General features: G+C 36.6%; 2 protein-coding genes across 2 annotated transcripts in view; both read right to left on the bottom strand.

The window, feature by feature from the left end:
- Positions 1–27,274: 27,274 nt before the first annotated feature.
- Positions 27,275–43,337, bottom strand: LOC136032074 (protein sprouty homolog 4-like). The gene is made up of 2 exons (XM_065712197.1): positions 43,087–43,337; positions 27,275–29,309 (listed from the first exon to the last, which is right to left on the bottom strand). The coding sequence occupies exon 2, from the start codon at positions 29,263–29,265 to the stop codon at positions 28,414–28,416; it is 852 nt and encodes a 283-aa protein (XP_065568269.1). The 5' UTR covers positions 29,266–29,309; positions 43,087–43,337; the 3' UTR covers positions 27,275–28,413.
- A 22,113-nt stretch (positions 43,338–65,450) lies between these two features.
- Positions 65,451–72,089, bottom strand: part of LOC136032073 (uridine phosphorylase 1-like) — a gene marked incomplete in the record, with an annotated part of 62,769 nt that continues 56,130 nt past the window's right edge. The window contains 1 exon segment of the mRNA XM_065712195.1: positions 65,451–68,388. Coding sequence (XP_065568267.1) covers positions 68,203–68,388 — 186 coding nt within the window.

The raw sequence follows: 72,089 nt of genomic DNA, 5'->3' as shown, positions 1-72,089 counted from the left end.
GTGGGAATATGTATCAATATCCGAAAATAAACCGGATATGATTGAGAAAAGCGAAGCTCATCGTTTCCTACTTGCTGTGTGATGAGGATGTTCGCCTGATGACCTGCTTCCTCCTTCATCTGCTAAACTCCCTTCTGTAAATTGTCAATTTCAGAGGTTCGCCGGAAGTGAACTGGCCAGAGTTTTCATTTTGATGGATAAGCTGGAGCGTCTTGCCAATCTCGTTTCAAAGTATGCTAACTTGATAAGACCTATATTCTCTATGGCTTGCTTAAATAAACATAATTCCTTTAAATGAAACACTCTTTGATAAATTACTCCAGTTTGTCAACTGTATGTCGTGGATTTTGAGCTATTGAAAAAGCGATTATTCTTGGGCATTTTAAGACGTGGGAAAGTAACGGTTTGAATCAAGAATGGGCTGTGGGAAAATTGCCCATTTCTAGTCAATAAATTTATGGAAAGTAGCTCATTTTAGGACAAACGATTTTTCAAAATTTCGAATCACCACAGTACCATTGGTTTAGTAAAGAGTTACGTGTCACCTAAATTTTATTTTTACACGGTCTTTCTGTCTAGGATGAATGACCGTAACTTGAGAAGAAAACTCATTCGATGGAAAATTGGAATTTTCAGTGCCTTTTTTCTTAGTCAAAATAATCGTACGACAACGAGCCTCTTCCGGTACCTTTTTACAATTGGGCATCTCTAATAGCACTCTTGGGCATCCTCGCCCTCTAATAGCATAGGATAAAAATTTGAGATGCCCATTTTACTCAAAACGGTCCTTAAAAACTGCCTTTTATTTTAATGAAAATAACCCACGCCTGGTGAACAAGGACCCCAAATTTACAGATAAACTTTAGTAAAGAAAAAGTGAGTATGTGGTACCTTGTTAAATCCAAATCATGAAAAGTACTAAACCATGAGACGCATAAACTGGGCCTGTGAATCCACAACTCCCCCTTCCTCTCAGTCACTAAGTTTCTGGCAGAAAGACTGACATTTTTCACCTTGTTTGAATCGAAATCATGAAAAGATTTTAAATCTCAGCACAAAAACGAGATTAGCTTCGGGTTTAAGTTGTGTATTAAGCTAAAAAACTTAGGCTCGGGAATGACTCGGCCTCCTGTTTGTAGTAATTTTTATTTGTCTTAAGTTTGTCTTGCCTACTTATTTTTAATTTTGGTCATTCAAGGATTCAATTATATTTTTTACATTATTTCTGCTTGTCTTAGGCTTTAAAAAACCTCTTTGCTTGTCTTTTGAGATCTACTTTTTGCCTCCATCCTATAGCAAACCTTGAACTTGCTCGTTCAGTTTAATTTTTTTTCAATTCTTTTTCAAGTTCAATTTTTTTCGTTTTATTAAATAATCTTTTTGTGTTTTATTTTATTGTAACTTTTTTTTTACAATAATATTTGCATGTCAAGGGCATTTACTAAAGAGAATCCTGTTTTATTGAATCATTAAAAAAAAAAAAAAAAAAAAAAAAAAAAAAAAAAAAAAAAAAAAAAAAAAAAAAAAAAAAAAAAAAAAAAAAACAGGACGTCACAAATTGATACAACCAGACTAATTTTCTGAATTTTTTGTATTATTCAAGTTTCTTTTGGTTTATAAATGTTAATTTACGCATCTACACTGTGTGAAATTTTGAAGTATATTAGAAAAACAAGAAAAAGAAAAAACGACAGCTTCACTGTAAGAATCGATATAGCTACACTTTCTTCCAAATTGTATTCTCTTCGTTAAGGCTCTCTTGGTCTAATCCACTTACCCAGAAAGTTTCATGCCGATTTGAATACGGAAATTGGTTTCCATGAGCAGGTTTTGCCCATTTTTTCCGAATATTTTTTCTTTTAGTTTTATCTGTGCCAGTTAGCCTATATGCAGAGTTAGTTCCAAGCCCTTTTCTTCCCAAACACTATATGTAAGTTATAACTTAACCTTCCAGTATTTCACAGCTTTACTGAATGGCGTCCAGCGTTTAGCCCCCTCCGAAAAATACCTCCCGCGGAAAATACCCCCTGAAAATAGCCCCCGAAAAATACCCCCCCCAGAGTAAAATACCCCCTGCGGAAAATTTCCCCTCCGGAAAATACCCCCCGTAAAAAATAACCACCTCGAAAAATACCCCCCCCCCCGTGGAAAATACACTCCGAAAAATACCTAGCGGAGAATAACCCCATGGAAAATAAGGCTTTTCAAGTTTGAGATTATTATTTGAGTTTTTTTTTTCGTTTAAAAGTGCTAAGGAACAGGAAAAAGAGGAATTTAAACACCAAAAATAACTTAAAACTTAGAAAAAAACCGCAAATCCATTTTTGTTGAAAAGACTTTCATACGAACTTCTGCAATTTTTGGCAGTAGTGGGCGCCAAATTAAAAAAAGAATTGAAGAAGAAAAACATATAAGCGAACAATCATCAAGATTGAGCTAAAACATTTGGCGCCAAAAAGTTTAAGAAGGTTTATCTATCCTTTGAAAGGATAGGTGGTTTTGGGAATCAACAAATTCTTACTTTTTAATTTTTACGGACGAAAGTGTTGTCAAATTCTACGAGTTTGTTTTTCTTATCTTCCAAGTGTGAAACTACCACGAATCACCATGAATTTGAATCGGTTATTTATTGTAATTTCTGTTTGTTTTGAGTTTAATCCAGCTATTGATGGTGAGTTGTGGTAGTTTTACGCTTGGAAAATTATTTGACTTTATTTTTACTTATTTGTGGCTTAACGAGGCTCTTTACTATTCTTTGACAAACTTGTTTTGTAGAAATTTTGTTTGTTAAATTAATATCTGTTCATTTTTAAAATTAATTTCTATTCTTTTTTTATTGACATAGTTCATTTCATAGGATTTTTTTTCTATATCTCCGTTGTTTTTTCTTCTATTAGACAATGTTTTTTACTTCAAAGATTTGACTTTATTTCTGCCCATTTTTGGTTTAATGAGGCTCTTTAGTTTTCTTTAAAAAACTTGTTCCGTATGTTTCCCGTTAACATGTAAGTCACTAAAAAAAAAAAAAAAAAAAAAAAAAAAAAAAAAAAAAAAAAAAAAAAAAAAAAAAAAAAGTTTTTCAACTGAAAGTAAGGAGTAGCCTCAAACCTTAAAACGAACTGAAATTAGTACGTATATGAAAAGGATTGACTCCTCCTCAAGACCTCTCTCTTTATGCTAAAGTTGTTTTTTTTTGGAATTTTAGAACACAGCTTGTTGTTCTAATTAAACGGCCATTGTGTGTCAGGAATCATTCTTAAAGAATTAGGCCGAAATGTCAAAAATTGAGCGTAAAGAGCAATGTCTTGTGGAAGGGCAACTCCTTTCATTAACATAATAGTTTCTGTTCGTTTTAAGTTTTGATGTTGCTCCTTACTTTCAGGGGAAAAAACTTGTTTTTAAAAATTTATTTTCTGATCGTTTTTAAATAATTCAGGGAAATCCGGCTCTCATTTAGCCTACTCAAGGTTACGATGTGTAAAACTCGAGAACAAACAGAATTCTTCGTTGCTTTAGAAACAAATTTGGGCTATATATTTGCAAATTTTTTTTTTGGGGGGGGGGAGCATAGCGAGCCTGCATGCAAAATGTGTTAGGTACAATTATTCTGCATATTATTAAGAAAGAATTGTTTTCTGACTTCAAACTGTCCAAATACTTTATCCCCGCCCTTATGTGCAAATATATAGCCCGTATTATATACTTCTCATCTATTTTGTCTCTTGTCTTCGTCTTGTCCCGCGCAAAGCTGAAAGAAACTAACGAAGAAACTGGTTTGTTCTTGAGTTTTACACAGTGTAAATTTGTGTGAGTGTTGTATAATACACAAGTACCAAGATTCCTTCTCCCAACAGAAAATACAAAAGACGAAACTCAAATAAAATTCTCAAATTCGGAAAGCCTTATTTTCCCATGGTGGTGTATTTTGCCCGGGGGCTTTTCCGGGGGATAGTTTCTACGGGGGGTATTTTCAGCGGGGGTTATTTTTCGGGGTGGGGTAGGGGGTCCGCGGGTGGTATTTCCCGGGGGCATTTTCATCGGTGGTATTTTCCCCGTTTTTTTTGGGGGGGGGGGGGGTGGGTGGGTGGGTGTATTTTCCAGGGGTATTTTCCCCAGGAGGATATTTTCCGAAGGGGGTAAACACCGGGAGGGGGAGTAAATGCCTAGAACCCTTGATTTCTGGGATACATGGTTTCTTAAGATTTACCTCTGCCCCTTCTCCAAAGTCCAAACGTGACGTATGCTTGGCTCGCAAGACCCTTTAGGAATTTCAACTGTATCCTCCGAAACCTTTTAAACTTGATCGCATGTCGAAATTACTACTTCACTAAGAACAGATGAGAATCGATTTTTGGGATGCATGGTTTCTTAAAATTTACTTTTGCTCCTCCGAAGTCAAAACGTGAGGTACACTTGGCTCGCAAGACCCTCTAAGAATTTCGACTCTATCCTCCGAGGCCGTTTAAACTTGATCGCATGTCGAGATTACTACTTCACTGAGAATAAATACAATAAATAGATAATAGAATTGAGGACCAGCTACTTTAGAGCCCCTCTGCCCCCTCCAACCTAAAACCGCCTGAACGTTTAAACTTGATGCTCGAAGCTGTTACTAGGACATTGCAGACGTGTCGTACTGATCGCCTGGCAAGACACAGTATCTTTGATTTACTTCGCTACTTAACCGTGAATAGATTGTAGGTCCCACATACGGGCTCATAGTGCAAAAACACTTAGGTAAATCGAAGAAAGAACATCCTTTGCCCCTTCTCCCAAGTCGAAATTTGGTGTCCACTTAGGACTCCCTAACACCCCCTGGATGTTTCAAATTGACAACCTATGCCATTTCAGTGATATTGCTTATACGCTACATGATAACCTCGTAAGTCATTGTGCCTTTTTATTTACCTTGCAACTTGGACGTGAAATAGATTATAATCCGTATTAGATTCTAATGACTCATTTAGCTTCTTGTTCATTTCTTTGAGACACCATTATAGCTAAGAGCTTTTACTAATCTTTTCTACGTCTCATGACTTAGTCTATATTTTAAATGCATACCTTCAAAATTCTGCATGGGAAAAGAAATGTGAATGTAATGTATTTTATATTCTCCGGAAAATGTCAAGATTTATTCAATGGCATTCAAGTTGGAAGGATCTATTGCGTTTCCCACAGTTTAGAACGAAAAATAGGCATTTCATTCATCTGCCGACTGGCAAACAGATTTTAAATTCCTCGTCAAAATCAACGAGAGAGTTTTTGGATCTCTAAACAGTCATTAAGACTTGTTGCATCCGGTTAGAAGCCGTGGGAACGGATGAGTACGCGACTCGAATAGCAGGAAATCGCTGCTATATGCCGTTTCCCTGTTACTCGTCTCCCCTTACCAGAGGGTGTCTTTTTCTTTCATAAAAGGCAACTCTGTGTCTTGTTGTGTTAGATCCTTCCATTTTATTCAGTATCTAAATCAGCAAGGGTGGAACACAAATCCAAACGGTAATTTAACAACAAAAGATGGACTGTCAATACTATTCACCTTGTGCAGGTGTTCTTCAGCTACGCATTGTCCACTAATACCCAGCCTATTGGCTATTCATGACTTTGGAGTTTTCACGCTTAATATCCAACTACACTTACGACGTTTCTGCAGAGGATGTACCTAAAACAAAGTTGCTTTGTATAATGTATTTAATAAACATTAGCAGGCACAAACGCAGGAATTTATTTTCGGGGGTCTTGCAGTTCGGGTGAGAGGGGCCACGTCAAAACATAAATAAAATAAAAAAAAATGTGAAAAGAATATGCGAAACTATGAAGACAATCGTCAACATTTGTAGATCTAAAAAGGGTTATCCCCCTCCCATGCAACATCTAAACTGTGAATTATGTGCCTGCGCATAGATAGATTGACATAATTCGGAATTTTAGTGATAATGTTGCCAGGATGTGATGCTTAAAACATATATATGATTAAGGTCAGCAGATTTGCACGATTTTTTTTTACATCTTTCTATGAAAATTTTTCGATGGGATTTCCCTATCCCTATGTGTGTAAGAATTAAAATTCAAATACCAGCACAGATGGAGGATAGGGACGGGGGACACAACCGTATGTCCGAAATATTGACTCTAAACGAGGTCCTTATTTCTAATAGCCTACCTATGTTATTCAGCAGAACCTCATCACTTCCTAACTCAAACCACGCCCAAAGTCAAGCCGTGTCCAGAGACTGGGGCTAGGGGTCTGACCCCCCTTCAAAATATCCGAATCGTAAATACGTAACAAAAGTGCATATAAACAATGTTTCATTTTTTAGCTCTCCCCCCTCCCACAACAAAGACATCCCCCAAGAAAATCCAGGATATGGTCGTGTCCCCAGATTCGGTTATTTTTCCTATTTTCTAAAACTCAGTAAAATTTGGAGATGTCAATACACAGGAATCAGCCCTTAGGATTGAAAACGAATTTTTGAAATATAAAAGATAATGCGAGTGAAAGACCCATGACATGAAGTCTATCACAACGTTCATTTCGAGGATAATTTAGGCACTAAATGTTCTAAGCTCCAAAAATATATTTTCAGATTTTCAGATTATTTTTTTTTCGTGGTTAAAAAACCTCTATATTTTTTTTTTGAATAAAGCGATTTCTAGGTAATAACAGAAATTAAAACAAGTAAAAATCAAAGACTTTATATTTTGATGATCCTCATTATCAGAAGAAACAAAGTGGACACTCATTTTATAAAATTTTTCTTTCAAATAGCTTTCGGTTATACGATTGGCTTGATTCTACCAGAAAATCAAATAAAAAGGATAAAAGAAGACGGCTGTGAAGAAGTCTACTAACTTTCTATTCCAAGTTCCCTTAGGAGTGTAAGTCGCCATGAAACTCGTCTGTTTATCTGACGGCGCCCAAAAGTGACGCAGTCCATTGTTGAAAAAGAAATCCTTTCCATGTTAGCACAAACTGTTTATGCATCAGCTACAGGTGATACAAAACAGGTTTTGAAAAAAAGCTCAAAAAGCAACAAACTAGGTAAACAAACTTTTCCGCAGGATTACACAAATAAATACAAATTGTTCATGAACAGAAAGGGATTCACAAATATAAGTGTTTTAGTCTGGCCGCCACTGCGCGCAGCTGGATAATGTTAGTTTAAAAAAGTTCCGGGCAAATCCCCCCCTCCTCACTAAGCTTTTGGAAAAACTTTTGCTTCTCTAGAAAAAAGTAAATAAAGTAAAAATAAAAAAACCCTTGCTTCTTGAAATTCGGTTTTTTTTTAATATAAAGCGTACTTCTTTATTTGCAGGGGTTGTTTCTGATGGGTTAGCGAAAGGGTGTGCCTGTAAGTCCTTGCCTACGAACACATTTGGGGAAGTCCAATGAAATTTTCACTATTGAAATTATAATTTATAAATAAACTTATATATATAAAAGCTATTCTGCTATTCTCCAGTTTGCTAATTTTGTGCTCTGTTATTTTTCTTTTTTCTTGTATAGAAGACGACATTTTTTTTTCAAAGTAAAAATATGAACGCTAGGTCTTGAAGTTGAAAAATGTTACAGAATTAGTAATTAAATAGAAAATAAGAAATCTTCCAATGAAATGAACATAATTCGAAACATTAAATTTGTTTTGTTTTTGGGGGCGAGGGTTTAATTCTAGAGGAAAAATCAAAATATTCAGAATAAAAAATAAATGACATTTGCATCAAGGACTAGCTTTGGATGTCCCTCAAAGACTTCATTTATTCATCTTTTAGGATTTTATTTTTCTGTTTACTTTCTCTTCAATGCTTGAGCTCAAAACAGTTTATGAATTTAGTTTGAAATCCCCCTCCATCATCCCCCCGAATATTTCAATTCGATAACTCAAACCGATCTTGGGATATTAAATATTGACTTTTCACAACATTTATAACCCTTTTTGAACTGGGGTAATAAAATTCTTATATTATCGGAATTATAAAAATGTTGGTCAAATATGACCTCAATGACATTTTGAATGGTTCTGACAATTCATAAAACCCTGGAAAGATGCTTCGGTCTCTCCCTCAAACCCTCTAAACGGCTTGAGTGTCATCTGCGTTTTGTAGAAAACGACTCGTATTTTGAACTATGTGGTTTTTATGGCACTTTGTATTAACCAAGTGACATATAGCAATCGCAAATTCTGTCGATCTGTCGGTCTGTCTGTCTGTCGGTCCCGGTTTTGCTACTTTAGGCACTTCCAGGTAAGCTAGGACGATGAAATTTGGCAAGCGTATCAGGGACCGGACCAGATTAAATTAGAAATAGTCGTTTTCCCGATTTGACCATCTGGGGGGAGTGGGGGCCCGTTAATTCTGAAAAATAGAAAAAATGAAGTATTTTTAACTTACGAACGGGTGATGGGATCTTAATGAAATTTGATTTTTGGAAGGATATTGTGTCTCAGAGCTCTTATTTTAAATCCCGACCGGATCTGATGACATTGGGGGGAGTTGGAGGGGGGAGCCTAAAATCTTGGAAAACACTTAGAGTGGAGGGATCGGGATGAAACTTGATGGGAAAAATATGCATAAGTCCCAGATACATGATTGACATAATCGGAACGGATCCGCTCTCTATGGGGTAGTTGGGGGGGGGGGGGGGTAATTCTGAAAAATTAGAAAAAATGAGGTATTTTAAACTTACGAACGGGTGATCGGATCTCAATGAAATTTGATGTTTAGAAGGATATCGTGTCTTAAAGCTCTTATTTTAAATCCGACCGGATCTGGTGATATTGGAGGGATTTGGGAGGGGGAACCTAAAACTTGGAAAACACTTAGAGTGGAGGGATCGGGATGAAACTTGATGGGAAAAATAAACACAAGTCCTAGATACATGATTGACCTAACCGGAACGGATCCGCTCTCTTTGGGCTAGTCGGGGGAGGGGTTAATTCTGAAAAATTAGAAAAAATGAGGTATTTTTAACTTACGAACGGGTGATCGGATCTCCATGAAATTTGATATTTAGAAGGATATCGTGTCTCAAAGCTCTTATTTCAAATCCTGACCGGATCCGGTGACATTGAGGGAAGTTTGGGGTGGGGAACCTAAAATCATGGAAAACGCTTAGATTGGAGGGATCGGGATGAAAAGTGGTGTGAAAAATAAGCAGAAGTCTTACATACGTGATTTACATAATTAGAACGGATCCGCTCTATTGGGGGGGGGGGTTAATTCTGAAAAATAAGAAAAAATTACGTATTTTTAACTTACGAAGGAGTGATCGGATCTTCATGAAACTTCATATTTAGAAGGACCTCGTGACTCAGATCTCTTGTTTTAAATCTCAACTGGATCAAGCGTAATTGGGGGGGGGGCAGTTGGGGGGGACCAGAAATCTTAGAAAATTTTCAAAGCGGTGAGATCAGGATGAAACTGGATGGGAAGAATAGAAACTTGTCTAAGATACGTGACTGACATAACCGGACTGGATCTGCTCTCTTTGGTGGAATTGGGGGGGGGGGGTGTAATTTTGAAAATTGAGGTATTTGTAACTTACGAAAGGGTGACCAGATCTTAATGAAATTTGATATTTAGAAGGATCTTGTGCTTTAAAGTTCTAATTTTAAATTCAGACGAGATCCTGTGACACTGGGGGGAGTTGGAGGGGGAAACCGGAATTCTTGGAAAACGTGAAAATTGGGGTATTTTTATCTTGCGAATAGATGATCGGACCTTAATGAAATTTGATTTTTAGAAGGAATTCATGTCTCAGAGCTCTTATTTCAAATCCCTACCAGATCTTTTGACATTGGGGGGAGTTGGAGGGGGAAATCTTGGAAAAACACTTGGAGTAGAGGAATCGGGATGAAGCTTGGTGGATAGAATAAACAAATGTCCTTGATACGTGATTGGCAGAATCGTACCGGATTCGCTCTCTTTGGAGGAGTTGGGGGGAGGGGTTCAGTGATTTGGCGAGTTTGGTGCTTCTGGACGTGCTAGGACGATGAAAATTGGTAGGCGTGTCAGGGAGCTGCACAAGTTGACTTCATAAAGTCGTTTTCCCAGATTCGACCATCTAAGGGGCTAAAGGGAGAGGAAAAATTAGAAAAAATTAGGTATTTATAACTTACGAGTGGGTGATCGGATCTTAATTAATTTTGATATTTAGAAGGACATCGTGACTCAGAGCTCTTATTTTAAATCCTGACCGGCATTACGCCTCTTATTTTCCTTTTTAAATCAATCTTTTGATTCATAGAATTTTGTTAGAGTTCATACCATATGATCTTTTGACTCTTAGCTCTTCTCGCCTCGTCACAAGTGCCATATGAGCTTTTAGCTCTTTTTATTTGTAAAAACGAGGGGGCGACCACTTTCAGAAATCACATGCTCCAGGTTGTGCGTGCCAAGCATGGCAGAAGTGTGCCACATCTGGCTGAAACTGCACCAAGTGTCGCTGAACTGTGAGGCACAAATGGTGTTATGAGATATACGCCAGATGGTGGATAGTGGGTATGTCCTCATGTCTAAACATAAAAAAAGGAGAAAATCCCCATCATAATCCAGATAACTGGAAAGAACTGATGAAAGTGGACTAATTTTTTTTTATGAAATAATATTTATTCCTGGAAGTCTCTCCTTACCTTGACGGCATTTATCAAAATAAATTTAAAAAACTGATCATTTTAAAAACACATTTTATTTTCAGTAAAGTGAAAGTGACACTATGGTCTTTCGAAGCTTTAAGGGGGTAGCAGCCTTAATCTTGTTTGTGGTAACTTCCATTCATTTGAATTTATAGTTCTTTTGGGATTTATTTATTTATCTATAGCAGTTTCTGTTATCTTTATGTTTGATGTCATCATTTCTTTTAGTTTCTGTTCGTTTTTGGTTTCATTTATTTCCTTATAATGGCTTATTTTCGTTTTAAATTTGGATTACTTCGAGACTTCATCTCTCCTCTTATTTGATTTCAATATCTTTGATAAATGTTTTTCTCAAAAACGTTTTTAATTAATGCTATAGATAACAATGCGTAACCGACTTACTAAATGCACTATTGAACACCCTAAAGACTGTCCTACTCTTGTGGAAATATTAGTTGCCAAAAAAGCTTCACTTCATCTAATCCGGCCACCTGCCCGAACCCCGTCAAGCTAAATGTAGCCTATAGGAGAAAAATGGGGTATTCAAAAGATAGGTCGTACCCACGATTTTCCCTTTTTAGCCTTGGTCACGTCTTTCTTAGCCATTGAAACACTATAAAATATACATTCTATATACAAAAAAAAAATCTATTTTTCACATTCTGGGATTTTAACACCTGAAAAACTCCTTCTTGTAGGTTGGGTTTTGCATAGGCTATACCAGATAAAAACACTTAAAAAAGCTTACATGTCAAAATGAATAATATCTGTTCACTGCACCACTTTTTTCAGAAAATAATAATTCTTCAGTTTGACCATGAGTGAGGAAGGTAAGCTAGCCCTTGACAAGGTTGCCACTATTGAACTTTGCGTGAGATCCTCCTCGTTCTTTCTTTTGAAATAATTTATTTGCGTCATTAATTGGCAGACCGTTTATTGTGTTATTAATTGTGTTCCATAAACCTTGATTGAAGTTGTCAAAAGGTATTTATAGCACATAAAAACTATTTAAATTTTACCTGGAAGTTTTCTTTAATGTTTACACAAATCCTGCCGTGGAAGAGATTGGCTAGTATCGTTTATACCTGGCGAGAAATCCAATGACCAAAAATACACCATGTCATAATAATGAGTGCCTATGCATCCGGTGAAGAACATTTAAGCCCAACCGGAAACGGCCTTCCTCTCTGTTAGTCCAAAAGCTTCATAAAAGAAAATTCCGACAATTATTAGGCTTAGGAACCCTAAACGCATGTCAAATTTAGGTACGAACAACACAAGATGTAAAATCAATACAAGTTTCGAAAACTTTTCGCAAGCTTCTCCGTATGAGGTCCTTAAATTATATCTACGTGTTTCTCTTTTTGTTTGTTTAATAAATTTTTTGTCAATTTATCCTTGTTGGTACTTTTATTTTGTTTTATAAGATCTGTATTTCAATGATGAACTCGTACCATTTTGTCAGAAAGGTCATTTGGGAGAGGTCAACGGGGAAAATGTATAAAACGAATTCCTACTAAAAGGAGTTAAAATGGGATTTTGAAGCAATCTTTACCTCTCCCTAGAAACTCTATTGCCTTTGACTAAAAGAACGACAACGAAACGTGGCTGGAAAAGCAGAAAATATCTCTTATATTTGCTGTTTCAATAAAAAGTCTGTGTATATTTTATAAAAGGATCATATTTTCATGCATTGTGGTATCTTTTTTTTAATTACGTCTGAACCAAATGAACTCGGACTTAAAGTTCCATTCTAGATACATTTTAATTTTCATGGCATTTGGTATTAACCAAGTAACATATAGCGATCGCAAATTCTGTCGGTCTGTCTGTCTGTATGTCCCTGTTTTGCTACTTCAGGCACTTCCAGGCAAGCTAGGACGATGAAACTTGGCAGGCATATCAGGGACCGGACCAGATTAAATTAGAAATAGTCGTTTTTCCGATTTGACCATCTGGGAGGAGTGGGGGCCGGTTAATTTGGAAAATATAGAAAAAATGAAGTATTTTTAACTTACGAACGGGTGATGGGATCTTGATGAGATTTCATGCTTGGAAGGATATCGTGCCTCAGAACTCTCATTTTAAATCCCGACCAGATCCGGTGACATTGGGGGGAGTTGGAAGGGGAACCTAAAATCTTGGAAAACGCTTAGAGTGGAGGGATTTGGATGAAACTTGGTGGGAAAAATAAACAGAAGTCCTATATACGTTTATTGACATAACCGGAACGGATCTGGTCTGTTTGGGGAGCTGGGGAGGAGGGTTAATTTTTCAAAATTTAGAAAAAATGAGGTATTTTTAACTTATGAAGGAGTGATCGGATCTTAATGAAATTTAAAGTTTGGAAGGATATCGTGTCTCAGAGGTCTTATTTTAAATTCCAACTGGATCCGGTGACATTGGGGGGGATTGAGGGGGGAACCTAAAATCTTGGAAAACGCTTATAGTGGAGGGGTATCGCTTATATGGAGGGTAACGCTTATAGTCGAGGATGAAACTTGGTGGGAAAAATAAGCACAAGTCCTATATACGTGATTGAAATAGCCGGGACGAATTCGCTCTCTTTGGGGGAGTAGGGGGGAGGAGGGTTAATTCTGAAAAATTAGAAAAATTAGATATTTTAACTTACTAAGGATTGATCGGATCTTAATGAAATTTGAAATTTGGAAGGATATCGTGTCTCAGAGCTCTTATTTTAAATTCCGACTGGATCCGGTGACATTGGGGGGAATTGAGGGGGGAACCTAAAATCTTGGAAAACGCTTAGAGTGGAGGGATCGGGATGAAACTTGGTGGGAAAAATAAGCACAAATCCTAGATACGTGACTGACATAACCGGGACGGATCCGTTCTCTTTGGGGAAGTGGGGGGGAGGGTTAATTCTGAAAAATTAGGAAAATGAGATATTTTTAACTTACGAAGGAGTGATCAGATCTTAATGAAATTTGAGGTTTGGAAGGATATCGTGTCTCAGAGTTTGGAAGGATATCGTGTCTCAGAGGGGTCTCATAAGGATACCAGTGACATTGGGGGGAATTGAGGGGGGAACGTAAAATCTTGGAAAACGCTTAGAGTGGAGGGATCGGGGTGAGACTTGGTGGGAAAAATAAGTACAAGTCCTAGATACGTGATTGACATAGCCGGGACGGATTCGCTCTCTTTGGGGGAGTGGGGGGGGAGAGTTAATTCTGAAAAATTAGAAAAATCAGATATTTTTAACTTACAAAGGAATGATCAGATCTTAATGAAATTTGAGGTTTGGAAGAATATCGTGTCTCAGAGCTCTTAGTTTAAATTCCGACTGGATCCGGTGACATTGGGGGGAATTGAGGGGGAGCCTAAAATCTTGGAAAACGCTTTGAGTGAAGGGATCGGGATGAAACCTGGTGGGAAAAATAAGCACACGTCCTAGATACGTGATTGACATAACCGGAAAGGATCCGCTCTCTATGGGGGAGAGGGGAGGGGGAGGGTTAATTCTAAAAAATTAGAAAAAGGAGGTATTTTTAACTTACGAAGGAGTAACCGGATCTTAATGAAATTTGATGTTTGGAAGGATATCATGTCTCAGAGCTCTTATATTAAATTTCAACCTTGTCCGGTGAAGGGAATGTTGAGGGTGGCCTAAACTCTTGGAAAATGCTTAGAGAGGGGGATCGGGATGAAACTTGGTGGGAAAAATAAGCACAAGTTCTAGATACGTGATTGACATAACCGGAACGAATCTGCTCTCTTTGGGGGAGTTGGGGGGGGGGGGGTTAATTCTAAAAATGAGAAAAAATTAGGTATTTTTAACTTGCGAAAGAGTGATCATATCTTAATGAAATTTCATATTTAGAAGGACCTCGAAACTTAGATCTCTTATTTTTTACCCCGACCGGTTCCAGTGTAATTAGGAGGGGGACCGAAAATCTTGGAAAACGCTTAAAGCGGAGAGATCAGGATGAAACTTGTTGGAAAGAATAAGCACAAGTCCAAGATAGGTGGCTGACACAACCGGGCTGGATCCGCTCTCTTTGGTGGAGTATCTTTTTTTGGGAGGGGGAGTAATTCGGAAAAATTAGATATTTGTAACTTACGAACGGGCGATCAGATCTTAATGAAATTTTTTATCTAGAAGGATCTTGTGCTTTAAAACTCTTGTTTTAAATCCCGACCAGATCCGGTGACATTGAAGGGAGTTGGAGGGGGAAGCCGGAATTCTTGGAAAACGTGAAACCGAGGTTTCTTACGAATGGGTGATCGGATCTCAATGAAACTTGATATATAGAAGAATCTTATGTCTCAGATGCTCCATTTTCAATTCGAATCGGATCCGGGGACATAGAGGGCTGGAGGGGGGAAACAGAAATCTTGGAAACTGGAAATCTTGGAAAACGCGTAGAGGGGAGATATCGGGATTTACTTGATGGGAAGAATAAGCACAAGTTATAGATTAGAGATTGACATAACTGGTACGGATCCGTTCTCTTTGGGGGAGCTGGGGGTTGTTAATTTGGAAAAGTTAGAAAAATTGAGGTATTTTTAACTTAAGAACGGGTGACCGGACCTTAATGAAATTTGATATTTAGAAGGAACTCATGTCTCAGAGCTCTTATTTCAAATCCCGACCAGATCTGTTTACATTTGGGGAGCTGGAGGGGCAAACCATAAATCTTGGAAAATGCTTATAAATGTCGTAGATACGTGACTGACGTAACCGGACTGGATCCGCTCTCTTTGGGGGATTTAGAGGTTGGGGTTCAGTGCTTTGGTGAGTTTGGTGCTTCTGGAAGTGCTAGGACGATGAAAATTGGTAGGCGTGTCAAGGAGCTGTACAAATTGACTTGATAAAGTTGCTTTCCCCGAATCGAACATCTGGGGGGCTGAAGCGAGAGGAAAAATTAGAAAAATTGAGGTATTTTTAACTTGCGAGTGGGTGATCGGATCTTTAATGAATTTTGATATTTAGAAGGACCTCGTGACTCAGAGCTCTTATTTTTAATCCCGACCGGCATTAAGCCTCTGATTTTCCTTTTAAAGCAATCTATTGATTCTTAGAATTTTGCTAGAGTTCATACCATATGAACTCTTGGCTCTTCCGACCTTGTCACAAGTGCCATATGAGCTCTTAGCTCTTGTTTATTTTATTATTTACAAAATTCATTTAATTCCCATGTTTGTTACTATTTCAGACATGTAGGCTAGGTCTTCTTGAAAGCAAAAAAAGAAACAAAAAACAAGTGGATATTTGCTACACATCAGGTCGATTCGGATATATCTGCAATTTTTTTTCAATTGAAAAGGTGGCATCTATGGGAGCGTCACTGGATAACTTGAGCCCCCCCCCCCAAAAAAAAGGCATGCAATATTGATGAGATTTACACCATTAATTTCATTATCTCGGAGAACCCCACTGCGGGAGTTTCAAGTTCTTATCTACAAAAACGTGGAATTCTGCCTTTTTTCCCAGAAGAAAAATCACTAATGCGTGTTTAATGATTTGTTCTTTTTTCCGAAGGGTGATGGTATCACACCAATGGTCCTAGAAAATCACGAGAGTGCTTATTCGAACGGAAATTAAACGTTCTAGTTGCCAAAGATACCAAATTGATGTGCCAGGAAAAATTAGCACTTCCCGCCATTTTTTGCCACCAAACCAATATTTTGCCCCAACAGGACCAATTTGCTATCAATAAAAAGTTCTAAGATTGTCTATCGATTTAAAAAATGTAGAAAAACCATACATAGAGCCTTCCGGATTTAGAAGAAGTAATGCCACGCGGTGGCACATTCGTTCCTAAAAAAAGTCACGTAGTCTACACAGGATAAACTGTTATTACAGACACTTATTTTAAAACTTTATTTAAATAAGTTGATTCACTTGATGTTTCATGGTGACATGTACAGTGATGTACCTCAAAAAGCGTTTTTTAGTGCACCAATCCTCTAAGTCTCCATGAGCATTCAGATAAATATAAAAAAAGGTCTGGGGAGGGGACTTGAAAGCTAGAGTTAGTATCTGATCTCCATTCATTTGAACTAAGTCCCAAAAAGGGTATTGCGGGTTGATCGCTCACCTCTAATTGCAGAGAAATCTTTTCTTTTGAACATAAAAATTTTATTCTTAGTAGAAATTAGTATCAAATCCCTCTTTGATTCCCGAGAGTATTTTTGTCCCACACCTTTAATATTGGTGCCTGAGGTGATAGAACCCCTCCCATAGCTACAATCTTTTCTATGTAGCATGAACTTCATCCACATACCTATCAGTTCTGAGGTAGAAAAGTAGGGAAGATGCATCATGAGGATCGCCAGAATAATTTTGGGAGAGGGGGTGCAATTGCTACTAGGACTTTTGTTTTCGCCTTTCCTATTTATATGCAACGTCTAACGTCTTCTTGTTTCTCGTGAGGGGGAAGGGAACTGCCCTCTTCTGGCGTCCATAGGGGAACACTACTATAGAACTTGGTTTGTTTGAAAAGTCGCCTTGAATATCGTGGAAACGATAACCCTATAAATATTTTATTTTTATTTTCAAATTTCAATCCTCGTAGTAAACATTCGGAGGGTGTATTTTTTCAGAGAGGACTACCATTCTCGAAGCATTGTTTTACGAATACTAAAGTTAAATGTAAAAAAAAAGGAGTTGAAGAAGGGAGAAGTAGCTCTCCTTCATATTCAAGAGAGCCTTGAATCCAACAGCTTGTAGTGACAAATGTAAGTAAAGAGCTACATTTGTTAATAAGAAAAAAATCTAAAAAACTTTCGATTACACCATATGCAAATACAAAAGCTATTATCAAATTTTATCAAATATTATTAATGCAATCAAATTAAAAAAATTAATTAACAGAAAGTGAGAAGCAACATTGAAACTCAAAACGAACAGAAATTATTCCGTATATGAAGGAGTTGCCTTCCTCCTCAATACTTGCTCTTCACGCTAAAGTTTTGGCACTTTAAACGGCCCTTGTGTTTAAGGAGCCATTCTTAAAAAAAATAGGACAAACAGTCAAACTTTAGCGTACACAGCAAGCTATTGAGGAGGGGGGTAACCTCTTAGTATAAAGGATAACTTTTGTTATAAACATTTTATATAAAAATATTGTTATATAAAAATTTGTTATAATAAATTTTAAACACTTTTGGCTTTCTGGGGAGGGGATAGAGATAGCCCCGTCACCCTAATTTGTGGTGATTTCTCTTTGTCTTAAGATTGGCTTCAATGTCAGTGGTAATTTGTGCTTGTTTTAGGTTTCATTTCTACATTTATATAAAACTGTTCATTCGAATGAAAATTAAGATAAGTTTGATTTTTCTTTTGTTCTAACCCTAATTTCAGTGGAAAAAGGCAATTTATTTTTTTATTTAGTTTGGTGAATACTACAACTACTAACAACTCACTGCAGCACCAAGCTATTTTAGGCCAACGCAGCTGGGAAAACTCCTCCTTCACCCCAATCTGTTCAGCTGTCCCATTTGGTGACAGCTTGTTTTTCGGTTTGCCCTAAATGGTTGGCCAAAATGTACGATCTTCGGCAATCTGTCGTCCTTCGTCTGTAGAATGCGGTCTAACTATCTTGACCTTCCTTTCAATATAGTCAAAAAAGTGGGCTCGAACCATATTTCTTGCACAGCTTATTGTTTGATATAATGTCAGTCAAACGAGTAACTTGGCTTTATGTATCCAATTTTACTATCCTATGTCACCTGTCCATAAAAATCATCGATAAAAATGTTGAAGCATATATGAGACGAACGTTATATTAAAAAAAAAAAAGACTCTTTGATTTTTCATTTTGACAAAGCGACCTAACAACACGTAAATTCAGGCACCAGGGGGAGAGTACTTCGGGGAGCCCAAACTGAAAAAACAAAAAAAAAACAGGCAAGTTTAAGGAAACATTTAAGAAATACTATAAGCTTGAAAGTCAGGGGACATGGGCGCCCAAAAGCTTAATTTTAGAGGTGGATTTACCTGGTCTAATCAGCACTTTCAATGTTGTATAATAGAAATCTCAAAACAAAAATAAAAGGCAGCGTCGTTCAGCCCAGGGGAGGGGGCTTGTGACTCCTGCTCCCCCTTATGAGTGCCCATGTAGGGGTATGGGGGGTAGAATGAAGCGACTCCCATTCTTGGATAAATCCCTGTTTATCTTTTGATGATCATAGTGAACAAATAATGCTAGTTAAAACATTTCTTGACAAACAATATAGCATCACGTTGTACTTGCGAAATTGACGAAGTTATTTTGACTATCTTCTTATCACTGCATGCGACCAAAAATATTTTTCCTTTTTTTACAATTCCTTTGTGTGGTTATAAGCTGAAAATAAGAAGAGGAGTGGTGATGGTGGAATTTGGTTTCACTTTGATGGAGTGTCATCCGGTCAAATTCCTACAGGCAGAAATAGGTACTATAGCCAAAAATGACGAGATATTCAAGCTGAAGTAATAGGCTTTGTTCGAACTAGTGTATTTACTGGTCCAGAAACCGGATGTTGGCCAAGTAATCTTTTTTCTTGGGTTGTGTTGCAGAACTCAATTATCATTAATGAACATGATTATTTGTTATTGCCTTCTGCCTAAAATGGCAGATAAAAACTAATTTAACCTTAAAATGTTTATAATATATGGATAGGGCTGACATTGTTACCCACTCTGCACTTATAGTAATAAAAATTGCTTACCATGTTTTATTATGTTTTGTCTTGGAATGAAAATAGTAACAAATAATTAACTAACAGTAATCTGGAACTAACCCGTTTTATCTCCAAAGTAATGCCGTTACTCTTTGAACTTGCCATGATCGTCCCACAAGACATTGTAATTAAACTAGTTTTTTTCTTTGTTTTATAACATAGATTTTGCTTAGCCTATATTTTTATGAAGGAGAAGGGGGTATATGGGCGTATAGTTTCAAAATTAAAGACGAAAGCGGAAGACATTAAACGATTTTCAGTGTAGATCCTAAACCACTAAAGATATAGATGAAGTAATTTACCAGAGGAGGGTGCAAAATTGTACATTCAGCGACTTTGACAGTAGATCTTAAACCTAGGGGCCCCTGCTGTGTATCGTCCTTCGCGTGTAAACACTTCTGCTTTCCAGCCTCCAGTTCTACTTGATCTCTTAAGAAGTATAGCCAAAAGTATATTTCGGGGGAAGATCTAGCTAACTGAAAGGGGGGATCCAACTAAATAAAAATTAAATAAACCCGTTACACGCAAGGCCGTATCCGGGGGAAGGGTATTAGGTTTGAACCCCTCCCTCAAAAATTGTTTTGACTCCCAATGTAGCAAAAATGAATATAGACAAATTCTTGATGGTTTTTTTTTAGAAGTTTTCGTGGTACTTGTGCATTATAGCGATAACACCGTTGTTCTTGATCTGTTATAATAGCGGTTTCTCTGTGCGCACTCGGAGACAATTAGCTTAGCCTGAGTGAGATAAACTACTATACAAGTATATTTTAATTAAATATTTAATGCATATAGTTGGTTAAGTTAGGTATTCAACATAATGCATTCTAGGTGGAATGCTTTATATAATTCTCCGTCGTAGTTTCCATAATTTTGTAACTAAAGTATTACATTTTCATCATATTTTGGTGTATTTCATCATGATTAACGTTAGTTCACTTCTTGAGTGTGATCAATATAATACATAAGTTTTTTTTTGTATCCCCCCCCCGCAAAATCCTAGATGCACACAATCGAAATATTTTTTCTCTCTAAGGATTTTGTTGTCCACAAACCACACACAATAGAAATTGTGTGCCACACAATTGAATGCCAAATATGTATTGATTTCGAGTCTTTTTATTCTTGCATATAACACTCAGCTGAATCTAGAAAAGGTAAATTATATGTTATAGCGCCTATGTTAAGTTCTTCATCTAGTAGAACCTGTTTCTCTTTCTAATGCTAATGAAATATCGCAAAATATGATGAAAATATAATACTTTATAAATAAATTTGGACCATATACTTGCACATTAGGGGGGTGAGGGTAAAGCATAGCAGGTCTGCATGCAAAATGTTTTACGTACAATTATTCTGCATATTATGAAGTAAGAATTGTTTTCTAACTTCACATTTTCCAACTACTTTATTCCCCCCTTCCCTAATGTGCAAATATATAGCCCAAATTATATTTTTCCCATTTATTCTGTCACTTGTATAACGCTAAGCTGAAAGAAACAAACAAAGAAACCAATTCTACAGTGCGTCAATGGATGAAGAACTTAACACAGGCGCCATAAAATATAAGTACGCTAGAAAACATTTACTCTTCCTGGGGCACGTTCTTCTGTGTTACCTTAAGCCACATCGTTGACGCAAATTCAGTAAAATTTCGCGCACCTTGAAATCTAATCAAATCATGGTATTTTAGACCAGCATTACGCAACAATATTTAAGCTAGCTTATATTAAATAAATAAAAAAAAATCTCGGTATAAAGTAAATGTAATGTTTTATTTATGTATTTTTCCGAGTGTTAAATGTTCTTTTCAATGACCGTTTTTTCAAGTATTAAATACTAGTATTAGGTTAATGCAGTGTTTCGTTTAAGTATTTTATGACGATCGCTGATCAAAGTTTATGTTATTTTTGCCTTTTGTTTATGTTATTCTACTGTATTCATGGCCTTATATTTGGCTTTAAAATACACTTATCTATCTATCTATTCAAGCTAGCTATGCAAATAACTGAATCGATGTTAGTAATGCTAATAGTATAGGGGCCGAATAGACATGTTCATGAAATGCTTGTCATGTTACGAAGTTTCTGTCCGGTTATTCTATTTCTCATTACGCAGCTTTATTGCGAAATTTGCTTATTTCACAATTTGAAGAGAGATAGTGCGGCCGGAAGCCTTAAAATGAAATTGCTGACGTCTTTAAACCTTTTATGGACTCAAATTTACATCTCCTCTTTTTTTACCTATAAGCAGAATTTCCTGTCAATGGCCAGCATTTTAACAGTAACTAGTCTACGATTGTCGAATAATAAATAAAACTTAGGAGCCAAGTTCTGAAACATCTGCGGATTTCTTCACATTTTATTCTTTTTTTGGAGGAGGGGGGTGCCATTCGTGATAGTTTATTTATGACATATGTGTGATTGCTCTTAGGTTGATACAAAATACAAGACTGATACACGCACAGGTTTTCTTCTTTAAGAGGCAGGGTCAACTGCAGAGGCGAATTACATGTAAATATTTTAAATTTTCTAGTAAGTTAAAGAAACTTAGGGTTATGGGGTCTAATTTCACCTTTTTAGGACTGTACAATCCCTCCTTCCAGCCCCTCCATATGCGCCTGTCATTGTAAAGCTTCCCGCAAATTTCTGTTTTTTACGTTAAATGATAAGCTGTGATGTGGATTTTTTTATTTACTACATAGGCTATTCAATTGATAAACGGAAAATGACAATTACACTTAACTCAGGGGCGTAGCTCCAGGATTTTTAAGGGGGAGGGGGCAATAGGGGTATACATCCGGAGAGTCAAAGTGCATGGACTATATAATAATTCCCCCTATAATTGGGGAAGTACCCTTCCCCCCAAACGACGCCCTGACTGAGCCCACTTAGGCTTGCTTAAAATGCAGCGCTAGATTCTGCTTGAACATTATGCATATATATCTCCCTACCGATTAAGTCCTGTGTCTAATTGTTGTTTTCAGTTTGTTTAATAGATTGCCTCGAACGGCACGGTCTACAAAAAAAAACGCTATTACAAATTTCTTGGTGTGCTGCCTAGTCTACGTGTAAAGGCTTCGGCTAGTTATTAAAGGCTCGTGATTGCCTTTGCCTCGAACGGCACGGTCTACAAAAAAAAACGCTATTACAAATTTCTTGGTGTGCTGCCTAGTCTACGTGTAAAGGCTTCGGCTAGTTATTAAAGGCTCGTGAGCTTATCTCTTGAATCATGGCATATTTTTTTTAAAGAATTTTCCTTCTATTCGTAATATCGGTCACCGGCTTGTTTTTAGTTGTTATATACATTGGGCTCAATTATGCTTGTCAAATATGTAATTGTGTCATTTCTACAAACCTATACACATGGAGAAGGATATACGGGAAATCTTCCATTGTGATTGATCAAAAGAAGCCCCCCCCTCCTCCGAGAGACGTTGGCTCAAAATTAACAGTATTCCCTCTGCCCCAGCAGTCGGACCCATACATACACGTGCTAATTCAAATACGCAATATGAAAAGTTGGCCTACCCCCTCACCCTTAATGTAACGTGTTTGTGGCAAAATTTGTTCAACTCTGTTCATATTTTTTTTTTTGCTTTGTTATGTTTCTTTAAGGGCCGCTTCTTTCTGTCTAACTAAGGACTGTTCTCTCTTGTTTTAAGAACCGCAAATCAATTTCCAGTTTCACGTAGGATGTCACTTACGTTAGCTATTATAACAAGTACATTAATTTCCTTTTATTGTGAATGAGCTCATCATCAAAGAGTCTATTTAGCAATCAAAAAGGATGATTATGGCTCAGTGTTAATTCAAGTCTGGCAAAGATGCTTGCAGTACTGTTGTAATTCGCTTAATTTTTTCTAGCTAAAATATCAAATAACAAAAAACGGATTACGCTCCTGAATGACTTATAGAGTAATACTTTACCTTGATTAATTTTTTTCATTGCAACGTATTTTCGACTTTGAAAGGCGGTTTCTCATTTTGATTTTGTAACAAATGCAAAAATCTTCTTTTTAAATAAGAGTGTGCATAAAGTCTGTTGCAGTTGCGCACGAACTTTTTCTTGTATACTACCGAGCAATGGTACAACTACCGAGACCAGTAGAACTGCACTTTTTTTTTTTTTTTTTTTTTTTACAGGTAAAAAACTTGAGAAAAATTAGCAAGTATTTTTTTTTAATACAACGTGTAGGTGTACATCCGGGTACCTATTCCCTGTTAAAAGTAGAAATTTTAGACGGAATATCTTTGGGTCAACCCCCCCCCCCCCGTAAACCTCCATATTTTGATAATTTTTACTATAGCACTTTCTATTAAAAAACAACAAAAAATAAAGGAACTGCAAGGGACTGAGACTCACTTATTTGTTGCTTTTTTTCCATCTACCCCTACCCACTAGATTTTGGCCTCCCTCCGAAATAATTTTCGGCGTAGGTGCCTGACTTTCAAAGACATAGCTGTATTTTGACTGAATTAAGAAACACGTGTAAAATATTACTGTTAGCCTGAGGCAAACGTTTGAAGGGGGAGAGATCTTATGCCACAAAAAAAACTAAAATTCTAAGATTTGTAGCAGAAGTTCCGCATTTTTCATATAACTTGTCCTTTTTTTCTGTTACGCAATACGATTTCCTTTGAAACAAGTTCCTACATATGTGCCAAATTTAGCTTCAATATGAAATTTAGTTTTCATATAAATTTTCAGATTTTATCTTCTAGCAAAAAGTTATGAAATGCTTCTCTATGGTAAAGGTATGCCCGGATATTTTATGAAGCATAAATAAGCCTGATCGGCTAGCGTATCCTCCAGTGGATGAAGACTCGTTAAATGGCTATTGGGAAGAAAATCATCTATTTTAGAAGTTGGATATGCCTTTTTTTTCGAGCATGACCATATCAACAGTTCTATAGTGCTTCCGAAATTTTCCAGCTTACCATCAGGTATATTTACAACGGTTTCCCTTTTTTCAACCCCCAGCAAACCATGACCCCAACCTCTTCAATCTGATTGAACTCACTGCCTCGTCACCTTCCATGACCGTAATCTGGTGCCAGCACATAGCACTTGGTTTTCAATACTCAGACTTAATAATAAACATTAAATTACAGACAATGCTATTGTGTTACCTATAGTAAAGGCTATAAGGCTTCATTGTTTCATTTTTTTTTTTTTCAGAGGCACTTCATGTGGAAGGGGTGGTCGTATAAACTTCGGAGGGGGCTCATTTGACTGGACATCAGAGTTAATAGTGCCCTTTTTAAGAGTGAAAAGTGATCAGAGAGCAACTAGCCACACACACTCTTTTCCCCAAATGCATTCGATCAAGATTTTGAGATAGCCTTTTTTCAAAATAATCCAAATGTCAAATAACTATGGTATCAATTTTGATAGCCCCTAGCCCAAGAGGCAACGGCTATAAGTTATACTTGTTTCACATTTTTAACATACACAAGGTTTTAATGGAAGGGTTGATCGTATAAACTTTGGAGGGGGCTCATTCGATTGGAAATCAAAAGTTCTAGTGGCATTTTTAAGTCGAAAGTGATCGGAGGGTAAACAGCCCCCCCCCTCACATCCTTTTTCCCCAAAAGCATCTGATCCAAATATTTAAATAGCCGTTTTGTTCAAAATAGTCCAAAAGTCAAATAGCTATAACTTAGGGGTTGACAAATACCTAACAGCCCCGGAATAAGGACTGTTACAACAAGGGCAAGATGAAGGTTGTTGAAATATAACGTTTCTGTGAAAGAGATGGTCGTCTTAACTTTGGAGGGAGGGGGGTAATTTGATTGGAAATTGAAAGTTATTGTTCCCTTTTTAAGAGTTAAAGGTGATTAAAAGACAAGGGCTGTAAGTTCTGCAAGTTGCTTATTATTAATTTTGTACTACTTCATTTACTGACTTAAGGGACAACTTCGATTTACATGGCAAGGGCTGTAAGTTATTCAAGTTTCTTATTGTTACTTTTTTGTACTTTGATACTTTGCTACTAGTTTGATACTTTGATGAAACTTTCATGTTGAAAAAAAAAGTTGATTTAAATGAGGAACGTTGAAAACTTGAAACTTTGGCAATCAAAAACGAACAGAAACAAACTTACAAAAAAAAAATCTACGAAAACGATAAACAAGAGTTTGGCTGCTGTTCCCATCCCTAAATGTAGAAGTCTAAAGCTTACTGCGTCATTGGTCCTTTACTGAAAACAAATTATATTACGAATATTTTTTTGCCTACTTTTTACAACAATGAAAATAAGAATACAAATTACAGGAAATAAACTTTTGAACTGATGAGCTTTCAGAAATAAATATCATTATATATCAAATATTCAGTTTATTAGTTCTTTTCAAGACTTTTATAGACATATACTCTTTAGACTGTTAAAAAACACATATAGTTTTCGGTAAAGGACCAATAACGCAGTAAACTTTAGACTTGCACAGTTAGGGAAGGGGACAGTAGCTGCTATGATTATTTATTTAATTTATGTTGGTCTGGCGTTTCATTTATTCTTTAATAGTAATATCTGCTCGTTTTGAGCTTGAATTATTATAGGAAATAATTTTCTTTGAAAAACTTCTTTTTCGGTAAGTTATTTTTTTAATTAATCTTCTAAAAATGACATAAAACACTTCAAAAATCTGTAATATATTTCATGGTATATGTTGCAAGCCCAAACATTGTTCTCTCTTGGCTGATAAACCCTTTTCTTGTAGCTAGTATGTATATTCACAATAATTACAACAGAAACTGATAAAGTAGTCATATTATAAAACGTTGTTCATTCATAGAATCTAAGCTGTGCTTTGTTTCTAACCGCTTTCATTAATGAGAAGATAAAAAGAAAAGTCCATAATGTTTACACAAAAGGAAAAACTTATCAGCTTGGCATAAGATGCAATTTTCTTGTTTCAATGAAGAAAATAAGTTGTCATTTTTTTCGAATCGAGTTTTGTGAATAATTATCAATCAATAGAGCAGAGACTTTTTCACTGAAACCACAAAGAAATGAATTGACGTTTATCATAGGTTACAACAGAATGTCGTAACAGGCTTATCAAGAAATTAAAAAAATCAACCTATTCAGAGACATCACATCCCATAATACTATAAGTTCATCGATTCAAAGTTGGGTTGCATCTACTAACACCAGAAGAGATATCATAAAAAAAATGAAAGAACTACTGTAAGACTAAAACACATCAATCCCAAAGTCTTTTTTTTAGAGGCAGATAAGATGTTCACAGTTAAAAACATCATATCGCTTAGGCGGAAAAAGTATATACAATGGGTAAATTTATTTAACAGGAGATCAAAAAATTTAAAAAATTCACCTTGAATCTCATTGTAAGCAAGAAATTGGTCAAATGAGTGCCAGATACTTAGTATATAGGAATTAAAGTATTTCGATATTGGATTCAACAGCCTTATAGTTGAACAGCTGAACAGCTTCGTCTGTAATTTCCAGACATTTCAGAAAATGACCGTTAAAGGTTTTTTTTCCAACTTTTCTTTACACCCCCCCCCCAAATAAACTCCTACGCATGCGCTTTAATCACTGTAGTGGAACCCAGAGCTCCTCCAATTCCTAGAAGGGGTGGGGCATTTGGCGCTTATAGGTATAATAATTCTTTTATTTTCAAAAAAAGGTAGGTAAATAAACATAGGGAATGCTCTGAGCAGAACTAGGGAGGTATGAGCTTGAAAAAGACAATGCATTGATTATTCTTCTAAACTGAAGTTCATAAATTGTGAAAATAGCCACAAATGTATGAGTTGATTCCCCCACCCCTAGGCCTCTTTCTAGAAAACCACTATTTCCAGAACATCCCTCATGTTTTCTTAAAATTCACTGTTGATGCATTCGCCCCCACTCTTCTTAATGTGAATTCACTTATTGGTAAGCGAAAGCGATTCTCCTAAACTTGAGACGTTAAAATAAAAAGGAATTAAGATGTAAATCACTTGTTATATTTTACACGATTATGTACAGGTTGTATGATTAATTACACAAATAATTTCACATGTAACGGCAACTGCTTGAATTTTGCTTATAAGTGATTGTCGGTTCATTTTACAAAATTGAGCAGTAGATCCGTTATTTTGTCAACAATATGCAGAGCATATCATTGACGACTAGAATTGATTGAAAATCATAATTAAATATCTTTTAAACATGCAATAGTAGCCTATATACACAGACAAAAAAAAAAAAAAAACAACAATCTCTGGGACCGTAACTCTCAAAATTCTGAAAAGTTTCATAAAGCAATCTCACAATGAAAAAAAAAAAAAAAAACTAAATAATTACGGGATTGCGCATAATGTCATAGAGACATTATTAACAATATCTTAATTGTCGCCCAAAAGCCTGATCATTATGAATAATATATATTATCATCTGATTTATATCATAATCATATATAGTATATCTATATCACAGCGACGCGATAAAAAAACAAAACAAAATTACTAGCTTTCTCACTTTCTTTTAGAAAGACAATTAAAAATTGAAAACGAATTGAAAACACATTAAAACAGCGTTTCAAATGAGTGATTATAAGCTTATAATTAAAATGAAATATTGGCTTGCAAACTTAATCAAATTCTGCGAGGTATGGCAAAAACAGGATGGAATTGGGTCCCATATCCAATTTTCGCATTGACAATGTCCATTTACCAAGAAAGGAAGCGTTTTTATTGTCCGATCTACTCCCTGAGATACAACACAATAAATAAAACTGATTCTATCTAAAAATCGCGCCGAGGAATGGAATGCTGTAGTACTTCATAAGATTGAGAAAAAAAAATACATGTCCCGAGAGGACTCTAGTAGCGGGAACAAAGATGTAGAAGCAAAAGAATATTGTCTCTCATAGGGGAGAAATCAACGGTCCCCGACTGAATAACGAGTATTATGACTAGGAACAGTGAGTAAACTGCAATTCCAAAACTTCTATCATGCTGACACTCGACAAATGCACTACTTGATCATACTTCAAAACAAGGACTTCTCTTACTGCTTACTCCGTTAAAGACAGAAAAAAATATGATATAATTGTAATGGTAATAGATCTCCTAGCCAAAATCATTTTCTCCTATCCGGCGGGTGTCGTTCAGGAAGGGGCGGGGAAGCTGGCAGTGGTTCAAGGAGCGGTGGACGCGGCAATTTCCCATCCCCACTACAGCGACAGCCGTCGGTAGCACATTTCTGATAACACATTTCAACAAGCCTTACAATACCTTGCAATGGCCAGTAACACAGTAGACAAGGCAGTGGCACAGCTAAGGCTGCCATACAAGTCCATCGTTCACACTTCCGATGCGGAGCACAAGAGCAAGGTCGATCTGCGCATGAACTATTACCATCATTTTCTCCAGCACAATGGTAAAACAATCCTTTCACACAGCATAAACAAGTCACATAGTCTACTATCGTTTCGGCAGAACATAGACATTTATTATTACATATCCATTTGGATGGTAAAGATCTAGAAGTTCTACACGATTCACATCTACACTTTCCACATTCTGGGCAAATGATAGAAGTTCTATCAGCGATACACTCTGCATCATCCACAAGGGCAACGTCCGATTCCGGGGTGTTGGTTTTCTTAATAAAACCGCTGGGTTGTTTAGTGATTGCTGAAGGTCTAGCCTTTTTCTGACGACTAGACCTTTGACTACCCCGAACAAAGTCCTTTTTAACGCTAACATTAACAGGCCGTCGTAACGGCGTTTCAACATACTCATTTCCTGTCCTTTCATTTCTTAGAGCTAAACTGTGCAAAGTCTCTTCAGCACGTCGTTCACGAGGAAGTATATTGAGCAAACGTCCAAGTGAAGAAGGTGAGTCTGTCGGAGAAATTCGAGCTGCGGAGCCCGGTGCAACCCGTGAACTAGGGCTAGCACTACTAAAGGCTCCGCCATGCGGGGCCATATGCTGCAATTCTCACTTTACTCTCGTTCTTTTCGAGTTTCGACCTGAAAAATGAGATAATGTTTTGAAAGTTAAGAATATAACAACGCAAAGAAGTAAAAAAAAGAAAAAAGCATTGAGGTTTATAAAGGATCATTGAAAGAAATTTGCGGTTCTGAGAAACGCCTGTGGTCTTCGCCACTCTCACGTACACAAACAACAATGTTAATATGATATTTATGCTTGTTAAATTGACAGAGCCAAAAAATATAGAATCTTTTATGATACCAGGTTAGTGACAACATCGCTGCAATCGTTAGTTCCAAAAAACATACATATGAAAACAAGGTCGTAACTAGGGGGCTATGGGGTTTGAACCCCCTCTCTTTATCCGAATCGAAAAACGTAACAAAAATGCACAAAAGCAAACGTTTGATGAATTTTATAATTTTTTGTGTACCCCCCCCCAGAACAAAAATCCTGGATATAGGCCTGAAAGGCAATAAAATATTAGAGATTTTTATTACTTGGTTATTCAAATAACAAAACATCTTATCACAGTAGCAAAAATCTGAAAGCACTTCATTTAGTGTTAGCTACAATATTTTGTAATATGTTTTCAAGCAACTGTCGATCAAATTTAAGTAACCGAAGAAACGTCTAGACTACAGACAACTAGAATTTCCTAGACATTGTATCAATTTATGTGTATTCTGCTACACCATGCAACATTTTTTCAACTCCACACAAACTTTGAGAACTTCTCCCATAAACAGCAAGAAGAAGAAGACAGAAGTATAAACGCTTTGCCCCGAGAGATAGCACACATAATTCTTTTTTACTTGTTTTAGTCGATTCTTCACATTACATTGGGCACAGTGTAATTTGTGCGTACAAATTATAGGTCAAAGTGGCAATATTTCTTCAATATCTATCCTACAGACTTCTATCTGGACCAGGTAAAGCGTGACACCTGTGGTAGAAGTGTGCCACATCTGACGGAACAGGCAGGGCCCCTCGGTCTCGTCAGTGGAAAATATCGGACTAAAGTCCCATTCACGATAATGTTCAAGTTTTAGAGTTTGCAGCTCAATAGAACATTTTTTTTATATTACTGTGACACAGACGGTGCACACTAGGTCACTTTCAGCAGACAACAGGCAGCATAAGTATGGGCCTTAAGCCGAAGGAACTATAAAAAACAGACCACAAAGTCATGAGAACACGTGACATACCCCGTGCAACTTGATCACGGCCACAGTGCTTCAATTCTTAACCTAACGCTGAATTATATTTACATCTTCTTTTCTTTTTTACATCAAGACCACATTTGCCATTTCAGGAAAAATGATTTTTTCTGTCTATGTAAGGCCAAAAGGAAATATTTATTAATGTTCGCTCAATGTTTTAATACAGCTCTTCAATTTTATTCGAAAATGATTTTATTATGAAAATGGGAAAAAATCTAGCAGGGTTGACAAACCAACTCAATTGGATCCGACGAAATCAATTAAAGAAAATGCCCAATAGACTGATTGCATCAAAACGAGTGTGCCAGTCTGGTCTTATCCTAAACATCTGAAAGCCCTTTGCTTAGACTTTAAATCACTAGGTATACCTTAGGCAGATTTGGAGTGGACACACTACATACAAAATTAACCTTTATTTAATGAAATGGCACTGACATTTTCAAACCATGGTTTAATTGGGACACAATTTCGAAAATATGTTTCGAAATCAAATAAGTACCCAAAGGGAATAGTCGATGGGATTCATACTCCACAAACTTAAAAACGGAGCTTAAATGTTGGTTAGCTTTTTTTTTTTAATTTAAATCCTTATGCGTGCTTATGCAGGCTCAGTCAGGTTTACAATGAATTACACAATTATTAAATGCATCAAATCATTGACAAAAACTTAGGTATTTAAAGTCACTGATATTATCACGTATAAACACATATTACACGTATAAACATATTCTTCATCATGGGCAAAACTTACACGTGTGACTTTTTTCAGGGGAGAGGGATCATCTGAAGTGTTTTTACCTAGGCTGGGTAGAAAAGTACAATGAAAGCCAAATTTGTTTTGCTTTTTTTTCTGAAGGGGGAGGGATAACCTCAGTTAGACTTTAAATCAGAGCACTACAGCATTTTTGACAAAAGAGGGTCAACATCTGTAAAAATGCACTATTATGCTATTATTTTTCAGCGGAGGTCTTTTAGACCATTCCCAGAAGAGAGTTCTTATGTACGAAGCAACAAAATATCTTTTAGTTTTTTTTAATCTTATGAAAAACGAAGAAAAAATCAGGTTCTTGGGTTAGTCGCTTTTTGGCCGTTTATCGAAATATCTTCAGTCATTACCACCTTTAATAACCCTGTAAAATGAATACGTATTTCATTAATTTTCTGACATGTTAGCGAGAGAAAAAATACAACTGATGCTCTTATGCCTTATACCCGATTTGTCAAACTTTTAGATGTATCTGACCATATTGCAAGGCCTTATTTAATAGAGGGTTTAAGTTTGAGCCCCCCCCCCAAAAAAAATAGCCCCACTCGAAAAAATGTTACACATTTTTGATACGGTTCTTTTCTTTAAGCTTTATTCTGGTCTTTATTGACTGAATTTATTTACTTCCATTTTTCCCATTTTTTTTTGCATAGAAAATTCTGTGGAACGTAATTTCTCGTTATCAAAATTACGCAATTTTAATTTCAAGAGTTGATATAGGAAAACTATGAGAAAAATATCAAATATATGGAAATAGACACTTTGTTTTAAAGACCAACATTTTTTATAACTTCAAACCCTTCCCTCAAGAAACCTTCTAATTCTTCTCTAGCAGTATGCACCTTTTAAAAAATAATACACAACCTCCAAACGGAGAAGGTTACAATTAATACAAACAAGATGACACCAGTTTCGGGGGATATGGAACCACTTCCAGCTCTGAAGTGCTGCTGGGCTCTTGAAAATCTCGGATATTACAAAAAATGTAACCATTTTTTGGGATTGAAATCCAACTAGGCAGAAAAACGTTGCCCACAGCTCCCCTCAAGAAACAAAACTTGGCACACTTATTAACTACCAGTCTCTATTTTTAAATACCATGAAGTAATGACGAATGTGGATGTTCAATTTAGAGATAGTTACGTACAAGTAAACACCTAACTTCGTTTAAAATTTGTCTTATGTAAATCCACAGTAAAATTATAAAGTCAAGAATGAGAAGAGAAGCATAGCTGATTCAAAAGAATAGTGACATGGCACTTTATCAAAAAAGGTATTCTCAATAGAGACGAAGACACCATTTCTTTATATGGCGAATGATGATGAAGAAGAGAGGTTGAAAAGTGTATTGCAAACTGAGAACGGTATTTACTCTTCCTCTATTTGAATATTTAATCTTGTTGAACTAATCAACTTGTCATCTTCCAGCTCGATCCCCGTCCTTACGTAGATTCTTCATGGGAGACCTGACAGCACCAATACTTGACAAGCCTCCCAATAGGATAGGCCTACCACGGCAGCCTATCCTTAAGTTCCATAGAAGGTTATGGATTTTCAGCTTGGCATCTTGTAATGATAAGGCGCACCTAAGACTATTGATAAAGGGCTTGGCGATGTGTCTTTTGAACCCACTTTGAAACAAACTTACCATACTTCTAAAAGCAATAACCTTTTGAAGAACTGCTTTGACAGCTATATATTTAATAAATAAGCAATAAGTAAATTAATCGAAGAAAAGAATTTCGATTTTAAATGATCCTATTGTTGTAACTATTTTCTTTGAGGAATAAAGTCCCGAGCTATTTTTTTTTGTTTTTCAATATCACCTACCCAGGGGCTCCTAGCCTATCTTATGTCAACCAAATAAAATCAAATAAGGTAACAAGACATTTTAAAACAAATATTTCGGTTTAAGAGCAGCAACTCATTGACATAGTTTCCGTCCATTTTTGCGATTGTTCAATAATCTTTTCCTGAATCATCAAAATCCTTTAGTCCTGTTTTGTACTATCCAGGCACAAACTCAGTATTTTTTCGGGGCGAGGGGGCTGATAAAAAAGACAACTTTTTATTTGATTTAAAAGGTGCAAAATTTAGGAAATTTCAGGATTTCGGGGTAGGCCACAGGCCCCCTGGGTACGTCCTTGGTCCTATCCTTGTATAATATACCAGATAAATAAATTAAAGTGAATTGTTAGTAGTAGTAATATAAGAGACATAGCTAGTTTCAAAGATATGTCGATTTACATAGAGTGACGATTTATGGAATATAACGTAGAGGGGGTGAAGGATAACCATCTAAAAAAGTCTGCGATATATTCTTCCTGGCAAAAAAGCAGCCATTAAAACCAAAAAAAGACAGTAACCCCTCGGTCACCGAGTCAAAATCTAATGGCTCACATTATAAGGCACCATGGAGATTGACTGGATGTGGAAAATATTACTTCGACTAAGAACGCATTTGAATCAATAAATCACAAACTTGCAAGGTGTAGTGTATGCAGAATAACTGCAAGGTAATTCAGAATCATCTGCCTTTTAAGGTGGGAAGTGGCATTGGTCCATCTTAAAGCTTAAGTGTTTGATGTTCATATTCTTGTCAGTACATACAAGAACCGAATTCATAATGAGTCTTCAACAATTTTAAAGGCAGTTAACAACATCATGGAACTATACCCTACTCTTTACATAGAACGTGCATCCAAACCCTTGGCTACATCAGACACGAATAATTGCTTATGCTTAATTGGGCGACACAGGATGGCGCCAAGATTGACTATTAAAAAAATCGAGGCGGTAATGCATATCTAAACGCTTTCTTGCTTATTGTCAAAATGCCCTCAAGGAATTGGGATTTGCAACTACTTAATATGCCAAAAACAGCCTGAGCCCCCACGTGGAAAGTTAGTTACACCCAAGTACATAAATAACACCTCTGAAAATTGCAGGTAGCCATTAGCGTGAAAGGGTTGAACTGAATAATCAATGATGGGCTACTAGATTAGTTCGATATTTGTGACACCCAACAAATTCCTAATTTATAACAACTGATATCAATTTTGCCCCGGTTACATAAACTATAATTTAATATATTAAATTTGACATCAGAGGATAATTGAAAAGCATACTGACTCCTTCAGACCATAATCGATGGACAGAACTGACGTAGCTAGGTGAGAGCTTGAGGGGTTTAAACAAACTGAATGTATAGACAGAAACAACTATATTTTACATTACAATGACTATTAGAAAAGCTTTCCTAAAGTTTGAAACATACAAAGGACTTTCAGGCCAGGCTTCCTACCAGATGATATACATGTTCTTATTCATACATTCAATATTCATACTATCATACATTCAATATTTTATTGCTGGACCCTGGAATATTGCAAAAAGAAGTCCCGTTCTTTTTTCTTTACCAAATGTTATTTAGTCCGTTTCTAAGTCAAAAATTTTAATTTGTAAACTTGCTGAAGTTGTCGCGAGAAACCGGCGAATGGAGTGGGATAGTCCCGACGCTGCCCTTAAATTCATTGTTGAAAACAAATTAAAACATATTTTTCCGTGGTCGATTCTGAGAACTATATGCAAGTGCTAAATTCAGTCAAACATCAGTTTTTGGTAGTTATCGGTTATATAAAAAACAATATACAATTTTGATCGCGAATGATGCGAGCATCACACAAGAAACTGGTCAAGCATCTTCTTTTTACCACACGATTAGCTTTGGTCTGGTTGTAAAATAAATTGTAGCTATATTTTATTTAAGTATTTAGTTTGTATGTTGGTTTGGTTTAAGCAAGCAAATTTGGGCTATATATTTGTACATTAGGGGGGGGGGGGGTAAAGCATAGCATATGTTAAATACAGCAATGGTTAGTTAACGTATTTAATATATGCTATGCTTTACCCCCACCTCCTAATGTGCAAATATATAGCCCAAATTTGTTTCTAAACTATCATATATTCACTATGTTTTGTTTCATTTCATTAGCATTAATGGAACTTCACTTCCCGAGTGTTTATTATATAACCGATAAGTAACCCATTTTTTTGTGTTCTTGCATTTTTTACACTTACACTTGGCACCTTAACATAAACAAGAATTTATTAGTTTCATTTCAATTTTAGTTCCTTTCTCGTGACTGCCACAACATGGCTTTGTTATTTTTTTTTATTATCATTCGCTACTATTTTTTTTGGGGGGGGGGATGTCTCAGGAATAGTTTGGAGCTTTTTTAGCGATTCACAAGTGATTTTATCTTAGGTTGTTATCACCCTGTTTGTGTAATATTTGAAGATCAACAATTTTGTTGAAAAGAAGATGAACTTCTTTTTCTCCTCTTCTTTCCTTTTATTTTTGGACGTTCCTTGAGTCTCGTTCACATATTTGCTTAGCTAGACATCTATTTTACCCATCATTACTTTAGACCAAACAGGGTTGCATATGTAACCGGAAGAACATTTTGATCGGTAGGTCAAAACTATACTTAGAGATTGTTAGGACCCACCAAAATTCCAATGAGTTTCGATTTATGTCGATATTTATAATGTACTTCCCCTGTATTTGCCTTGTACCCTTTTTCTCTCCAAACAAATTCCTGCATTTGCACACTTACCCCCCCCCCCCAAAAAAAAAATGCAACCTTAGTTTTTTAAACGACTAAAAATCACTTGCATTTTGGTTGGGGGTAAACAATAGATGCAGCATATCGATAATGGTAGGCTATATGATGAAACCAAATACAACAGTAAAAAACACATAGCCTGTCTAAACACGGCATTTATTCCACAAAGAATCATCGACCCCTCCTTTCACTTTAGAAACAATTTGTGGCTAGAACTAAAACTCTTATGAATTTCATACCCCAAAGAAAATGGCCGAAAATGTTCATAATAAGTTTTGATTTGAATTGTCGGTCTATCTCTCAGTGTCCTTGGTAACACACACAAAAAAAGAATCGATGAGACAATTGTCCCACATCAAGTGAAGTTGAAAAATATCAACTACCACTTTGACATGTTTGCAGACGAAATTAAGATCTTATCAACTTGACATCCACTAGCTGATGTTTCCTGTTACAGCCAAGTCTTTGTTGATGGGGGCCATATGTTTCATATTAGAGGGATTCTAGCTGCGGAAGCCAAAGTCTGTACAACATCCTTTCAAGGAGGTTTTGAAATGTGTCTGAAGATGTGAGTACTAAAGGGACAAAAGAGCAGGTGCAATTCAACAAGTAAAATATTTCAATGGTCAAACTTATTTTTGCCATAACCAAAAACATTAGGCTTGGTCTTTAGGCAATGTGATTTTCAAGTCGAAAAATTATGAGCAGTGAAAAGGTTAGAATTTGAACAAAAAAAATATTATGAAGTTTTTAAGATAGCTTATGCATTGCTAGTTTCTTTTTTCTGTAATACTTCCTGGCTTACGAATAAGATTAGGGTAAAGTAGATATAGACACGTATATAGCCTGTGGGAAGGATCGCCAGACCCCTCCCACGCCCGCTATTTTAAAATTTTCAGGCATGTTTTTAAGCGTTTTATCGTCAAAACCATGTACAGCCCCCGCCCAAAACGAAAGCCCATGTAGCCTATAATGTAAATGGATGCAAGTCATGTGGTTGTGCGATTAGTACCCAACTATCTAAAGCTACACGCATCAGTAAAAAAAACCCTATCTTCCGTTCATGCCAGCGACTTTTTTCGTTCATGCCAGCGACTATCTGCTTTTTTAATACTCCCTTAAAAAAGAATGCTTTTACTATTAATGGTACAGTGCTGAAGCATCCGAATAGCAAAACAGCCTAAACTGCATTCTGAAAACTGACTAGCAACAAATAAATTTGAAAACATCCTTGAGATTAGGAAAAGAGGCAGAAAAGATATTACTAACATTGGCCCTTGGCTTGTATTCAATCTTTTAGTTTTCTTAATCAAGGAAGATTGAGATATTTTTTTTTTAATTAATACCAAACGATTATAGTAGTTTAAAACTATCTACAAGTTCGACATAGACTATCTACCGATTACCCCCCCCCCCCTCTTGAACTGCTCAGATTTAAGGTCTATTTATTTTTATTGTTAAAAGAAATCAGAGAAGGATCACTCTACCACTGTTGAAAATTCCTAATCATGGATCTTGCAGACAAAAGAGAGAACAATGTCGATTCTACTTTTAGATTTGGAATTTTATGAGAGACATTCTAATTAGCTAATTTGAAATCTTGACACTAATAGTCTGGGCCAAGGAGCTATGCACTGTCGGTTTAGTGTGCACAAATTCGTGTCACTGATCCTTCAGTCCTACCATTATTGAACCCTAAGGAAATTAACCCGAACACCCACTGGACAAGATCATTTTAAAACAAACCACGAATAATTTCATCCCCTCAATTTGAAAATTACTAGTTGGAGGATGAATTACACTTTCTAATTAGGGTAAATATTTAAACCAGTAATTTAAAAGTCAACTCTAGCCAAAAGACATAACCAGGAAATTTAGGAAATATAAAAGTAAAGAGCCAATCCAAAGCTTACAACGGACAGATTTTAGCTCATACAAGATATTAAACCTAAAACGAGCAGAAATTACCACGGAAAAACCTAATATGAACAGAAATTACAACGTACAGCGAAGTGAAACTTAAACGAACATAAATTACCACACATAAAGAGTCGTTTGCCGGTTCCGCAAAGGTGTTTCTGCCGGGTACAAGAGCCCAACTTTTGATCCTCAAACAATACAGATTTAAAATCCTTACACAACATTGGGCTAATTGCTTAGCGTAGAGCCTTTTCCCCAGGGGCTATGTGGGGCCTAGTCAACCCCAAAGGCAAAGTTATGCGACCTTTCAATAATATTGAAACAAATGGCTATCTCAAAATTTTGATCGGATGTCTTTGGGAGGGGGAGAGGTATTGAAAGGGTGCCAGTTGCTCTCCGATTTTTTTGGTCACTCAAAAAGGACACTTTTGATCATCGTTCGAACCAGCCCTCTCCCAATCTTCTAGGGTCATTGGTTTGACACAATCACCCGAGGAGAACCAACAAAACCAAGAAATAAAAAGAATGATACAAATTGAATCTAAATTTTCATTAAAGTTCCCTGATCTTTTGGGAGCGTTTTCGCCTTTTTCGAAAACCATACAACTTTTCACAGGTTCGTAGTTTTAATGGGTGATATTAAACAATGAATTTATACATTTGGATCCAGCATAAAAAGCTAATTCCCGTGATGCATCAATTGTTATCAATTTTTTTTTACTTTCAGGTGCTATTGAACCGAGTCGCTCCTTGTCAATTTGAGTAGCTCTAATATATCATACCAAATAGGTGCTTCGGTAGGCCCATTGATCAATAAATCAACCACGGACACGTAAATGAGAGGGCTAAAGGTTGGAAAAGGAAGCATATAAATTCGTTCAGATGAACACCCTTTTGGTGAAAATACCGGATCCACTCCTTTCCAAAAACACTCAGGTTTTCAAAATTTTCGCCTTTGTTTTTGAATCTGCCCCCCATCCCCTACCAAGTAAATCTCTGAGTATGCACCTGATTCGACTGTGTTTCGGTAACTGAACACATATTTCTCCAGGCCTTCACAGAAGGAGAGGTGAAATTACTCAGACAGAGAGAGTATTTCGACGCTTAAAAGATTTTTTTACTGTTAGATCCACTGAAAATTATTCTAATCTTTACTTCTCCTGTAAAACTGGGACAGAGTTCACCCAGTCTGAATAATCTCGTTTAATTCTGTTCGTTATTTTTTTGCCAAAGCTTCTTAAATTTAACTTCCTCGGTGAAGCTTAATCTACTCAGTGATTGTATCCCCTTCTGTAATTTTTAAACATAAATGTGATCACCGAAACGCCGCATTTCCATTTAGGAATAAAAGTTCATCTGAAAAAAAAAACTGAATTTTGGCCTGTCAAGGAAGAGATTCAAACAAAAAGATTGTTGCCGAGAAACTAACAAAATTAACTTCTTATGTGGTTAAACTGAAATCTGCTTGAAATGAAGATAAAAGTTGTCAGTAAACACATATGAACAAAACAACCACCACTTGACAAGTTTTTAATAAATTGTGCTTCTGCTAAATGATGAGAAATAACGATCATAACCTATGCTAGTATGCTAGTGGGCGCATAACCTATGCGCCCAAGCATAGACTGTCATGAAAGAGGTTAACCTTTTTTTCTTTTTTTTACAGTCAAGACTAAGTTGGTTGAATTTAATTCATGACCCTTGACAAAACACTTTTTTAACATATCCAAAGTTGCTTCATTTCACTTTCTGCAGACAAAGCTAAGTCAAACAGATGCAGATAAGAGTCTGGAAATACGTGTGTATATATAGAGATATTAACACACATCTTTAGAAAAGCCATTATTGTCCAAGGATAGGGTATGTGACTATTTATTTATATCAGGAGAGATGATAAACTTAAGAATATCTTCCTCCAAGTATTTTAGGTGTACTAAACTTGTACTCCTATCATTTAAAGCATAAATCGGTCAAAATATCAACTTTGCTTTGAGTGTGAATTATATAAAAAAATGGCATATTCCGTGACTTCCATATTCGGCTTAGAATTTGACAGAGCCTTTGTTAATCTGAAGCAAAATGTCAGAATATATAGGAAATTAAAGCTCTTTTCCAACAAGATAGAAATTTTGAAGAAACAAAATTCTTTTCAATAGAACTTAGGCCATACTTGGACTCAGCCTGCGTTTGAGTACCAACCGTGGCAATGGAAAGAGCCCAAATATGGTCCACATTGATTGGAACTTTCAGACAGTTCCTGGCAACGAACTGTAAGTAAGGAGCGACGCAGCTCAATAATACCCAAAACTGGGTACTAGTTTTGGGTACTATTTGTACCTGAAATAAGGTTCATTAAACTGATTCTAAATATTATAAGTTTCATTAAGTTTAGTGTTACACATCAAAGGCTACGAGACTGAGAAAACACCGTCAGACTCAGCGTATCAGAGAATCTTATTTCAGAGGTATAAACTTCCTATTTGCAAAAATTTAGAATTTTCTATTTTTGATTGACTTTTTTTTTAACGGGGGCAAATCGTCTCGACCCAGTGGTCCTAAAATACCGGGAGATGGCTCATTCTAGCGGAAATTAAAAGTTCTAGTGCCTTGTTTAAGTGACCGAAAAGATTGGAGGGCTCCTAGGCCTCTTCCCTCGCCAATCAAAACTTTAAGATAACCATTTTGTTCATCATAGTTGAAAGGTTCAATATTTAGACCTTTAGATAAAACATGCCCCCACAGCCCCAGGGGAATGGTCTTTAAGTTATAAAATTTGCCCATTATTTGCGCATTTATTTGTTATTGGGAAGTGTGCATACACTTTCGGTTGGGGGAGGGGAGCAAATTTTCCACTGGGGTTTTTCTGCGGAAAATTTTTCATCACTTGTCAGGGGAAAATTTTAACTTGGGAATTTGCCAGAATTCCTATACGAAATTCTTTTTATGTCTTGCTTTCTCTTTTCCGTCTCAATTTTACGCATGGAGTTGTTAAGGGTAATTCTCCGGGGTAAATTTTCACCGGGATTGAATTGTATAGAGGATATTTCCGTGGAAAGGTGGATTTCTCCGCTCTTTACGTTAAAGTTTGAATTTTGTCGCAATTATTTAAAAAAACTCCTGAAACATAAGGGTTGTTTAACTAGAACAATAACAAGCTTTTTAGAAGTACTAAAAAATTAAATTAAAGTACATTATTTTGCTAAATTTTCGACACTTTGAAATAGGCCTATATAGGCTAAGCTTAATGTCCAACTATGTATCGAGTGTCCAGTATCATTTTAGCGGTTGACCGCTTCTAAAGGAAACATGTTAGATAAACACAAGTAGTACCAATCGATTTCTTATTATGTTGTCCACTCAAGTATCATAGTCACTTTTCTGACAATGCACCCCGCCCTCCCCCCAATGGTCCCTGATATAGCCCTATGATAAATACAAAGCTAAAAGGTAACTCTAAAACAATAAAATTCTTAATTTGTAATATGCAGCATGTTTCTTTTAATCAGATTATTACGTTTTTTTTCATTGTCATCCACGTCTTTAAATCATTTTAAATAGCCTACTATATTGCAATAATCACATAGGCAAACAGGATTTCATTAACCAGATTACAGAAAACCCATTTTAACAAAGAATATGAGGCATCACGAGATCCAAAACAACAGAGAAATACCCCGCCCTACATTAAAGGGAAAACATAACCAATGTCACCATTAGAGGGGGGGGATTGTTAGAAATGCGACCACGATATTCGGAAAGGAATTAAAAAATTTAATGGCAGCCTTCTAGGCTACTTTTATATATTTAATATGATTTACTTAGAAGTGTTCAACCACTAAAGTGACCCTCACGGTACCATCAAAATGTGTCCTAGTCTCCCTCCTAATGGTACCAAATATAACCCAAGGCTAAATGTTACAAAATCTTGACTATTTGAGTTTCTCATTATTTTCGTCTATATTTCTTATCAACAGTTGGTTCGCAGTACCAAATAAAGTAAAAAAAAAAAAAACTCAACCAAGTACTGTATCTGGGCCCATTATAGGGGAGGGGGATGAGAGTAAATTACAATAGCTATGATTATTAGGATAATTTACATTTGGGAAGAACTTTGAATAGGGGGTAAACGTATCACAGTTCATATTATTGACTTACCAATAAAGTGAACATACCGCTCGATGCCTTTTTTATGCTCTTTACAAATATAATAATCGCTTCTATCGCAAATTCAAATTCAAGCATCTTTTTAGCACTTAAAATAGCAAATTTTCAATTAAAGTATGAGTTATCGGTCGTTTTCGACAAAAGAATAGTCTACTATGTTTTCTCAGCACCGTTTTCGACAAAATAATAGCCTTCTACATTTTCTCAGTGCCAAAATTATTTATAGTTAGGTTAAGTCAAAGATTGCTTAAATTTGAATCTGCGATAGAAGCTAGAACCGATTATTATATTGGTAAAGAGCATAAAACAAGGCATCGAGTGGTATGTTCACTTTATTACTAAGTCAATAGCCTAATATGAACGATACGTTTACCGAATGGGAATATATTTTTTTTTTCTCTATGTCAATCATATCTCTGTCGTATAAATAACCTTAACTGGATATAGCCCTAGGCTACATACACAATTGTTGTTTTGTGTTGGTTTATAATGCTAAATAAAAAAATTTGAAAAAAAAATCAGGCAAACTTAAAAGGGGTATCCACTATATGGATAATATGCGGATAAAGCTCATTTGTGATGCAAATGAATGTTATATTTAGATTCAGGATGCAATTATGGGTATATACACATTAGGGGGTGGGGGTATATAGCCTACTCTGTAAATATAGGGGTCTATAAGTTCTAAGAAATTCATGAATTTCTTAGAAAAACTACAAAAACAAGGAAAAGAGTGAAGATAAAGGTTTCTCCCCTGCAGAATGTTTGACCTATGTGATTGTATGAATGAGTAGGGTTAAGGCCTCATTCAAGTGAAGAACCTTGACCCCTTTTAGCCAACTAGCCATTTTTTATAAGGCTTAAAACGATTAAGTGGTAATGGGGGACGAGACTCAGTTAAAATGGAAGCAACTCTGAAATGAAGATTGATAGACAAGGGATTTAAAGCCTCATGGGCAGGCTAGGGCGGAAAAGAACTTGGTGATAGCCAACTCCAGAAAAATTCCTCAAAAGCTTCGTTCATCCTCCAACAACTTCCTAATGAGCCAAAAACAACTTTACTTAAGCTATTCTAATTCTATTACCCATTGATTTGATCAGATCAATACCCTACCTTTTGGTCAGAATTTGCTGAGTATCTCCCAACATTCAGAGCTATCTTGCTGTAAATCTCTTCAAAAATCCAAATATTCCTTTTAAAAATGATCATATCCTCATTAAGCATCAAGAAAATTCACACCAAGCACCCTTTAATCACATCAATAATGTTATCCAACTTTTTCTTAGTTTCCCACCAGACAAATGAATGAAATAATTTTACTCTCATTCAGAACTTTCAGAATACAACGAATTCCTCATTGATTCTCACCCATGGGAGCGAGCGGAGGAAACGCAACTACGCCGGCGTAAGTCAAACAATGCTCGTCTCTGATTGGTTACAATGAATTGCCTGGAGGCTTTCACTCAGAATGGGCCACCGGAAATAACAAAAAAGCACTAAACCAAGACAATAACGGATGTAAATTGAATGTTTCCGTCGGAAAATTAATCTACTTGCAATAAATTAAATGGATTATATTTAGTTTTTCCACTCAAATGTGTTGAATTTGAAGCCCTTTTTGTTGAATAAAACTGGCTATTCTAAAATGTTACAAAAATAAGCCAAGTTGGATCTAGGGCAGTGGTATTGAGTAGGTCAATATATTCAAACTTTTAATGTATCAAGGACATCAAATAAAGCCCGGCACTTGCTGTCACCAAAAGTTGCCTATTTGCATATGGAAGTATTTCTCGTTAAAAATTAACCATTTTTCTACTTTTCATAATATATATGATTACCTTAAATTACCTTAAATCGCACTGGCCGGCGAATAAGGTTGGGTGAACATCCTGTAGATTCGCCGGTTGAGTGATGGAGGTGGAAGTGCGTTGTCTAGTTCCGTTGAGTAGATCCACTGGCCTCCCAGTGTAGTTTCCACTCCATCGCTGCCCAGTCTCGGTCAATTGCTTTTTTGAAGTTGTCAACAGTTTTGGACTGAACTGTTTCTTCACTAAGGGAATTCCACAGTGGAACAGCACGAGTTGAGAAGAAGTTGGAACGTTCTCTCCGTGAGCTTCTTTGTTGCTGGAGCTTCTTGGTGTGGCCCCGGGTGTGGCTAGAGAGCGACTTATTAAAAAGCCCTGGTGTGACACCATTCTCCAGCAGCTTGTGGGTCAGGATTGCATCTCCGCGTTTCCTCCTGTACGTCAGGGTTGGGAGCTTGAGTTTCTTGAGGCGTTCAGGGTACGAGAGGTTCTTACATTTGGTTGGTAGTTTTGTAGCCCTCCGCTGAACGCTCTCAAGGATCTTCTTGTCCACGACATAGTGGGGAACGGCAAGAGAGACTCCGTACTCAAGTTGCGGTCTGACCAGTCCTGTATATAGCTTCCTGATTGTCCTGGGAGATCTACTGGTGATATTACGTCTGATGAGACCAAGGGACCTGTTGCCTTTTGCAGCTAGGTATTTGCTGTGACTATGGAATTTCATTTTCTCATCAACAATGACCCCAAGGTCTCTTTCTTCGGTGACAGTTTCCAAAGTTATGAGCTTCCCAGTACGATCTGTCATTGTATATGTCATTCCTGGGTTCTTAGGGCCAAGATGTAGGACTTTGCACTTTTCAGCATTAAACTCGAGGGACCAGGAAGAGGACCAGTTGTTGAGGGTGTGCAGATCTGCCTGCAGAGCTGCGCACTGTTGGTTGTTTGCGACTGGGCCAAACAATTTCGAGTCGTCTGCAAACAGTTTAAGGTCATTTTGCACTGACTGGGCTGAGTCATTGATGAACATGTTGAAGAGGGTAGGTCCCAGTTTAGTTCCTTGCGGAACTCCGCTGAGCACTGGAGTTGGGTTTGACATGATTTGATTCCCCTCCTCATCATACATCATCACCCTCTGTATTCTATCCTTGAGAAACTGGATAATCCATTCCCTTACATCTCGGTGGAGTTGATAGAACTCTAGTTTCCTTTCCAGGTACGAGTGTACTACCTTCTCGAAAGCTTTGGCTTGGTCCAGCAAGAGTACGTCAACTGGAAGGCCTTCCTCAATCATCTTGGTGATTATGTCATATGATTGAATTAGGTTTGTCTCCACAGAGCGACCCTTCCTGAAACCATGTTGTCCATCGTATAACAGGCTGTTAGTTTCCAGATGTGCAACGATTGCATCATTTAAGACGCCTTCCATGACTTTTGATGGGACAGAAGTCAGGCTGATGGGTCTGTAATTCTGTGGTTTATCTTTCTGTCCTTTTTTGAAAACTGGCATGACATTTGCTGTTTTCCAGTCAGAGGGAATAGTTTTGGAAGCTATTGACATCTGGAATATTCTTGTCAGGGGTTCCGCTATTTCAGCTGCGGTCTCCTTCAGCAACCTAGGATGGATGCCATCGGGTCCCTTTGCCTTGGATGGGTCCAAAGTTTTTAGGCGCTTGTAAGTATCACAAGCTGTGAACTGGATCGGTGGCATAGGGTGTTTGATGTGGGTGGTTGGCATATCCGGTGGGGGGCATCCAGGGTCTTTAGAGAAATTTGACGAGAAGCATTGATTGAGGGTATCTGCCATTACCAATGGGTCGGTTATTTTGGTTCCATCGCTGGAGGTAAAATGATGGATCGACCTGCGGCTTGGGTTGTTTGAAGTGACATATCTCCAAAACTTTTTTGGATTGGTTTTTGCCTCTAGTGCTATCGACTCCTCATATCTTATGGTTGCTTTTCTGGTCGCATTTCTCAGTTTGTTCCTGGCCTTTTTGTACTGCTCTAGATGGGCTGCACTCTCACAATTTTTATACTTTTTCCAAGCTTTCTTTTTCTTATTAATGACTTTTTTTTAGCTGTGGTGACATATACGGAAGGGTTCTGGGACGTTCTGAGAAGTAAGTTTTCGTATGCTTCAACTCAAGACTCAGTAGTATGTCCTTGAAAAGCTCCCAGGATGCTTCAGTGTCTTGTTGCAAGGAGTTTTCCCATTCAATCTCTTGTAGGTCCTGGCGTATTTTCTTGTAATCAACAAACGTTCGTTTGATTTTGTTGATTGGTATCCGATTCAAGATTATTGCACTCATGATACAAAGATGGTCGCTTGCTCCAAGGGGGGGTAAGTTTGCTGTTGACATAATTTTTTCGGGGTTGTTTGACAGAACGAGATCAAGGAGAGATGGAGTTTGATGATCTCTATGTCTGGTAGGGAACTCAACTGTCTGGACCAGCAGGTTATCAGCAAAGGCTTCAAGAGTTGGATTGGTATAGTTGTTTTGAAGAGTAAAGCCTAAACCATCGACCCACCTGGTGTCCGGCATGTTAAAGTCTCCTGCGATGATGACATTTTTGGGGTTACATATTGTCATTTCATTTATAATATTTGCCACATACTGAAATGATTCTTCGGAGTTGGTGGAGGAAGGGATGATTGTTTAAGTTTCCACTTGATCATTTCAAACAATTATTTAATTTTCACCAAAAGTTCAACATCTTCCTTAAATCTGAAAAGTTTTTGTCGGAAAACTTACCACTCTTAAAATATTGATTGTTTTCTTAAGTTTTTCTGCTCAATGTTAATTTTTTTTTAACTGATTGCTGATTATGGTTATATTATTATGATATTGAAAGAGCCCTATCAGCAAAAATACAACCAGATATGAGTCGTAGCAGCCCTTTTAAATAGCTAAACTGTGGAAAATGCGCTCTATTTAAAGGGTTTTTAATATACCGGTTCATATTTTGGGTGATGTGTGAGCCATCCCCCCTAACTTTCCCCTAGCATCATCAATGACAATTCAGGGGAGGGAGTGGTACAATTTTTATGACCATTTTTTGAAATTGGATCCCCTTATCACAAAAATAAGTTGGATCCAGGGGGTTTAACCCTCCCTCTGCCGAAATGAAAAAAGTGTACAAAATGTATATCAACAAATTTTGATGTGTTTCTTAAAGTTTTTTTGTAAGACTCCCGTCACCCTAAAAAAATACCCCGGCACTTATGTCTTATAGCCACTACACTCAAGATCTTGTATCGCAAACAGGAGACAATAACCGGTTTTCATTGTCTTTATAACAGACAATTTTGGCTTCGGCTCGGTGGGAAACTACCTTGTAACTATATTTTAATTAAATATTTAGTTGGTATTTTGTTTAAGTTAGGTTGGTTTAGGTTACGTATTTAATATAATGTGGTCATGGCTTATTTAATAGGTTATTATTTTATTTGAGCTACCTATTTTACCCCTTCCATAATTCTTTGTTGTAGTTTTCATAATTTTGTTGATAAAGTATTATGTTCTCATCATATTTTGTTTTATTTCATTAGCATTAACCAAACTTCACTTCTCAACAGAACTTGAGTGTGGTCGCTATAGGATACAAGTACCAATACCCCTCCCCCCAACAAATCCTGGTCACGGCCCTGGTTGGATCCCACACGAAATGAAATATTGGTAAAGTCACTTCCCAAAATTGGCAACGAGCTATCAATCGTCATCTCTGTCTATTATAAAACCCCTGAGAGCAGTGGTATCAATCGAGAGGGGAATACATCCCTCTTTATACTTTGAAAAACACCTTTTTGGGGGTATTTACATTGGAAACGCCTTTTTTGGTATTTTAATTGAAAAAATTAAAAAGACTAATTCCCTCTCCCCCAAGATTTTAAAAAAACATTTTCTCCCCTCTATATCTTTTTCAATTGACAACACTGTCTCATAGTGCTCAAAGGCAAGAAACCCCCAGATTTTAATTGGAAAATTAAAAAGACAAATTCCCCCTCCCCCAAGATTTTTAAAAATATATTTTCTCCCCTATATATATTTTTCAATTGACACCACTGTCTGATAGTGCTCAAAGACAAGAAAAATTTAAATTAATAAATATCAGGTTCTTTTTTTTCACATTTCTCTTGCCATGTTAGGCTAAACCCAAATGCTCCCATTCAACTCAACGCGAGTTTGGTATAGTTGCTGTGGTTGACGGCATCTAAAAGCAACATGCTAATAAATAAAAGTAGTATTATTGGGTTCTTTATGTTATGCTCTTTTTAAATTGCATGGTCGCTTTTCTGGCAATGCACCTGTCAGCGCCCGTAAGCTGAATTTTAGGGAGGGGTGGGGCCTACGTGGTCTAATCGGCACTTCCAATGCCGTATAACAGGAATCTCAAAACACAATGTAAGGCAGCATCATTCATCCAGGGGGGCTGACGCCCCTCTGCCAACCCCTTATTTGTGCCAATGAATACAATCCAATGATAGTTCCAGATATAATGCAAATTATTTATTTCTCCATGGTTTTCACCTCGTGATACGTAACCCAAGGGGCTAGAAGGGGGATTGTCAAACACGGAGGCACGGTTATTTGACCTTTGAACTGTTTTGAACAAAATGGCCATCTCAAAATTTTGATCGGATACGTTTGAGAAAAAAAGGTGTGAGGATGACTTGTTGACCTTCAATCACATTCGACTCTTAAAAAGGACACCAGAACTTATTATTTTCAATCGAACGAGCACCCTTCGAAGTTTATACGACCACCCCTTCCATATGAAGTGCCTCTGGGAAAAAAAAAATCAATATCAATATCAATACATTGAACCCGCGGTGAGGAGTTTTCTGCGTGGAAATTTTTTGCTGGGTGAATTTTCCACGGGGGGTGTTTTCAAAGGGAGAATTTTTCCGGAGGAAAATGCCTACACTGGTTGTCTCCTTTTCATGCCCAGATCATAAAGACAACTCGATTTTGAATTTTTATTATTATTAGTGAATCTTATCTTACCTCATTTGGCTAATATTATGGGAGTCAGTAGTCTAAGCTGCAGACAAAGCTTCACGTATGATCAAAATTCCTAGAATGAGAGGCGAAAATAAGATCGAAAGAACGTCTTCAAAATGTCGTGCCAGGTTGTTAATCCTAAGATGTCTAAAGAGTCCGCGAAAGTTTTAAATGGGTAAAAATGGTTTCTTAATGACACTGGTCATGACAATTATTTTGCTAGGTCATTTTAGCTTGGTACAGGAGCCCGAAAATCAGGACGTATGGTCTCATTTTTTCTTTTTTTTTTAATAGTAACGTTATCAGAAGGTCGCGTTAGGTTATGTGACGTTCTAACGATGCAACATGTATTCATTTTATTAAAGTAAGAAGCCCGATATCCTCAACGAGGAATAGTTCTACGAATTAAATTTTCATTTTAGACTTTTTTATGAATACTTTTCACAATATACAAGAAAGTTATTTTTTGGATGAGTTTTAATTTTAATAACCAATCAAACTGATTTAATTCCTTCAATGTGGACCCTCTTCTCTGCCTTTGTTTTGTCTCCATCCCCATTGTGAAGGGTTAAATTTGAATGGATTACGTCTAAGTAACTAGATGCGTATTTTCGCCTGGAAAACAGCGCGTCAGGTGTGTTGAAACGTTGCCACTCTTGTCGGTGGGATTCGATCCACTGACTTCTTCGATATTCAAGTCGTGAAAAAAATCGGACCAACGGAACAAGTACATCCGTATCTACCGACTGAACCATGATAAGCTTGAGCCCAGCATCACCGCCGCGTGTAGGAAGATGCGTGTCCACGCATTCAAGCGCATAGGGACTTAAATTTCCGGCATCAGTTTTTCGGTCAGAGCAAAAGACAAGTTTATTCCTCGTAGCATATAGCTCTTGATATTCGAGCTGGGCGATCTTTCCCAACAAGATTTCAGAAAGAAAATAAAACAACTTTCGCTTATTTCCACCAGCCCACAAGGAGCCTTCCCATTTTGACTTCTAAGGCATTCTTGGAGTGGGCAGAACCAAGGTTCTAACTCTTACACCTCGATACGTTCTTGTTCCAGATTTTAGGAATATTTTCTTCATCAACACCCTATATGACATAAAACATTTTTTTAGCATATGAGTTGAGATCGAATATACAGAACAAACACGCAAACTGCATAACCACCGAAATTTTATGTGGGCTTAACGGGGCTCAACATATGTATGATGACTATGTCGTCCGGCATTCACTGTGGACTAAGAATAAACACAGGTAGTTGGTTGGGCTCGTTGTCAAATAGATTTTAAGATTCTTCGACGACCTCAGCAAGCTTCGAGTCAAACCAAAAACTGCTTCTACATATTTTGATTCTCTCCATTATGCGTCGTTGGACTGTCTTTCATTTCGAAATAAATGAGCTCAAACTCTTCGAATCGAATTCTCGATTTCAGGTCCAGCAACTTAAAGTCGTCTGAGACTCTGCTCATAGGAGTGTAAACTTTGAAAGTAGTGAAAGTAGGTTAGATTATATAATTAAATTCTTAATCATAATTAAGTTCTCTGAAATTCCTACTTCCGAGATGACTACATTAATATTATAGATTCTGAGTATTTGTAGCAACTGACAGATTAAACTAGGTCAGTTCCTCTCACATGCTTCAATGTTTGTTTCCTTGTTTCAGTGTATATAAGCCAACGTTTTAGATTATTTTAGTCAGTTCTTATTCTGTGTCTGTCCTCGTCATGTGTACATTTAATGTATTATATGTGTAAATAAACATTTTTATTACACTTTATGAGAGTTAGAGATACTAGATATCCTCCACCGGTCGAACCCTACACTGTAGGCCAACGCTACCGTAATGTTCTAAAGAAGAGAACGCAAAGAGGAGAAGAAGAGCCTTTACAAAGTGGTGGCAGCGGTTTTTGCCGGAGAGGATAGAGTTCTTACCATCCTCTGGATTTCGGTCCGAGGTTGTGTCGTGAGTTTGTTTATCTTCAAAATTTGGTGGACTCCGTCATTGTCAGCTGTAGTTGGGGCGTGGAGACTTTCCACTGAGAGCTGCTTCGGTTCGTGCACGACCGTGGTATTGGTGTGTGCTGGTCGTCGGTTGACTTCGGAAGTTGAGAGCTGTTGCTGTTTTCGTCGTTGGGGATTCCAGCTTTGCCGTTCCAATTGTTCCAGTTTTGCCGTTCCAGTTGTTCCTGTTTTGCAGTTCCAGTTGTTCCAGTTTTGCCGTTCTAGTTGTTCCAGTTTTGCCGTTCTATTTGTTCCAGTTTTGCCGTTCTAGTTGTTCCAGTTTTGCCGTTCCAGTTCTTCCAGTTTCGCCGTCCCAGCTCCAGGTTCCCGCCGCAGAATCCGGTTTTAGAGAGAAAAAAGTGAAGAATGTCAAAGGACAATTTATGATTGTAAGTCATGCATTTTAAGTTCGCACGCGAGCAGGAAATCTGTTAGGAGTGCTTAGTAAAAATTGCCTTGTTTTTACAACTTTAACTTAATCAATTTCTTTTAGTTATGAGCGCAATTCCAATTTTAGATCCTTCTGATCCTGAATTTGATAGAGATATTGCTTTATTATTTTTGAATGATATAAAAAGTAAAGGTTTAAAAGCCCCTTTGAATTTTGATTCGACAAGTCGGGATTATAATCCGAATTCTGTAGTAACATTTTTGACAACTGTGGGTAATTTATTGGCCAAAGAAAGTGCCAGGATAAATATGTGAGATATTTCGGGGGTTAATTTAACAGATATACCTATGGAGGGCAACAGCAACCAGGGTAATGTGAATCAAAGAGTAATTGGGTCAGTAATGGATCCCCTACTGAAAACAAACTTCTTAAAGAAAAGCAGGAATTTTATCAGCAACCGTAGATGCTGAATTTGGACAGGACAGATTAAGGGACTCCGTCAGAACTGGTCTGACGTAAAATGTGACCAGGGGAGAGGTAGATTTTTTTTTTTTTTTATAGGATGTCAGGGTTAGATGTATATTTTAGACAGATATTTTTGTGGAAATAAATATGATGAGCAATTTGTTTTATGGCACTGACGTAGTGAGGCGTTGTGTCGAGAGAGATGAGGCTGGTGAAGGGGCGGACTGCGGTCGACCGAGGGACCAGGAGTTAGTGGCTGACATGGCGGAAAGGAGTTCCGTACATGGGATATTAACAGCCGATAGGGCGGAAAAGAGTTCCGTACCTGAGGAGTTAGCGGCTGACATGGCGGAAAGGAGTTCCGTACATGGGATATTAACAGCCGATAGGGCGGAAAAGAGTTCCGTACCTGAGGAGTTAGCGGCTGACATGGCGGAAAGGAGTTCCGTACATGGGATATTAACAGCCGATAGGGCGGAAAAGAGTTCCGTGCCTGGGAAAATAATAGATAATAATTTCGCGTCTCGGCTGTTAAATATTTTAGAATAGAATAGATAGATAGATTTTGTGCTGATTAACTAGACAGAAGAAACACTTTCTTTGAGATGGGAATATAGAAAGATAAATATAGCAAGTGAAGGCTTTGTAGTAACTTTTCTCAAATGGCAAGTTTACTTCTTTTTTATATATAATGAATACTTTTGGAAGAATTAAAGCTTTGGTGAAAGAAAGAAAAAAAAATCATTGTTTTATTTAAATTTGAAATTATCATATTTTTTTTTAGGTCTTATGTTCAAACATAAGTTATTTTTAAAGATAATCTTTCGATGTTAAAATTTTTTCTATTAGGAGTAGTTATGCGAATTCTGTGCGAACTGAGCGTGACAATATAAAGTGAAATGAATAAAGTGTCAATTGGGACAATATTTTCTTGTGTCTTGTTGTTCAGTATTTTATTTTATTTTGTGTTTTTATTAAGTGTACCTTTGTTTGAGGATAGAAAATAATTTTTTTTTTTGGAAAAAAAATGATTTTGAAAACCCGGGGGAAAATCTGTAAACTTTGAAAGTAGTGAAAGTAGGTTAGATAATATAATTAAATTCCTAATCATAATTAAGTTCTCTGAAATTCCTACTTCCGAGATGACTACATTAATATTATAGATTCTGAGTATTTGTAGCAACTGACAGATTAAACTAGGTCAGTTCCTCTCACATGCTTCAATGTTTGTTTCCTTGTTTCAGTGTATATAAGCCAACGTTTTAGATTATTTTAGTCAGTTCTTATTCTGTGTCTGTCCTCGTCATGTGTACATTTAATGTATTATATGTGTAAATAAACATTTTTATTACACTTTATGAGAGTTAGAGATACTAGATATCCTCCACCGGTCGAACCCTACACTGTAGGCCAACGCTACCGTAATGTTCTAAAGAAGAGAACGCAGAGAGGAGAAGAAGAGCCTTTACAGGAGTTTTCACCCCAGTCGAGACTTCACATCTAAGGCTTTAATTTACCAGCTCTGATGTGTCATTGAAATCGATTTTTTGAATAAATGCATCTGTGGCTGACATTCAGACCACGCTCTTAAAGTGTGAGGATTAAAGTTGAACGATCAGTGTGATCAGCGACATTTGGCTTATTCCAAGACTATCCCGCGCACATTGAAATCCTAAAGGAACTTTTCCAACGATTCACAATGTTTTTTCAAACACTGTAGGGTTCGTATGATTTTTAAAGCTTAGCCATTCCACTATACCTTTGAAACCCTAATGACTGAAAATATGATAATAAGGAAGCATATGCTTTAGCGTGGTCATATGGCGTCGTCAAATTGTCTTTAACAGAAATCTGCCAAATTCAAGTTGTCAAAAAATCATTATTTAGGAATATTATTGCGCAATATTCTAATCTTGAAAACCATTGAGCAGGCAAAACGTGCATATTTTCCTTGGTTTGAACGGGATAATCTAGTGCCTCAATATATTATTTGTTCCAGCTTGCAACATCAACAAGAACCATTTTCTTGTAAAGTTGATTTTCAGTATAAGTTTGTCTACAACTAACTTGGTAATCACTTTAAGTTCTTCTCTCTGTAGCAATTTTTATTTGATACTTACAAAGAACAAAACTATGAAAAGGAATTATGCAGTGAGATTACTATTACCAAATGAGGTGTGGTTAGTGCAAGGCCCTCAAGGCCGTTTCAAGAACGGTGAAACATTCAGGTTATGAACAAACCTTTTCACTATTTCTTTTTATTACATCATAAATTACGCGTTCTAGGCAATTTCGGTCAAGCAGCATATCATTGCATTTTTTTTCTGTTTCTATCCATCGATCATTGAAAGCACTTTAATTGTCACAAAATGACCGAAGCTCTAACCAGAGGTATTATCTCAAAGAGTAGGAAGGGGCTGGGCCAGAAGACCTATGCATAAAACTTACAAATTTACATTTTGTATATTTGTATTTAAAAGATGATGGGTATTGAGCCCCCATTGGAAAGCTAAAGGCTGTCGTTAATGAATATAATAAGATAGCCCCTAGCAACAATCGAGCATAATAACATGAACAATTCCTATTGCTGGAATTTATAAATATTAAATAATCCCCCTCTAGAATGTTTTGTTTCTTTATTTCTAAAAAGGAAAAAAGAGAAAGTGGTAGAACTCTAGTAAATAGGGAAATTTCTGAGTTCCACTAGTAAGCGCGTTTCTAGTTGCTAAACCTCTGATAAATCGACGCATAAATGTGTATATTCCCCGAATAGGGTCTTGTCCTTTTTCATTAAAGAGCTAAAGTTGTGGATAAAACAAAACCTTCTAAATTCTATCCATTTTTTACGACACAAAAAGAGGGAAAAACTGTAATCCAGGATACTCCATGGGTAGCTTCCAGAGAACACGCCAGGTCTTTTGCCAGTTCATATTTATCATCTTTTTTCAATAACAAATTTTGACCAAGAATAAATAAAAAATCCACTGTGTCATAGTATAAGGAAGAATTTGGGGAGGTTGAGGTGCAGTGGCGCACCTTAAACTAAGAAAAATCAGCGTTCAATGTCTTTTTTTTCCGGCTACTTCGTGTGGAAAGAGTGGTCAAAAAAACTAAAAGAAATTAAAAGCTCAAGTATCCTTTTTAGAAGTTAAAATTGATTGGAGGGCAGTAAGCCCCTCTCTCTTACCCTATTTTGTTATGGATCGCCCGACTGCTAATTATTTAAACCCTAGGTTTTGTAGTGGAAGAAGGAGGCTTCTTTGATGTTTGGTGTGGGATTTGCCCAGAATTTTAGGGATCGTTCTCTGGATAAAAAGGATGAAACAATCTGTTGAATTGGAAGAGGGTTAGGGGCCTGGAAATGGTCTAATAAAATTTTCCCTATTTTCTTTGAAAATTACAGCCACAAGTCCTTATACCAAAAGGAACCTTAATGTAAAACAAAAAATTCAGCCCTTCCGGAAAAAAAACGACCAGAAAAAGGGCCAAACAATTTTTTCTGTTTGGCTCAAAACTTAAAGCCTTCAGTAAGAGCTTTAGTGGAGGTCCTGTCCTTGTACGATATCATTTCATATATCATACAGAGAAAAACCTTTCGCCTTTTTCTTAACTGGATCAAACAGTAAGTGGTAACAAACTGTAAGCAAGGAGTGACTCGGCCCAATAGTAACTGAAATTCTAAAAAAACAGGAATTTTGATAACAATTGATAACTCAAAAGAACTGGATTTTTTTTTGCGAATTTCAAAATAAAAAAATCATTCAATTTAATGTTAGCCATCAAAAGCTACAAGGCTGGGAAAATTTGCTTGGTTTTCAAAAAGAAGGAAAGAGCCCCGAAATTCCAAGCAACCCTAATGAAAATCGCACCACGTAATTCAGCGTATCAGAAAACCCTGTTATAAAAGTTTCTTGCTCCAACCAACAAAAAGTGGAATTTTGTATGTTTTGCCAGAAGGGAGATCCAGGGTGCGTGTTTGTCGTTTTTTTTTTCTAGGAAAGAACGAATATTAAGAATCAGGCACCAGAGTTACTAAAACATAATATCAGCGTCTTGTAGAAGCAATTTTCAAAAGATCGGTCTGTCTTATTCAGTGGCGATCCTAGGCCTGGGCGGCAGCTGTACCCAAGTTTCGTGACATTAAATTTCTTTTATTTGTTGTTTTCACTCCTGTGCTATATCTTGCCCCCTCCGGATTATGAGGCCTAAAACAGCCACTAATCGTATTATCAATGCAGCATACCCAATACAACACCATCTTGTAGACCAAGATGCCATTTTTGTAAATAGATGTATGTTTATGTTTAGCTAAATACAAAAGGTACTAGATATACAATTTTCTTTAAAATGAGCTCTGAAACAGCTCTCTATGATGTCCCAGTGCCCCGCTAGCAGTGTAGAAAGATAGAAAAAAGAGAACACATCAGTGCTATCCATACGAAAAAAGTGATTTCCCTTGTTGATCAAGCCAGAGGTCTTTGAGTTTGTCAATGTCTTTGACTTTGAGTCTGTATTGGGTTTTGTCCATGGCAATTCCAATAGAGTACTTTGAGTTCCGATCCAACTCCATTTTTATTATTTATTATTTAAGAATTAACGAAGCTTCTTGACTACTAAGGTCCCTGCGTCGGCCCTGCAGTGCATTCCTGCAGCGTGATTCGATCTCCGGGTCCCGTATTACCAAGCTAAGGTCAAATCCACTGCGCGACCACAGGACAATACTGTACTTTCTTATGACAGCATGCTTTGAACCTGTGTCCCTTGATATAAAGAGGCACGGCCGCATCCGCTGTACCGTCATAAGGTCCAGCTCCATTTTTGAGGGTTTTCAGGCTACATTTCGAAATTCACATAGATTTGTTTTTGCAAGAAACATTCTCTAATATAACTAATTCAGATTATAGTTATTACTCCTGAATCAGCTACAAATGTCGTTTTTTTATCACTAGCCAGTTTTTTTTATACGCGTTTTTTTTTTATATTTGTCCACTATTGGCCGTCATTCGTCCTTTAATAGACTGCAGTAATTGCTGCAAACAATATATTGAAACTTATGCTACACATTGAGCTGTTAGAAAGGAGGGGACAAGAGGTTGCTCACAAATATTTTTGTTCCCGAGCGTTGGGTCTTCAACTAACAGCGACAGTAGAAATGAAACTCACTAACTCCTGTGCATTTTGTGTTTTTTTTTTATTAAAACAGACTTGGAAAATTTAGTTTGTAAGCGTAATTTAAAAACTTTAGGTTCGCTTTTTACTCATTCTCTGTCTGATAGTCAATTTTATTTTGTTGGAGGTGGAGCCAATAGTCCTATTTCTATTAGATGCTTGAAAGGGAATCAATATAATAAAACATTTTCGTATAGATTAAGCATAAGTAACTCCTTAATAGTAAATAATCCAGATGAATTTGCAGTTGCCTCTGAATACTTTAGAATCAATGAGGAATTCTTTAGTTATAATTTATATAATATATCTGCCTATCTCTCAAATTTAACAATGGACTTACGTAACTTTGAATTATTTAAGCGGGAGCTTATACAACCATATATATCTTTAAAAAAAATCAGAGGAAAACAGAAATTTAATTTTAATGAAAAAAATCAATATACGGTTTATGCATATTCTTTATAGTAGCGGTAGCCAATTTAAAAAAAAAAATTACGACTGATAAATCAGCAAAAACTAAGCTACAAATAGATGACATTAAAAGCTTAAGAAGATGTAGATTTCCTTTCAATGTATATTTGTCTGAGCATCAACATACGGACGAAAAGTGCTGGCAAATTTAATCAATTAGTTTTATTTAGTTGTTTCAACGGTTCGATGTGGCAACACTGACTAAAATGTATTACTGCTTTCAAACTTTACAATCTTGAAACGACCAAAGGGAAATTCTTAGAAATCATGGTTTTCACCCTAGATAAAGACTTATATTATTCTCATAAAACGAAAGAATTTTAGCGTGGCAGCACAGAGGCAAGATCACAGTTGGGGAATCAAGGTCATTGCCCCTCCCTCTTTTAAATATCAAAGTTGTCGCTATAATTTTGCAGATCTTGCACAGAAATTGCATATTTTAGTGCTTATTAAGAGCCTAGACCTTGCATTCCTCTTTGTGAAAATCCTGGAAAAAAACTGGAGTACTTTTGCCTGGTAAGACTGATAAGCGTAACCACCCATGAAAAACAGTAATTTTAGATACCGTTTCCGAAGCTTTGCGGGGCTTGGACCCCATTAAGAGAACTACTTTATGTTAAAAAAGTTCCAGCAAAATTTCAACTTATTATCTCTTAATTTAGGTAGACAAAGGCACTCCTTATCTTGAGTTTTCCTCTGTTTTGCCAAGGAGATTTTTCGATATGAATATAAGCTGGACCACCCTTCTATACATTGTTCCAGATGCAGTGCTACCCCACGGGAGTGAATAATATCATTTTCCAAGCCAGTGAAACTACGAGCATAGAAAAAATGGTTTTCGACAGTTATTTATACGATTAATTAAGATGAGCAAAGAACACTCCAATCATCTCTCTCAACTTTGTGCCAGGTTTGGCAAGGATAAATACTCCTTCGAATGTCTTTTGCAGGATGTGGGCTAGCATGCTTGTTGTGCACTATTTGGGTAGACCCCATTAAGAGAACTACTTTATGTTAAAAAAGTTCCAGTAAAATTTCAACTTATTATCTCTTAATTTAGGTAGACAAAGGCACTCCTTATCTTGAGTTTTCCTCTGTTCCTAGCAGAGTTATTGATGAATTGATTAAACCATAATCAAACTAAACAGTACCATTGACCTGCTTTTATGTCACAATTGAATTGATTGACAAACTTATAATAAAGCATCATTGATCGGTCATGTACGTTGGTATCCATTTCAAGGGAAGGAAGCTGATATTTCCGAGAGAAGCAATTCTCTTGCCCCCCTCCCCCCCAAAGAAAAGTATACGGAACGAAAAATATCCGCGTAAACTTGAACCTTTCGATGAGAAAGGCCTGATACCCCACTCTCCTTGTATACATTTCTGCCCTTAGGTAATGGGAAAATGATTGTTTTTTTTGTTTATTCTTCTAAGCAACACCACACAGCGGCATTGATGTGTATAGAATGTTTAAATACTTACCTGAGCTAACAAATATTACAGCTGTTGCAAAGAATTGAAATATAAGATTGAGCATAAAGCCGAAATCATTAAATTATTTCTAGCATAAATTAGTTGTTCACGTAGAAGTACTGATATTGATTTCTTAAATAATTCCAGTTGCATTAACTTGACAAAAGGAAGAAAATGCTTCACCCGATGTGAGTCAATAATGCATAAAAATGAGGTGCATATATCGAAAAAAATTGATTGACGTCATGAAAAGGTGTATTTATTAGGTAGTTTGTTCGATTTTTTCGTATTTTTGGAATGTATTTTAGGCTCTTTGGATAATGCCTTTATGCCTTTTGGCAGAGTATGTGTTTCTTTATGAATTTGGAATACTTCGATTCTCTTTAAAACTTGACTTGAAGAGCAACTTAATAAAACTGAATATCGAATACTTCTAAGACAGAAACTCGAAGGGCTCGTAAAATACCATTTTGAAAGGAATAGTTTAATTTGGCAACATTGTGTCTCGCTGTCATTACCTAATATTTCAGCCCGTCTTTGTACAGCTCCTGAATCTGCTAGAAATGGCAATTTTTTCTCACCAACTAGTTTTTTTAATTTCGCTTTCTATGGGCCGTGGTTGGTCCTTTACTAGGTTGAAGCTACGGCTGTATAAATAATAATCTCGTACGGCAAAACCTAGCACACAAAAGACCAATTCGCACCTTTACAGGCAAAATGTTATGTGGTAACAATGAATGTCTTATTATACACCTATGTTCACTAGCCTAATGAACGTTTTTCACCCACTATTACGAGGAATAGGGAAAATTTGGTAGACATCTAATAGCCCACTGCAGCACCCAGTCACCTGAGGCCAAAACAGCTACGCACGCTCCTCCTCCATCCCAATCCATTCAAAGCCTCCTTCTTTACACCCTCCCAGTTTCCTTCCAATCTTTCTTTATGAACATCCTCTCACCCCGAACGCGGACGACCTGCTTTGCGTTTTGCCCCAGACGGTTCGCTGAAAAGGACAATCTTTGGCAATCTATCATCATTCATCTGCAGAAAGTACCCTAACCATTTCAACCTTTCTTTCATTATAGCCTTGAAAAGCGGGATTGAACCACACTTTTCATACAGCCTACTGTTTGAAATATGGTCAGTCAGCAGAATGACCAGAAAAATTTGTAGGCAATTTCTCTAGAAAACATCTAGCAAATCTTCATCTCCTTTCCGGGGCGCCCATGCTTCAGAGTCATACTTGACAACTGTCATCACTGTGGCTTCCAATATTCTAATCTTGGTTTGCAACACTTATCTTCCTATTCTTCCGAAATTTTTTTAACTGTGAAAAAACACCCTAAGCCTTGCCTATTCTACTTTTAACATCTTCACTGCTCCCACCATCATTACTAATAATACTAACAAGGTATGTAAAGCTGCCCACATGACCACTCATCTCGTTGTCCGACGTCAAATTTCCATTTTCACTTATTCCTAGCCTTATTCTTCATACTATTTATTTTTAAACCTATCCTAGCACCCTGAACTCGCAAAACCTCTATAAGTTCGCTCATTTTGCTCACACTTTAGTCTAGGATGCTTAGTCTAAATCGTCAGCATAATCTAAGTCAAAGAGAGTTCTTCCTCTCCATTTGATTCCGCAGTCTCCTATTGCCTTCCTGTGCTTCTTAAAACAAAATCCATCAAAATGATCCTTATAAAGGACGATAAAAACCACATTGCTTAACTCCTGATTTAATAAGAAACCAGCTGTTTCCTTTCCTACCTTAAGCGCAGCAGTGTTATTCTCGTAAATGGCACTAATCAATTTAATGTATTTGTCCGGTATACCATACAATTATAAGACCTTTGCTAAAGCTGTTCTATCAACAAAATCGAAAGCTTGCTCAGGCACTTCTCAATTATTAACTTAAGAGTGAAAATTTGGTCGACACATCCTCTACCTTTTCTAAAACCCCACTGTTCTCTCTTAAAACTTTGTCTAAAGCATCTCTCAGTCTGGAAAGTATCATATTACTAAGCAATTTGCTACCTACAGAGACCAGACTAATGCCCCGATAATTACGACACTCACTATTGTCACCTTTCTTATACAGTGGTTTAATTAAGATTTTCCTAAAATCATTAGGTACTTCCCCTTCATAATCTTCAGTAGCTTAATTCTAACCTCACAGCGCCATATCTAAGAAACTCATTTACCACACTATCAGTACCTGGAGCCTTATTATTTTTTAATCCTTTTAGTACTATCGCTAATTCTTCCTCACAAAATAAATCTTCCTTCACATCCAAAGTATCACAAAAATTTAGTTTTCCCCTATATCTTTTCCTGCAGCCCTATCTTGGTTTGTCACATTCTCAAAATGTTCTGCTATCTCTCTTTAACCCTTTCCTTATCACTAATTGTAGCCCTTTCTCATCTTTAACTGGGATAAGTCCAGTTTGACTACTGCGTCTCAATCTATTAACATGCCAGTACAATATTATACTATTATGTCGTCTAGCTGCATCTTCCAGATCCTCGGCAATTTTATCCATGGCCTCCATTTCATATCTCCATAATTCATAGTTTAAAGCTTCCTCCACTTTCTTTTGTTTTCATATGATCTATTGCTCAGATAATTCTTGTACAAGACCCTTCTCCTCTCAATCAAACATAAAGCTTTTTCACTAATATTCCAAGCTGCGGTCTTAACTTTCTTCCCAGGACACCATCAGCAGCTTCACAAATTGTTTTCCTAAAGTTATTCTATCCATCTTCTACATTGTCAAATTTTAAACTGAAACCGTTCCTGGAAAATGTCTCTCAAATTATAATCCTAGAGTCTACAAACATCATAACTTCCCGAGAGGTAGTTACCCTTCCGAAATTTCAGCTTTAAATTTACCCTAGACATTACCAGTTGTTGGTCTTTACTTGAAACCTCAATAACAGCTCTCCTATATACCATAGTATCTTGTAATGATCCCGCCAGTCTTCGGTTTACAATAACATAATCAATAAAGTTTGCTGTCTTACCATCTCGTGGATATCATGTTAACTTATGGGCCATTTTATGATTAAACACCGTGTTGGTTATAAGTAGATTGTTATACCTACAAAATTGCAACAGTCTGTCACCGTTGCTGTTTTCTTTTCCTGCACCAAATTTACCGAGGTTAGGATACCATCTATCCTATTTCTACCGACCTGGGCGTTAAAATCTCCTAATAAAAACACCATATTTCTACCCGAGACCCTGCCTATTTGCTCCTGTAACTTTAAGTAAAGTTCATCCGAGTCACTTGTATCTTCATCAGTCGGTTCTACAGGTGCATATACTACTATAACTCATATTCTGAACTTTTTAGTAATAAAATGAACAATTAATATTCTATTATTAATGTCCTCCAGCCTAAACAAGACTTAGCAGCTTCCTTATTTATCATGAACCCTACTCCCTGTCTATGCACCTCATTCTTTCTGTCCGAGTACACGAATTTTATATCACCTAATTTCAGGCTACCTATCCCTGGAATATTAGTTTCTGAAACACCTAATAAGTTCAGTTCGAATCATCTGAATTCGTCAGTCAAAATGTCGATACGATAGTGATTTTTTAACGTTGTAACATTCCAAGTTCCAATTTTCATATTCTTTAGATCATTGAAATTATTTTGGCCCCAGGAAAAGAAATAATCCTGGATGCCAGAGCACGATGGGGAGCAACACATTTTCCCAAATCTACACCGAAGCGCTTAAGCCAGCTTAGAACCGGACAGCAAGAAGTACCTGGGACCGCCAGTAGAATAGACGCTTTGTGCGATCCTGGGCCCATTTTGGTCACAACAGGGTTCTCAGGACTTGGCGATGCTTTTCTATTAACAAGAGTCAAAATCCTGCACATACAGTCTCAAGCTTATGACATCCGACTCATTATGTATACGTGCCTATGAATATTATACTACTACTAAGAAGAAGTCACCCATAGTAGATAAATTAGCCAGAAAGACGTTTTCCAGCCCGAAAACGCCCACCAAACCAAATCCAGAATAAATATCTATTAATCAAAATCCTGTGCAAATGCTGTGCCGATTACTAGGCTATAATTTCCTCGAGGGGCGCCACTCCTCAAGTTGGAATAGAGTTGACCGCAAGATCCTTAGTCTTATAAGTACCCTGAAAGGGTCGAAGCAGCCCTTTGCAGAGCCGTTGTCCATAAATCTGGATCTTACGCCCTGTCACAGTTGTCCTCCTATAGAAGATTCTCCCACGATGTTGTTCTGCATCACCATGCAATTTAACCTATTACTGAGAATGAGTCCGTTATTGGACCCGCTGTTGTAGGTCAACAATGATGATACTCCTTCCATTATCAGCAGTAGCCCAACTCCTTGTTTCTCAAAACCAAAGGCTAAGTACCTCAAAATCATCTAACATTACTAAGGATAACAGATACAATTTGACCATATGCATCCTTATTTCTCCAAACTGAAAGTTAAGCACCTCAAGATCATCTAACATTGCTAAGGATAACAGATACAATTTGACCACATGCATCCTTGTTTCTCACAACTGAAAGCTAAGCACCTCAAGATCATGTAACATTGCTAAGGATAACAAATACAATTTGACCATATGCATCCTTATTTCTCCAAACTGAAAGCTAAGCACCTCAAGATCATCTAACATTGCTAAGGATAACAAATACAATTTGACCACATGCATCCTTGTTTCTCACAACTGAAAGCTAAGCACCTCAAGATCATGTAACATTGCTAAGGATAACAAATACAATTTGACCACATGCATCCTTGTTTCTCACAACTGAAAGCTAAGCACCTCAAGATCATGTAACATTGCTAAGGATAACAAATACAATTTGACCACATGCATCCTTGTTTCTCACAACTGAAAGCTAAGCACCTCAAGATCATGTAACATTGCTAAGGATAACAAATACAATTTGACCACATGCATCCTTGTTTCTCACAACTGAAAGCTAAGCACCTCAAGATCATGTAACATTGCTAAGGATAACAAATACAATTTGACCACATGCATCCTTGTTTCTCCAAACTGAAAGTTAAGCACCTCAAGATCATCTAACATTGGTAAGGATAACAAATACAATTTGACCACATGCATCCTTGTTTCTCACAAATGAAAGCTAAGCACCTCAAGATCATGTAACATTGCTAAGGATAACAAATACAATTTGACCACATGCATCCTTGTTTCTCACAACTGAAAGCTAAGCACCTCAAGATCATGTAACATTGGTAAGGATAACAAATACAATTTGACCACATGCATCCTTGTTTCTCCAAACTGAAAGCTAAGCACCTCAAGATCATGTAACATTGCTAAGGATAACAGATACAATTTGACCACATGCATCCTTGTTTCTCACAACTGAAAGCTAAGCACCTCAAGATCATGTAACATTGCTAAGGATAACAAATACAATTTGACCACATGCATCCTTGTTTCTCACAACTGAAAGCTAAGCACCTCAAGATCATGTAACATTGGTAAGGATAACAAATACAATTTGACCACATGCATCCTTGTTTCTCCAAACTGAAAGTTAAGCACCTCAAGATCATCTAACATTGCTAAGGATAACAGATACAATTTGACCACATGCATCCTTGTTTCTCACAACTGAAAGCTAAGCACCTCAAGATCATGTAACATTGCTAAGGATAACAAATACAATTTGACCACATGCATCCTTGTTTCTCAAAACTAAAAGCTAACTGCCTCAAAACCATCTAGCATTGCTAAGGATAACATATATAATTTATTTTTTTTGTCCAAAATCTTAAGAGTATGATTTAAAAACAAAGCTCAGTTATAGCATAATTTTTTCACGTGTTATTATTCTTATTAGCCGGGAACCACAATTAGTTTTTCTTAACGGTAATAGCGGGGTTCCATTATAGAATTTTTTACTATGAAATCACCTCATCTCACTCTCTTCTTTTCATTTTAAAATTTCATTGCTGTGTTTAAGAGGTTACTCCAAGCAAGCAAAAACTTACGGAAGGTTAATTATTCCGTTGTATGTCTTTTTCTAATATTTTCTTTGTGTGTTTTGCTGTTGTTAGTTTTCTGGAACAAACCCCGTTATCACGTTGAAAAATCAAAATTGACAAGTAAAGTTGGAACCCCTTTCCCAAGGGTCACATTACAATGAGCGATAATAATCAAACCAATCAGATGGTTTCTCTATTTAATTGAACTCTTCTTATTGGCAAGATCCTTTACACATTACAGTGAGAGCCTACTGCACACATTCTCCCATGGTTGGATGCTTTGAAAAATACTTATTAAAAAAATAATAAATTCGCTCTTTATTTAGAAGTGTCACGAGCCCTATTCCATTTGCATAACAAGCCCCAGTTCCGGAGGCAGTCAAGGGCATGCAAAAGACGGCATCTGCTCCTATGCAATCTTTCAGACATTAGTACTTTTGAAAACACTGATTTTCAACAGCTAATAAAGGAGGAAGTCTCTCTTCAAATTGAGTTCTATTGCAATGTTTAGATGGCGTAAACGTTTCATTTAAAGGTTGCCCTTTCATAACTGAACCTCGCATAGAGCTAAAAGTGGAGTTTGTGCTATCTGGTGTAGCATTCACAAATATTTGTGAAAGTTATAATACACAGTCAATTGAACTTTTTATGGTAAATTAAAATATGAGACACAGTTTCGTTTATTGTTCAAATACATAACACTCTTTTCCATGGGCTTTTCTCAATGAATCACTAAAAAAAAAAAATCCAACTTTACAACATTATCTACTACTACTACTACTATTAATAACTCACTGCAGCACCAAGCCACCTGAGGCCAACACAGCTACGCACGCTCCTCCTCCAACCTAATCTATTTAAAGCCTCCCTCTTTACACCCTCCCAAGAAGTTCCCATTTCCTTTAAATCTTTATTTATGACATCCTCCCAACCCAGACAAGGACGACCTGCTTTCCGTGTAGCCCCAGACAGTTGGTCAAAAAGGACAATCTTCGGTAATCTGTAATCCTTCATCCGTAGAACGTGGCCTAGCCATCTCAACCTTTCTTTCATTATAGCCCCAGAAAGCGGGATTGAACCACACTTTTCGTACAACCTACTGTTTGAAATACGGTCAGTCAGCCGGGTACCCAGAACAATCCGTAGGCAATTTCTCTGGAAAACATCTAGTAAATTTTCATCTGCTTTTCGGAGTGCCCATGCTTCAGAGCCATATTTGACCACTGTCGTCACTGTAGCTTCCAATATTCTAATCTTGGTTTGCAGACTTATCTTTCTATTCTTCCAAACTTTTTATCCAGAATATTTATTCTAAAGAGATTTTCTGAGTTGCTTCAACGATAATTCACGTTTTTCCACCACATTTTTGTTTTATTTAAAATTATACAATAAATCTTAACTTATTATTTATTATTTAAGAATTAACGACGCTTCTTGACTACTAAGGTCCCTGCGTCGGAAATCTTAACTTATTTTTTTCCGTTTTCCCCTTTTTAAATATTTTCACCGTTTATTTATCGCCATCTATTTTATTCTCAACAAAGAACCATAAAATCTGTTTCACACATTCTAGAATTTAAAAAAAGGTGTTTTGCGTCAAACACCTTGCCAAAGATCGCCCTTCTTGGCCAACCATCTAGGGCCAAAAAAAAAAATCAGGTCGTCACCGAATGAGATGAGAGGATGCCACAAGGAAAGATTTAAGATAAATTGAAACTTCTGGGAGGATGTAATTGAGGCGGGTTTCAATAGATTGGAATACAGAAGGAGCGTACGTAGCTGTGTGGGCCTCAGACAACTTGGTGCTGCAATGAGTTGTTAGTTGTAGTAGTAATGCTCAGTATAGAATCAATGAAGACACAAGATGAAAAGCTCTCCCCTTCTCTCTGCCTCTCATCGTGTATCTTCTGAAACGTGAAAGAACGGCAAAACAAAACTTTACTGGCGTTGGTCGCTTCTCATCAATTATAAAAGAACTTACGGTCGTCTACTCCATTACCAAGCCCCCTCCTCCCCCAATTACTAGTTTTTTAGTCGTTTTAAGGCTCTACACGTGGCAAAAGGGTTAAGACTTATAGTTGACTAGCACAAAACTGGAAATGTAATATAAAACAAACCTACAAAATTTACATTAAGTAGGAAAGTAGGTTTTAATTTATTTGCTTTAGGACTATACACAATTCGATTAAAAATCAAAACAGCACAAAAGAAATGAAGCAATTGGAACGCAAATAGAGAATAAAACTTACGAATCTAAAATAGCAATAAAAGAGATTCAAAACAAGATAATGCGACAGAGTTATGAAAAAAGAATGCAACCAGAATCCACTCATAAAAAAGAAAATTGAGACATAGTAAGGACTGTCATCTCGCTCCTTGAACTAATTTTCAGGTATTCACATATCATTCTCTTAATATCAAAATTTCCTTTGATCATCTGATTTTTTCGGTTATTTGATTAATTAATTGATATTTTTTGTTCATCATCATTAATATTTATTTATTTCTGCTGATATTTGTATCACTGGATTATATGTAAAGATTTATATGCAGGTAAAACTTAATTTTTTTTTTTATGCAACTTTATTTTATATATGCAACTTTACTTTTGGACATTTTGGAAGAAAGGGAGATATTTTGTAAAAAACTACAAAGGAGGGAGGGGCAAGGCCAAATTTAAAGCTTTGACACTTCAAGGCCCAAACTTTTTAGCCGCTCTGTCTTTGCAAGATTTTCAGGGAAAGTGGAAATACTGAACAGAACACAACTGACAAGTCAAAAGTAATGAAAAAGAGAGGTGATAGATAACTCTTAACTGCCGTTCTTGAGAGACATCTGACAGTTTATAAGTGGCCAGGAAATTCCTGTGCTGTTTTAAGATCATTTTTCTGTGAATAGGCAGCTCGGTGGCAGAGTGCACCTAGCACTTTGACCATAAATCACATCATTCCAGTTTTTGCTAAGGAAAAAATAATTAATTAATAATTTATTGCACCCCTACGCCCGGGCCTAGTGGGTCTATTGGTAAATTCTGCCCTGGAGGGGCGTATTAGCGACCCTATCAACAAAGCTTGTGCACAGTGTTGACCTCCGTTGTAGGGTTTAAGTAAAAATCATTATTCATTCCTTATCTTACGAAATCAATTGGGTCTCTGGTGGATTCTAGTCTACTACATGGAGTGACTCATCATACAGCGGGCCTTTATTCAACTGCTGACATCATTGGGGTTTCATAAAGTAATTTTTATGTAATGAAAAGTAACGGAAAATCTTTTAGCAAGAATTTCCGCGGCATTAAAAGCGATACCATTAGATTTTCTTGTTCCCCCTCCTATTTGGAGGGCAAATTCTCATAGTTCAAGGTTCGTGTCGACTGGTTACTTTGTGAATAGCAGTGTTTTAACCAAAAATGGTCTACTCATAGCTTTGAGACTCTTCCCGAACGATGCGCATCTTTTTCGGGCTTTTGACAGTAGCTGGCGAGGGGGGAGATAACTCCACAGCAATTTTATCATCTTCCAAGTGCTTCTTAATATATCGAGCAACTAACATCTGCGGGCGATTCTGCCACTCATTAAGAACTTCTTTAGTTGATGATACCTAAAAATAAATAGAATGAAAACAACAGTTTGATCACAGGCACATTCAATTATAAAATAACACAACGAATTTTTTTTTTCAGATACCTTAACAAGTTAAGCAATCTGAGTTTATTTTTTGTTAAATTAGCATTTACATACCATCCTCCGAAAATTGACGGGCTCGCTCTATTTTCTGGTCTGAACACCCAAAACGTAATACTTAATTTTTCATCTCACTTGTAAAAGTTTTTTTTGCATAATGCTTCGTGTTTTGGACAACCACAGCCAAATCCACGTAACATAGCCAATTGGGTAGTATTGTATGTTATTTAAATTCATCTTTTCTGGCACCGGAGGAATTTTGACGATTGATACTAGTCTGAACCAATAAAGGTTCAATAGGGATAAATCCCCAATGAATTTGTTCATTTGTCATAGAAAAACAGCGTGGTCTTCGAAAAGAAAGATACTAGTCTGGTTTCATATATACAAGTTTTAAGCCTGGCCAACAATCTTATAATATGAGAAAAGATAATTCGATCCCAAACAAACCTGTATATATATATATATATATATATATATATATATATATATATATATATATATATATATATATATATATATATATATATATATATATATATATATATATATATATATATATTCGAAAGAAAGATACTATTTATACATTTATACATTGATACTATTTATATAGATACATTTAGAAAAGAAAGATACTAGTCTGGTTTCATATATACAAGTTTTAAGCCTGGCCAACAATCTTATGGTATGAGAAAAGATAATTCGATCCCAAACAATATATATATATATATATATATATATATATATATATATATATATATATATATATATATATATATATATATATATATATATATATATATATATATATATATATATATATATATATATATATATATATAGTAAAGAGACATAAGTCTGGCCTGTTTTGATAATTTTCAACAAATTTGTTGTCACTAAAAAAAAACATTTTCCAGCTAGGAAAACAAACAACATATATAGAAATATTCTTGTCAAGATTGTTTCTTCGGAGAAAAGTCCTCAAGCAGGAGAATGTCTTGTTTAATCATCATCAGGAAGTTGGCCTTAGATTTCTGTAACACATTACAGCAGACCACCAGCGAAGATTTCTGCGAGTCAAAATTCACAGTATCCAAGGAAATTTTATTTTATTTTTGTAACAACAAGAATTCAATCATTTTCTACTACTGCTATGGAAAATAAATGATTTTCGCAAAAACCCAGGAATAACTCCCAAGTAAAACCAATAATGTCCAACAAAACCCAAGAATAATTCTGTTGGCAGAAACTTCTTTATTTTCTTTTGAAGAATCACGCTTCAAGAATAGTTTCTTACAAACAAAATATTTCCATCTTCTTGGTAGAATCCGTCTCAGATTTCTTGGAGACCTCCAACAAGCCAAGCTTCATAGGTCAAATGATTAACTTTTTAGTACAGGTATATCGTAAAAAAGTACATTCTAAAAAGGAAATTTCCGCTGTCAGTAGGAAGCAATTCGCCCATTTTCAGACAACTTCAAGGTGAAAAATCAGTAATACTCTTTATTCAGCAACGACTTTTATTTTGTAGAGCTGTAAGCGTATATATGACAAACTATTTGGAATTGATTGGGCGGTCTTGCCAAAACTTCTATAAGCTTGGATAATAAATTTGGATAAACGACAGAAAGCTAAAAGCTAACGCCCAATTTCCTGGAAATCTTAGGAAAACCATTTAATTTCTCTCATTTTGTGCTGGTGATAGAGATACTCAGTTTTACTGAAACTTGCATCATAAAAAGTGTAAACTCAGTTTTTTTTCGATTAAACAGAACAGAATTTTCTTTTTTAAGAAAATTAACATACCTTCTAGGAAAACGCTTGAAATCAGCTCAAAGAAAATATCATCTGAGTAACTTGACAGCTTAATTCGGCAGCTTTAGGAGTTCCCTGTGGTGCTACCCGCGTTGATTGACAAGCTTATCGACAAAAGTTACACAAGATTCAATCAAATTTCATGGTTAAACCACGAATTTTCAATAGCTCCCGAAGACCACTAGTTCCCTGGGAGAAGTCGCTAGTGGACCCCTTTGTTTTTGAGACGGTGAGTCAATAGGACAGGAATGGTAAGACTCGGAAAATGATTTTAAGGTACTATACGCTCTTGAACTCCACAGAGTTTAATCTCTTCTGATAATGAGCAAAAAGCAGTCAGCTATATTTAATTATAGTCATAGATTTTCTGATAATAATACCAATAATAATAATAATTTATTTCAACCTTCTGTAAAAATCAAATGAGCCAAGAGAAGAAAAAAAAAGGAAAAATAGAAAAAGCAAAAACACATGCAAAATAAGAAAACTTGGTAGGATATAAACAGAACCCAAATAGTTACACTACACAACTAATTGAAAAGCCCACAGTATTTCACAGGATTTACATATTCTTTCTACCAACTGGGCGATTCTATAAAAAGATAGCAAAAACTCTATACTACTCGAAATATATCGACCATGAGTCCAAATATTAACTTGGATCCTACCCAGGGTTATTTCAAGAAATTACTTTTACACTAGCAAACACAGCCAATAAGATCTTCTCAATTTCTCCGTCAGCGCTGATATTACAAGTTATTAATAACCTTAACATTCGAGCCAAACAGAAAACCTAGGTATTTAGCGTATTTGACAAATATTGTAAAAATACGTCATCCGCGCAGCAGAGGTGGCTATCGTCAATATAGGGTTCGATAAGACAGGGAAGAATATGATTCAGAAATGATTGCGGAGCCTAAACTGGTAGTTTCACGAGAGAGCTGACAAAAATCAAAAATGGGAAACTCAGGTTTCCTGGAAGCAACTTGAAGGCCGAATTCATCAAAGCCAGAGCAACCTATGTCAACTGACTTTTGAAATGCTTGGATATTATCAGAAAGAAGTAGTAGCAAAGCCATAAAAGCAAATACACAGCGAAGCCGGCTAGCGTTCACATGCAGCTCAATAAAGTAGGTAGAAGTGTGCTTTATAACAGCTCGAACAGCATTGTTGAATAGGGCTGAGCCAAATACTGAATCTTGTTTTAGGCCTGACCAAACGGTATTACCGTTGCAAAGGAGGTTTTCTATCCACTCCCTAAGAATGTAGAACTAATTATAGAGGAGAAAGGAAAGGGTTGATCTCTGTTTTCACCAAATTAAGAATAGTCTACAAATGTAATTGGAGTCAAAGGCCATGGAAATGTCAATTGGGTACACATGCAGAATATTTCTCAACTTCTTTGCGAACTAAACAGCCAAATAAGTTATCGTGTGCATTCTCGACCACCAAAACTTCGTAGAAACATATTTTTGTCAGATTAGAAAATAGGCTGAAATCCTTTGGAAACATGCAAAAGAAGAAATTATTCTTACTCTTAAGCAAGTTTACACAAATCTCATAGAGAAAGTCAGACTAATATCTTAGTTCTGATTCGAAGAATGGATAGGTCTAAATTTTATAAATGTAATGATATAAACACCTTGTACTTTTGGTACAAGTTACAGCTTGTCTCAAAATGACGAGTTTTTGAAAGAACATGAACGTTAAAGATTGAAGGAAATATTTTCCATTTCTGAAAATTATAAACGCTAAATGGGGAACATGGCGTCGAAGGGGAACATGGTGTCAAAAAGGAAAATA

The sequence above is a fragment of the Artemia franciscana genome, chromosome 10, assembly GCF_032884065.1.
Source record: "Artemia franciscana chromosome 10, ASM3288406v1, whole genome shotgun sequence".
In the NCBI taxonomy this organism is placed as follows: Eukaryota; Metazoa; Arthropoda; class Branchiopoda; order Anostraca; family Artemiidae; genus Artemia; species Artemia franciscana.
Note: the sequence above shows the minus strand (reverse complement) of the source record. Positions and strands in the feature narration are given on the sequence as shown.

Coding starts and splice junctions, on each gene's coding strand:
- LOC136032074 (XM_065712197.1), bottom strand. CDS start 29,265: ATGGCCCCGCATGGCGGAGCCTTTAGTAGTGCTAGCCCTAGTTCACGG.